Source organism: Astyanax mexicanus, chromosome 12, assembly GCF_023375975.1.
Source record: "Astyanax mexicanus isolate ESR-SI-001 chromosome 12, AstMex3_surface, whole genome shotgun sequence".
NCBI lineage: Eukaryota > Metazoa > Chordata > Actinopteri > Characiformes > Acestrorhamphidae > Astyanax > Astyanax mexicanus.
The window spans coordinates 13390001-13456147 of record NC_064419.1 but is presented as its reverse complement, the minus strand read 5'-3'; the positions used below and the strand labels follow the sequence as shown (position 1 = coordinate 13456147).

Genomic DNA, 66147 nt, shown 5'->3' with positions numbered 1-66147 from the left:
CCAAACTTAGAATAAATGTCTGTTCGGTTGGGCACAAACCAGATTTTAAGGTCCCATAAAACCAGCATATTAAATTGTTATCCAATGCCACCAAGACATTCTTGAAAATCACATTCTATACTATTATTGACATGAGTATCAAGTGATTTTACTGTATCATTTTGAAATAATTGGATACCAAACTTGGAAAAAATGTCTATTCGGTTGTGCATAAACCACATTTCAGAGTCCTACAAAACCAGCAAATCAAATCGTTATCCAATGGCACTAACAAAGTCTTGAAGAACACATTCTATACTATTATTGACATGAGTATCAAGTGATTTTACTGTATCATTTTGAAATAATTGGATACCAAACTTGGAAAAAATGTCTATTCGGTTGTGCATAAACCAGATTTTAAGGTCCCATAAAACCAGCAAATTAAATTGTTATCCAATGCCACCAAGACAGTCTTGAAGAACACATTGCAAACTATTAATGACATGAGTAACAAGTGATTTTACTGTACCATTTTGGAGTAATTAAATATCAAAAATACGAAAAATGTTGATTCACTTTTGCATAAACCACATTTCAGAGTCTTACAAACCATTAAAACAAATTGTTATCCAATGCCACTGATAAAGTCTTGAAAAGCACATTCTATACTATTACTGACATGAGTATCAAGTGATTTTACTGTATCATTTTGAAATAATTGGATACCAAACTTGGAAAAAATGTCTATTCGGTTGTGCATAAACCACATTTCAGAGTCCTACAAAACCAGCAAATCAAATCGTTATCCAATGGCACTAACAAAGTCTTGAAGAACACATTCTATACTATTATTGACATGAGTATCAAGTGATTTTACTGTATCATTTTGGAGTAATTGGATACCAAACTTAGGAAAAATTTCTGTTCGGTTGTGCATAAACCAGATTTTAAGGTCCCATAAAACCAGCAAATTAAATTGTTATCCAATGCCACCAAGACAGTCTTGAAGAACACATTGCAAACTATTAATGACATGAGTAACAAATGATATTACTGTATCATTCTGGAGTAATTGGATACCAAGCTTAGGAAAAATGTCTATTCAGTTGTGAAAAAACCTGATTTCAGAGTCCTATAAAACCAGCAAATTAAATTGTTATCCAATGCCACCAAGACAGTCTTGAAGAACACATTCTATACTATCAATGACTTGAGTAACAAATGATATTACTGTATCATTTTGGCTTAATTGGAGACCAAACTTAGAATAAATGTCTGTTCGGTTGGGCACAAACCAGATTTTAAGGTCCCATAAAACCAGCATATTAAATTGTTATCCAATGCCACCAAGACATTCTTGAAAATCACATTCTATACTATTATTGACATGAGTATCAAGTGATTTTACTGTATCATTTTGAAATAATTGGATACCAAACTTGGAAAAAATGTCTATTCGGTTGTGCATAAACCACATTTCAGAGTCCTACAAAACCAGCAAATCAAATCGTTATCCAATGGCACTAACAAAGTCTTGAAGAACACATTCTATACTATTATTGACATGAGTATCAAGTGATTTTACTGTATCATTTTGGAGTAATTGGATACCAAACTTAGGAAAAATTTCTGTTCGGTTGTGCATAAACCAGATTTTAAGGTCCCATAAAACCAGCAAATTAAATTGTTATCCAATGCCACCAAGACAGTCTTGAAGAACACATTGCAAACTATTAATGACATGAGTAACAAATGATATTACTGTATCATTCTGGAGTAATTGGATACCAAGCTTAGGAAAAATGTCTATTCAGTTGTGAAAAAAACTGATTTCAGAGTCCTATAAAACCAGCAAATTAAATTGTTATCCAATGCCACCAAGACAGTCTTGAAGAACACATTCTATACTATCAATGACTTGAGTAACAAATGATATTACTGTATCATTTTGGCTTAATTGGAGACCAAACTTAGAATAAATGTCTATTCGGTTGTGCATAAACCACATTTCAGAGTCCTAGAAAACCAGCAAATCAAATTGTTATCCAATGCCACTGAGACAGCCTTAAAGAAGACATTTCATACTATGCATAACATGAGTAACAAAGAATATTACTGTATCATTTTAGAGTAATTGGATACCAAACCTAGGAAAAATGTATATTCAGTTGTTCATAAACCAGATTTCAGAGTCCTATAAAACCAGCAAATCAAATTGTTATCCAATGCCACCAATACAGCCTTAAATAACACATTCCATGTTATTAATGGAGTGAGTAACAAAGAATATTACTGTATAATTTTGGAGTAATTGGATACCAAACTTAGGAAAAAATTCTATTTGGTTGTGCATAAACTAGATTTGGGAGTCCTATAAAACCAGCAAATCAAATTGTTATCCAATGCCACTGAGACAGCCTTAAAGAAGACATTTCATACTATGCATGACATGAGTAACAAAGAATATTACTGTATCATTTTAGAGTAATTGGATACCAAACCTAGGAAAAATGTATATTCGGTTGTTAATAAACCAGATTTCGGAGTCCTATAAAACCAGCAAATCAAATTGTTATCCAATGCGACTAAGACATTCTTGAAGTACACATTACATACTATTAGTGACGTGAGTAACAAAGAATTTTACTGTATCATTTTGGAGTAATTGGATACCAAACCTAGGAAAAATGTATATTCGGTTGTGCATAAACCAGATTTCAGAGTCCTATAAAACCAGCAAATCAAATTGTTATCCAATGCCATTGAGATAGGCTTAAAGAAGACATTTCATACTAGGCATGACATGAGTAACAAAGAATATTACTGTATCATTTTGGAGTAATTGGATACCAAACCTAGGAAAAATGTATATTCGGTTGTTAATAAACCAGATTTCGGAGTCCTATAAAACCAGCAAATCAAATTGTTTTCCAATGCCACCAATACAGCCTTAAATAACACATTCCATGTTATTAATGACATGAGTAACATAGAATATTACTGTATAATTTTGGAGTAATTGGATACCAAACGTAGGAAAAAATTCTATTTGGTTGTGCATAAACTAGATTTGGGAGTCCTATAAAACCAGCAAGTCAAATTGTTATCCAATGCCACTGAGACAGCCTTAAAGAAGACATTTCATACTATGCATGACATGAGTAACAAAGAATATTACTGTATCATTTTAGAGTAATTGGATACCAAACCTAGGAAAAATGTATATTCGGTTGTTCATAAACCAGATTTTGGAGTCCTATAAAACCAGCAAATCAAATTGTTATCCAATGCCACCAATACAGCCTTAAATAACACATTCCATGTTATTAATGACATGAGTAACATAGAATATTACTTTATAATTTTGGAGTAATTGGATACCAAACTTAGGAAAAAAATCTATTTGAATGTGCATAAACCAGATTTGGGAGTCCTATAAAACCAGCAAATCAAATTGTTATCCAATGCGACTAAGACATTCTTGAAGAACACATTACATACTATTAGTGACGTGAGTAACAAAGGATATTACCGTATCATTATGGAGTAATTGGATACCAAACCTAGGAAAAATGTATCTTTGGTTGTGCATAAACCGGATTTCGGAGTCCTATAAAACCAGTAAGTCAAATTTTTATCCAATGCCACTGAGACAGCCATAAAGAAGACATTCTATATTATGCATGACATGAGTATCAAGTGATTTTACTGTATCATTTTGGAGTAATTGGATACCAAACATAGAAAAAAAATATATTCGGTTGTGCATAAACCAGATTTGGGAGTCCCATAAAACCAGCAAATCAAATTGATATTCAATGCATTTGAGACAGTCTTGAAGAACACATTCTATACTATTATTGACATGAGTAACAAGTGATATTACTGCATCATTTTGGAATAATTGGATACCAAACTTAGAAAAAATGTCTATTCGGTTGTGCATAAACCAGATTTTAAGATCCCATAAAACCAGCAAATCAAATTGTTATCCAATGGCACAGCCTTAAAGAACACATTCCTTACTGTTAGTCACATGAATAACGAAGGATATTACTGTATCATTTTGGAGTAATTGGATACCAAGCTCAGGAAAAATGTCTATTCGGTTGTGGAAAAACGTGATTTCGGAGTCCTATAAAACCAGCAAATTAAATTGTTATCAAATGATACCAAGACAGTTTTGAAGAACACATTCCATACTATTAATGACATGAGTAACAAAGAATATTACTGTATGATTTTGGATGAATTAGATGCCAAACTTTAAAAAAATGTCTATTTGGTTGTGAATAAACCAGATTTCGGGGTCCTATAAAACTAGTATGGAATGTGTTTATCAAGAAGGACTTGGTTCCATTGGATAACAATTTGATTTGCTGGTTTATAGGACTCCAAAATCTGGTTTATGCACAACTGAACAGCCATTTTTTCCTAAATTTGCTATCCAATTACTCCAAAATGACACAGTAATATCACTTGACTAATGTTCTTGGTAGATTGGAATATTTTCTTCAAGACTGTTTTGGTTTTATTAGACAACAATTTGATTTACTGGTTTTATAGGATTTGGTTTATGCACAATCGAATAGACATTTTTCCTATGTTTGGTATTCAATTATTCCAAAATGATACAGTAATATGACTCGATACTCATAACATTAATAGTATAGAATGTGTTTTTCAAGACCTTATTAGTGGCATTGGATAACAATTTGATTTACTGGTTCTATAGGACTCTGAAATGTAGTTTATGCACAACCGAATAGACATTTTTTCCATGTTTGGTATCCAATTATTTCAAAATGATACAGTAAAATCACTTGACACTCATGTCTAGTATAGAATGTGTTCTTCAAGACTTTGTTAGTGTAATTGGATAACAATTTGATTTGCTGGTTTTATAGGACTCTGAAATCTGGTTTATGCGCAACCAAATAGACATTTTTCCTAAGCTTCGTATTCAATTACTCCAAAATGATACAGTAATATCCTTTGTTACTCATGTCATTAATAGTATGGAATGTGTTTTTCAAGACTGTCTTGGTGGCATTGGATAACAATTTGATTTGCTGGTTTTATGTGACCTTAAAATCTGGTTTATACACAACTGAATAGACATTTTTTCTGAGTTTGGTACCCAATTAATCCAACATTATACAGTAATATAACTTATTACTCATGTCAATAATAGAATTGAATGTGTTCTTCAAGACAGTCTCAGTAGCATTTGATAACAATTTAATTTGCTGGTTTTACAGGACTCCAAAATCAGGTTTTTGCGCAACCAAATAGACATTTTTCCTAAGCTTCCTATTCAATTACTCCAAAATGATACAGTAATATCCTTTGTTACTCATGTCATTAATAGTATGGAATGTGTTCTTCAAGAATGTCACACCTACCCACCGTTCCACTGTCCTGAGATCAGCCTCTCCGGAATTCTGAGACTCCGCCCTCACTCACCTGATGCATATTGGCTAATTGCACTTGTGTATGTGTATATATATTGGGACTCTAGCTCAGTTTCTCTGCGAGATATTGCCACTCTGTGTCTTTATTGAGCGTTATTCATCCTGTGTTTTGGTTTTCTGGATTTTATGACTATTTGCCTGTTTTTTTCGACTCTGATTTTGCCTCGTGATTTTTGATATTAAAGCGTCTCTGCATTTGCATCCCATTACCTGGTCTGCGTGTTACAGAATATCTCGCCACCTATGGATGCAGCGGAGAGCCGAGATCTGCCGGAGGTTGTAGCTGAACAAGGCCGGGCTGTACAACACATTCAGCAGCAGCTAACTCAACTAGGTTCTGCGTTTGAGAACCTCACACAACGCTTAGAGGTTCTGTTTACCAACCAGCCAGCTCCGGGTCCAGCCCAGCAACCAGTCCTACAGCCAGCTCAACCCCAAGCTATCCCACCACCACCGCCTCTACCCACTGCCCAAGCTCCATTAAAAGTTGCCTTGCCAGATAAGTACTGTGGGGACCCAGAGGGTTGTGAAGGGTTTTTACTGCAGTGTAACATTTATTTCGCTCAGCAACTTCCACCCGGCCCCACTGATCACGCCAAAGTTATGTTTATAACATCACTGCTCACTGGTAAAGCGCTAAAATGGGTCACTGCACTCTGGTCACAGAATCCCACGGTCAGTAATAACTACGAACAGTTTTTATCGCAGTTTAGAACTGTGTTTGGGCTTCCCAAAGGTGATGGCTGTTCACAATTCTGTTAAAGTTTTCCTGAAGCAATCTAAATCTTCGCCCTGCCATTGCTTTCAGTACTTGTTAGCTCTAAATAAATTACATTAAATTACAGTAAATTACATACGGGTTCCTCGCCATCCTCTGGGGGTGGGGTGGGGGGGGGGGGGGGGGGGCGTGCGCTCAAAACGAAAAAAAGACAATAAAAACACTTCACATCTATAAAACAGAGAATGCTAAAACAGTTTAAAAAAGCTATATTTTAATATAGCATTATTTGTATTGTATACTTTGGATGTCTATTTTATTAAAATGCAATTCATAGTATATATATATATTAGTCATATTATTGTTATTATTATTATTATTATTATTATTATTATTAGTTTTTGTAGTACTAGTCATCTGCACAATAATCTATGGTTATTTTGTCATTTTGATTTGCTTTAGGACAATAAAAATGTAAAAGAAACTAATAAAAGATACAGAGAAATTGTGACTCTAAATTTACTAAATTCAGTGGCTGAACACCGAATGTTGTTTACTAGGGCTTAAAAAAGCAAAATTACAATTTAAAAGTATAACATTTTAAAAGTTAAGACTTTAAGTGTGGACAGTTAGGACTGAAATATTGTGTTTATATTGATTGTAGTTCATTTTTTTTTATTTTTTTTTAGACCTAACATTTTTAATAACAGCCTTGCTTTAGTGTTAATTGTGCCGCTATAATACGACTTGACTTAATATGACTTTCCCTGTGGGATCTGTCTTACACCTAGCAATAATGGTTATATTTCTTGTGTGTTAATGTAGGGAATGTTATGTTCCCTGAGTAGGGCACTGTGGCATTAAAAATACTTGTTTATCCACATTTTAATCTGTCCTAGCAGATATGAGGTGTTGTACAGGCATATTAAGACTGCTTCTACAGCTCAGTAAATGTTGCCATCTACAGGCTGCATATTGCAACTGCGGCTTTTTGAGATGGACAGTAAATCCCAAGACGTTAATTTTTTACGTCTGTACACGTAATATATCCACGTCTGTACAGGTGAAAAAAAGCACGTGATGTACAGACGGCATAAATTTACGCCTCCACACGTAAAAAGATTACGTCTGTACACGTAAAAAGATAACAGGCTTGTTCGAGATGCTGCTGCGCCTCGCCTTGCTGGTCAGCGAGAGCAGCCGCGTGCAGGTGGGCGGGGTGGAGGAGCGGAGAAGTCAGGTCGTATGGCAAGCCAAATGGGTCAGAATTCGCCTGGGTCTGACGGCGCTTAAAGCGTGCGTAATACTTAAAAAACGCCGTCCAAAACGCCGTGCAGGGCTTACTTTTACGCCTTGGAACAAACGCGAGGCGCCGCCAGGCGTTTAAGAGCGTGTGGCGGCGCCAGGCGCTTACATAACGCCACCACGCGTTTTCATAACGCCTCCAGGCGTTCCATATGCAAAAACGGACAGAATATACATATCCCCTCCTTCTCCAAGCAGTTCAGCCCTCTGACTCTGTCAGGGAACTATATCTCCTGTTAAAATAAAAGCCCCCAAGTGCTTCAAATGTCTGCTGTGTTATTAGATGTGCTAGATTCATGTATTTCTGGCTAAACTGGGCTTTGCAAAATGTAGTCCCTGATTAAAACATAACAAAATGTAATCAAATGTACTTATTTTTTATCAACTCTTTCATTGCTGGCCTATTTAGTAATCATGTTTAATTTGTCTGATGCCGCAAGACCTGAGCCAGCAAACACACACACACACACACACACTCTCTCTCGAAGGCATTGGGGATTTTAATAAAATGCGCAATACAGAGACCACCACAGCATACAGAATGAATGCATAAATGGAGAAATTAGGAAATCAACCGGACACACAAAATCCAGCAACACATTTAGCAGATCTGTGTAGAGATTCTATACGTTTTAGGGTCACTCTTAAAAAAATAAAAACTGTTCACTATGAGATCGTAATATTCCGAATCATTCAGTATTCAAGGTATTCCTTAATTAAATTGTTTTTGATCATGGTACATCCTTATATTATTTTTTGCTTTCTTACTTTTTAAATAAAAGCCCTTTTTGTATCGCTGCCGCTCAAACGGGCAGCGTGGGTCTAAAATGAGCCACATTCATTTTCTATGCTACTTCAAGTATGGCTGTGTGGTTCTATGATATATTTTAGCAACGCATTAATTCCGTCGTTCAGAATTTAATTGACGAATTTATGAATGAGTGTTTCTTTTGCACAAATCTTCATTTTCATTCTCCTTACACAGGTTTACACACACGGGTCAGACACAACGCACATGAATTTACCATTTCACAGCTCAGCACAGCTCCCTCAGTACTGTTTTACGATAACATCACCTTAGAAAATATTTGATGCCACTAGTGAAAGATAACTGTATATAATATTTGATTAGGATTAGGTTACCATTAGAGTGAGAATATTACCTGTCAGAAAGTTACAAGTACGTATTATTAGATGTTGACATATTCTATTTTAGTTAGCTTAATATACTGTAGTACTTTGTTAGGCCATTTAGCTACAGGGTGTGTTTATAATAATGTTCTTGGTGACAGTAACTGAAATATTTTATTAATTTAAAGAATAAACATTTTTAATAAAATAAATAGTACAGTCTAATATAGGATAATGATAATAATAATAATAATAATCATAATAATAATAATAATATTGACATTATTTTGACATATTCTATTTTAGTTAGCATTCTGAATATTTTGTAGATTTTTTTAAAACTGCACACACACACACACACACTTTTATTATTACTATTATTATTATTAATATAATTTGATATTATTATTATTATTATTATTATTATTATTATTATTATTATTATATTGATATAATTATTATTATATTGAATTAATAAATTATTTAAACAAGCCCGGAGTGGCTAATCGGGAGGATTCCCGATGGGCCGGGGCGAGTTTGGGCCGGTTGGACGGAAAAAAATTATTTACCCTCACTTCTCTAATCTTATTCTTGCATTCATTGCCATTCAACTACGTATGCACTCTCTATTCGTCTGACAACACAGCCCCTACGTCGGGTTTAACCATCTGAGGGAATTCTCCTCTCCCAAATGTTTGAGTTGGTTGCGTCCACGAGTGGTCTTTTCTGAAGCGATCAAATTAAATGCAGCAACAGAATAGCACAAAGCGTCAGACGACTGTGATGGAGGGTAAAAAGAGGCCAGGTGGAGCCGAAAAGGCCAGATTAAAAAAAGAAAGAAGATGGAAGAAGAAGCAGCCAAATGTGCAAAATTAACAAACTTGTTTTCCAGAAGACAGACTTCAGCTGCAGCCGGTAAACAGAGATATGGAAATAATCTTGAATCGTCAGCTATTGGGCAACGTTTGCAATGTCGATTTAGCGTAGTTTATTTTGTAGAGCCCAATACACATCATTAACCTCTTAACACGCCCTGGCCCGCCGACGGGCCAGAAATATGTCATAGTTAATATCTTTTTGTGTTTATGAATAATTATTTTTTTAATTTTAAAGCCTAGAATTTCTGCTTTTCAGTATCTAGCCTATTTAGCTGTATGTCCTTTCAGGAAATAAACATTTAGGGCGAAATATGCCTTGTTTATTAGAATTAAGATTTTGAATCTGGTAAAGCTTTATATTCTGTCTTTAAGCTACTGCTTTGAGGATTCACTATTTCATTTTGATCTTTTAGAATTCGTTAGATTATATTTCTTTTAGCATTTTGAGCTTAGTTTAGTTGGTTATTTTCCTATTTTACATCTATTTTTCTGTTTTTATTAAATGTTGTTATTAGCTTCTAGCTTGTTAGCATACAGAACGTTTCCCTGGTCTTTTAAATGAATATTTATTTATTAATTATAATATAATATAATAGCTGTATCTAATTTTAAGCCAGACAGACACTGTGTGATTTTTTTAATCAGGTGCTGAGATCTCATTCGCATGTTTGAATGGTTTGTCCTGTACGAAAACGCACCTGATATATGCTGACACTGTAGTCTGACTGGCAGACTGAGAGACTGAATGTCATGCAGCCCCAAAGCAATAGAATTAGCGCCAGATCCCCGCGAGCCGCGCACATATTAATCCACCTGCAGAGCTTCAAACGCGCAGATGAGCGCATCACTTTCCTCAGCTGGTCGGGCTCCAGGAAATAGTCTGTGATGTCATCTGTTTTTTAATACTATTTTAATTTTATATAAAGCTATTGCATGATAATCACCATATAGCTAAGTAACCAAGTCTTATTGTTAACGAAACTTCTCATTAACTGAAACGAATAAAAACGGTGATTAAAAGAAAAAAAACTAAAACGAACTGAAATTACAGATTAAATACCCTCAGTTTCGTGTTTGTTAATTTATTTATAATTGATTTATATAAATGTGGTATATCATGATATATATCGTTATTGTGATATATATATATATATATATATATATATATATATATATATATATATATATATATATATATATATATATATATATATATATATATATATAAAATATTTTCCCATATCGCCCAGCACTACTTTTAAGTCAAATTAATTACCTTTTAAATCTTTATTTGATTTAAATTGGAATTAAACGTGTTTAGGTGAAGGGTGTTCTGTTAACTTACCAACATATACTTGTACTTATATGTAATAAAAAGGCATTGTAAGATCTAGCTGCTGTTTTATTTATTCAAATTCCTGCTCCATGGAAAAAATGGGCTGGATTTGGGCACGAAACTCCCGGGCTGAAAAAAGGGCCCACTCCGGCCCTGAATTAAATGTTTTACCGTTTTTTTTTTTTTGCGTAACCACCGCGGTAAATAAAGTGCGGGAAAAATTTAGTTTGCGCACTTAAACAAAGCGAAAATATTCTACTCTGCACGCATTATAAATATGTTTTGCATTTTTATTTAGGATTCAGGAAAAATATGATCGCTGTAGGACGCCTGCTCGTAAAAATGGGCACAATTGCTAAAGCGTGTTATTATTATTATTATTATTATTATTATTATTATTATTATTATTATTATTATTATTATTACTACTACTATTATTTACAAAATCCAAAAGATTTACAGATGTTTTGTTTGAATGTTCTACATAAAACGTTTATTATTGTTATTATTATTATTATTATTATTATTATTATTATTATTATTATTATCATTATCCTATATTAGACTGTACTATTTATTTTATTAAAAATGTTTATTCTTTAAATTAATAAAATATTTCAGTTACTGTCACCAAGAACATTATTATAAACACACCCTGTAGCTAAATGGCCTAACAAAGTACTACAGTATATTAAGCTAACTAAAATAGAATATGTCAACATCTAATAATACGTACTTGTAACTTTCTGACAGGTAATATTCTCACTCTAATGGTAACCTAATCCTAATCAAATATTATATACAGTTATCTTTCACTAGTGGCATCAAATATTTTCTAAGGTGATGTTATCGTAAAACAGTACTGAGGGAGCTGTGCTGAGCTGTGAAATGGTAAATTCATGTGCGTTGTGTCTGACCCGTGTGTGTAAACCTGTGTAAGGAGAATGAAAATGAAGATTTGTGCAAAAGAAACACTCATTCATAAATTCGTCAATTAAATTCTGAACGACGGAATTAATGCGTTGCTAAAATATATCATAGAACCACACAGCCATACTTGAAGTAGCATAGAAAATGAATGTGGCTCATTTTAGACCCACGCTGCCCGTTTGAGCGGCAGCGATACAGAAAGGGCTTTTATTTAAAAAGTAAGAAAGCAAAAAATAATATAAGGATATACCATGATCAAAAACAATTTAATTAAGGAATACCTTGAATACTGAATGATTCGGAATATTACGATCTAGTGAACAGTTTTTATTTTTTTAAGAGTGACCCTAAAACGTATAGAATCTCTACACAGATCTGCTAAATGTGTTGCTGGATTTTGTGTGTCCGGTTGATTTCCTAATTTCTCCATTTATGCATTCATTCTGTATGCTGTGGTGGTCTCTGTATTGCGCATTTTATTAAAATCCCCAATGCCTTCGAGAGAGAGTGTGTGTGTGTGTGTGTGTGTTTGCTGGCTCAGGTCTTGCGGCATCAGACAAATTAAACATGATTACTAAATAGGCCAGCAATGAAAGAGTTGATAAAAAATAAGTACATTTGATTACATTTTGTTATGTTTTAATCAGGGACTACATTTTGCAAAGCCCAGTTTAGCCAGAAATACATGAATCTAGCACATCTAATAACACAGCAGACATTTGAAGCACTTGGGGGCTTTTATTTTAACAGGAGATATAGTTCCCTGACAGAGTCAGAGGGCTGAACTGCTTGGAGAAGGAGGGGATATGTATATTCTGTCCGTTTTTGCATATGGAACGCCTGGAGGCGTTATGAAAACGCGTGGTGGCGTTATGTAAGCGCCTGGCGCCGCCACATGCTCTTAAACGCCTGGCGGCGCCTCGCGTTTGTTCCAAGGCGTAAAAGTAAGCCCTGCACGGCGTTTTGGACGGCGTTTTTTAAGTATTACGCACGCTTTAAGCGCCGTCAGACCCAGGCGAATTCTGACCCATTTGGCTTGCCATAAGGTCGGACAGTCTCCACCTGCAGCCCACGTGAACAACACAGGATCTCGCGATGAATGCGCTGTTTGTTTACTTCTGGTGTGAATAAAATCGCAAAAGTGAAACAGAGATAACATGAGTGTTATTAAATTGAGATTAAAACTTGTTATAAATATTCACAAAACATACTGTCATGTTACAGATGTATTGTGTAGCACTAAATTAATAATGGGAATAAATTTTTATTTGCAGACCAGCTTTTCTGTCCTTTGTTCTTGGAAATAAATACATCATGCTCATTTACACAGCTTTAATTGTTTAGCGCATTTCACAACACAAAAACAATAGAAGAAAAGAAAAGTAGATCTCAGTATAATAGTTATGTAGGTTTAAAGATAATAAGAGCAGTTCAGGGCGCTTTATAAAACAGTAAAAATGATAGCAGTTGAGCTTTATTATGATATAAAATGCAGATTATGAACAAATAAATATTTTTGAATACTGCATGAAAATGAACTGTCTTGCTACTAGATATGACAGTGTAAATACTGTGTTTTTTAAGGGGTTTTAGAGGAGATATATATTTTAAAATAAAAAGATTCACACGTGATAGGTGTCGGTGGATCTTCTAACCAATAGGGATTAAGCTCTGTCGTCATCAGGGCGGCTCTAGGCTCCCGCAGTTGGTGGGAAGCAACTGCAGCGCCTGGGTCAGACGGCTGCAGGCAGATTTCACTCGCGGGACTATAACGCCGGAAGTCATCGTCACGTGATGAAGGCGCAGACGCAAGTCGGACAAAAAAACTAACCAGCATGCACCATACCGAGCCAGGCGGCGATCGGACTGCGCAGCGCCGGGTTAAGTCGAACAAGCCTAATGTCTTTATCTGTCAACACGTGATTTTTTTACGTGTGGACACGTCATATTTTTACGCGTGGAGGCGTTTCTTTCCCACACGTTTTGGCTTAGTTGGCTTGCCATAATCTTTTTACGTGTACAGACGGAATCTTTTTACGTGTGGAGGAGTAAATTTATGCCGTCTGTACATCACGTGCTTTTTTTCACCTGTACAGACGTGGATATATTACGTGTACAGACGTAAAAAATTAATGTCTTGGGATTTACTGTCCATCTCAAAAAGCCGCAGTTGCAATATGCAGCCTGTAGATGGCAACATTTACTGAGCTGTAGAAGCAGTCTGTACAACACCTCATATCTGCTAGGACAGATTAAAATGTGGATAAACAAGTATTTTTAATGCCACAGTGCCCTACTCAGGGAACATAACATTCCCTACATTAACACACAAGAAATATAACTATTATTGCTAGGTAAAAATAGCAATAGTAAAAATAGTAAAAATAATTGTGCCGCTATAATACGACTTGACTTAATATGACTTTCCCTGTGGGATCTGTCTTACGACAGATCCCACAGGGAAAGTCATATTAAGTCAAGTCGTATTATAGCGGCACAATTAACACTAAAGCAAGGCTGTTATTAAAAATGTTAGGTCTAAAAAAAAATAAAAAAAATGAACTACAATCAATATAAACACAATATTTCAGTCCTAACTGTCCACACTTAAAGTCTTAACTTTTAAAATGTTATACTTTTAAATTGTAATTTTGCTTTTTTAAGCCCTAGTAAACAACATTCGGTGTTCAGCCACTGAATTTAGTAAATTTAGAGTCACAATTTCTCTGTATCTTTTATTAGTTTCTTTTACATTTTTATTGTCCTAAAGCAAATCACTATGGATATAAAATGGCGGGGGTTACATCATGTGAAATAGGGGGTACATCATAGACACATGATCACAACATTTCAGTTATGTGGACCTTGCGTGCAGAGTGTGTATGAGTATGTATGGGGCTATGTCACGGTACGTAGACACTGCGTTGTAACCCACGTAAGCGTCTTATGAATATGGAATACAATACGTTGCATGACATCATGTGTTGTCAGGCTGCCTTATTACAATGCAAATGTATGCATAGGCGCGTTTACCGATTGGATGTTAGATGCCAAAACGTGTATACACGAACAGTTTTACCGCCTGTACACGTGATTTTTTTACGTGTGGACACGTCATATTTTTACGCGTGGAGGCGTTTCTTTCCCACACGTTTTGGCTTAGTTGGCTTGCCATAATCCAACCCCCTCTCAAATTCAGCGTGAGGCTATAAACTATATAAAACTCAGTTTAGTTAAATAAATTAAGATGAGTGAGGACCTTTAAAGTTAATCAAATATTGTCAAATATAAAGGATAGGTTGAGGTTTTGGGAAGCTGTTTCAATTATTTGAAACTGAAACTTTTTTTATTCTGCGCACTATCAGAAAGCCTGTGATTGTTTTAAATTAGTTTTTAATACGTTTATATTTTAGATTATTTATTTTTTAATTCATTTTAATTATTTTATTGATCAAATTATGTTTAAAAATATATATATATATTTAAATATTTTTCCCATGATTCCCATGTTCTTCGTTCATATAAATTTAATAATGTTTTATAATTCTTATCATTTTACTTTATATTCACTACTATTATGTTTTTCTTCATAAGATATAAATTCTTTGTTTTTTATGTATAGATTTTTAGGATCTTTTAAAAATGTCATATTTTTCCTTTTTTACTTATATATTTTAATTCTATTTTTTTAAGTCTATAGTAAATGTCAGTTTTTATTTCTAATTTTTAAAAAATATTTTGAATCCCTTTTAAACTGTAAATGATTAGTGGCATTGTAAATGAGGATCCTCCTCCAGTGTTGATTGCTTGATTAATATTCACTTATAATACACTTACCTTATTTGAGCTGCTTCCCTTATTTGAAAAGCGTGATGTGCAGTTAGTTTATGCGCTCTTAAAATATGAATGAACAGAAGTCAGAGCGCAGCTGTCTCTTAAAGGGGATGGATACAGACACACTGATTGTTTTTTTTTCACGTTACGCCCAAAACACACCCATGAATAAATAAGGGAATTAAAACATACCCTTTGTGCCGTTGGAGCTGCGCAAGGCGTATTTTTCGCCCCTCAAGATACCAAAGACACAGGACACGCCCCTAAATCCAACTGTGCAAAGCACAAATAACTAGTGCGCTATAGATCGTTAAAATAGGGCCCTTTAAGTGTTAAACTTAGTATTGATGACATTGAATAGTAAAAATGAAATAAATAATAAAATGAAAACATATCCTTTTTTATTGTTCATGTTCTTGATATTTTTTATTAAAAATGCATCACATTTAAACACATTCATAGATATGAATCAAGATATGTTGCAGTAGGGTACAACAGGAGTAATTTCAAAACTTACCTATTGCATAGTGTAAGATGGAGAAGAAAAACAATCCACCTTAAATGTTAGCTACATAAGTTATCTAGCTAGCCTACATGCAAAGAACTTTTCAATTTCGCCTCAGCTAGCTAGCTAGAAAACTTTAGGTTGTTTCTTGCAATAAGTTGCCCATTTCACGTAAGCTTAGGCTAGCTAGGTTAGCTAACCTAGCCTTTTCTGGCGAGAGGATCCCAATTTAACCCACGTTAGAGCTTTTTGTTTAATTTGTGAAAAGTCTTCCGCCTCACGTCAGCTAGCTAACCAGCTAAGTAAGCTGTTTCCTTTAAGAAGTCCCTATTTCACATCAGCTAGCTAAACAAGTTTAGTTGTTTAAGAGAACATAGGTTAATTCCTCTCCTCAGCTAGTAAGTTCTTTACAGAGTACACTGTCACTGTAATTATTGTTCAGCTCTGTGTCCTTCATGAACGTAGGTTTTGAGGTTGTTTGTACTTTTTCAGGAATCAGGAAGGTCAGAGTGTTTTCAATAACAATGAGAGCTGTGAGAAGAACGTGACCCTAATTGGCAGAGAAGCTTCACTGCTGTCCTGCTGTTTTAGGACCAGTGCATATGAATAAGGAAACAACAAGCTATCTGTGGGGGGTCTGTTGAGCAACGTACAGATAGGACGTACTCCCCGGTGGCTCCGGCAAAATGCACTAAAAAAACCTACTGAAAGCACAACTTTCTACATTTGACCGACAAATATTTCAGCTTAGAGGTTGCTTTGTAGATTGTGGCAATTAAGAACTGCAAAATGCTAGAAATGAGAGGAAATACGAAGACTGACACAACTGAATAAGTAGGCTGCGAAACCCTGCAAACCGAAATTTCAGCGCTGAGGAAGGAGAGCAAGCCTAAAGTATAAAACAGACTTGTGTGCCAAGTGTACTGCACAGTGAAATAGATTAACACGACTACGCCACCTAGGAATGTAAGAGTCCCAGGACTCTGTTATAATGCAAGAATGACTATTATTAGTTCTTTTTCTGAGGGTGAGCAATCCAAGGAGACCACACAACAATTAACACTTACAAATTTTATTAAATGTCTGTCAGACAATACATTCTTTTAAAATACCGGCTTCCATCTGCTAAAATACTCAATTATTACCCACTTTTATAAATGTTGCCCCAAAACTATAAACCAACAAAATATTAAACAGATTAACTGAAATTATTAACCAAACGTATTAACCAAAAACATTAGTTGGAATTATTAACCAAATCAGCAAATGAATTCAATCAAAAACAGCAAATGAAATTATTAACAAAAGCATTAAATGAAATTATTCACCACAGGCATTAAGCCAACTTATTCACCAAAAAACATTAAATAAAATAAGCAAAAACAATAAATGAAACTATTTAATGAAACCATTAACTGAATGCTTAAACTGAATGCTTAAACTGAATGCTTAACTGAATGCTTAACTGAATGCTTAACTGAATGCTTAACTGAATGCTTAAACTGAAAGCTTAAACTGAAAGCTCAAACTGAAAGCTCAAACTGAAAGCTCAAACTGAAAGCTCAAACCAAAGCTTTAAACGAATGGTATAAGTCAAAACATCCAAATATACGCAAAAAAAGAAAGTAAATCAAACACTAGTTAATAAACCTCAAAGAAATAATCAAAACTCTCTTAGCCTAGCCACCTGCTAAACTTAACTTGGACTGAAGGTGATACCCTGGCCAACCCTAAGTTAACAATAGCCAAAACACAGTCCTACCAGGTGTACCACATCCCCTTATTATACAGCCAAGACGTAGTTACAGGTAATGCTTAAGCACAGTTCTCAATTCAAGTAAGGTACAAATCAAACTACCAAAACAATAAACCTTACTTCTAGCTTCCCACCCACATAAAACAGTCTTACTTCCAGTTACAGTGGCTAGGCCTTTCAGCCAATTACAAGGCAAGTCCCGAGCGTCCAGGCGGCAGAGAGTGGCTACGGGCGCTGGTACTCCACGTGTCCCAGCTGCTACGGCGTCCTTTGCGTCCCACGCCGTCTACACGTGCTCCAACGCGTCACTACGGCAGAGAAAACAAGCAGCAGTACTCTGGCCAAACACACCGACACAATCACTCCCCAGTTAACAAGCTGCGGATCCTACACCCAGCTAGCACCCAGTCAACGTATCCTTTTCCACCCAATTCAAGTTTATACTCACACTTTGCCTGGGAGCAGAGAAACCCCAGCCCCCAGTGCGAGTATCCAGCGCCTGGGTGGATGTTAATGGCGGCCGCTCTCCGCACTGTGTCGGCAGCCTCCGTCCCGCCGATACTTGCTGGTGCCCCGTACGCTGTCACCTCGCCCTTACAGCGTGTCACCGCCGGGAAGAATCCTCCGTCGCTGTAGTTTTCGCCACCCTGCTGCGGACCGCCGTTGACCTCTCCGTTTCCCTCGGCTTCCACTCTCCGACTCGCCCCTCCTGCTCCGGGATGCTCTCCCCCGCCATGACACCAGCCAGCCTTATCTGCGGAAAACATGCGGCAAGTCCCGCCTCCTCACGGCTCCCATTGGCCCGCGCGTCTCCAGCCCCATACAGTCACAGGCTAGTTGGCCTGTCTATCAGGCAATTGATAGCGCTTCCGCCATCCCCCTTCCGTCTCCAACCCTAAACTCTATGGCAACCTGTCAAAACAAAAGTCCCCCCTACAAAACACACCAACCATTGCCCCTAGTGAGTCTAGACTTCTCCCATCTGACACCCCCCCAGTCTTTTACCTGGCCAGTCCCTGGGCAGCCTCAGTGCCTCAATCTCCATACCGAACAGGTGGCCTGCCAAGGTTAGGCCTACTGGAGCGTCTAGGTCCAATGTCCTGGGGTTCCATTTCAACTCTTGGCTGGAGAGACACTACATACCCTCCTTCAAAAGGCTCTTGTGTCACCTCCGCTACCGGGGACACTGGTGCACCTTGGGGAACCAAAACACAGGGTTTTAATGCATTCCTATGCAAAACTTTCTCCTTTCCTCCTAGCTCCGGCCTAACTCGATAGACAACTCCTGTATCTCCGACTTGTCCCATGACCACATGTACAGTAGGGTCCCACCACCTAGCTAACTTCCCCTTACCTTGCCGCCTTCTGTCTCGTACCCACACCCGCTCACCAGGCAACAGAGGCTCCGCCGTGGCCTTCCGGTCATATTTCACTTTAGACCGGTTTGCGGCAACGTCAGTCCGCTTCCGAGCGAGCTGGAATGCCTGGGAGAGTCTCTCATGATGACCCCTTACCCATTCTTCCCTTACCATCGGAACCTGGGGGGATATTACATCGAGAACCACATCCGCCGGGAGACGGCAATGTCTCCCAAACATAAGGTAAGCCGGGGCGTACCCCGTAACACTATGGACCATATTATTATAGGCCATTAGCAGCTCAGGGAGAAATTCAGGCCAGCGGTTCTGCTTCTCTTCACCTAAGGTCCTAAGCATATTCAACAGGGTCTGATTTAACCTCTCTGTCTTTCCATTCCCACGGGGATGATAAGGGGTGGTCCTACTTTTTGTTATCCCATACAGAGAACATAATTCCCGCATTACTGTAGCCTCAAAATTCGGACCCTGATCTGCATGAAATCGCATAGGACAGCCAAACTTGGAAATAACATGGGTCCATAAAGCTTTAACGGTCGTTATGGCCGTCTGATCCCGTGTGGGTACAGCCCAAGCATAGTGGGTAAACCAATCAGTCATTACAAGAATATTCTGATACGTGTCTTCAGGCCTCCCCAACGACAAAAAATCCAACCCCACCACCTCTAGGGGAAACGATGCGGTCATTGGCACTAACGGGGCCCTTACTTCAGTCCTATCTTTCTGTAGGCTGCAAGCAACGCAACCCGACTGAAACTCTCGTACCTCCTTGTCCATATCAGGCCAGAAGAAGTGACGCCGGATACACGTCAGAGTCCGTTCCACCCCCGCATGTCCCATGGCCTCATGATAACACTCCCAAACCTCCTTACGCCGTGCTATGGGGCAGACAACCTGAAACCTCTCTTCACAGGTACCTGGATCGATGATATGCCGGCACAGCACCTGCTTGTGTACCACCAACTTCCTCCAGTGCTGCAGCAACCGCCTCACTCCCACTGGCAGATTTACCCGCTCCACTTTACTGGGCGGCCTACCCATATGCACTGTCGCCCTAACTTCTCGGAGCTCAGGGTCATTCTCTTGGGCGTGGAACCAGTCCTCATGCCTCCCATCCAATCCGCTGGGCATAGACTCCATTACTTCCACCTCCACCTGCTCAATCACAGCAGACTCCCTAGGCAGTCTGGACAAAGCATCGGCATTAACATTTTCTCGACCGGCACGATACTTTACATCAAAATCAAATACAGACAATTTCGCCACCCACCTCTGTTCGGTCGCCCCCAACTGAGCCGTACGCAAGTGTGCCACAGGATTATTATCTGTATATACGGTAAATTTGACCCCCATAAGGTAATCCTTAAACTTCTCAGTTACCGCCCATTTCAACGCCAATAGTTCTAACTTAAACGAGCTATAGTTAGAATCATTCCGTTCTGTCGGATGAAGACTCCGGCTAGCTTACGCAATTACCCTTTCCCGACCTCCCTGTACTTGCGCCAACACCGCGCCCAACCCCTGGTTACTAGCATCGGTGTACACCACAAAGGGCAGTGAAAAGTCTGCATAAGCCAACACAGGAGCCTGAGTAAGTGCCGCCTTCAAATTAACAAATGCATCTTGGCATTCTGGCGTCCACTCAACCTTGCGTGTACGTGCTTGGGCGGCTGGAGCGCCAGCTAATAACCGGTTTAGTGGTAAGGCCATTTTAGCGAACCCTGGAATAAAACGCCTATAATACCCGGCTAAACCCAAAAAAGCACGTACTTGCCGCACTGTGACAGGTACCCTACATTCCTGCACAGCACTGACCTTTTCTGGGTCTGGCCTCACCCCACGGCCATCTACTACATGACCCAGGAATTTTACCTCCTTTTGCAATAATTTGCACTTATCAGGGCGCAGCTTTAATCCATGATTCCATAAACGGGCGAACACTGCATCTAGGTGCTGTAAATGAGAAGAGAAGTCTGGTGAATACACAATAATATCGTCTAGGTAAACCAACACAGATTCTGATACTTGACCACTCAAGCAATGCTGCATCAAACGTTGGAAGGTAGCTGGAGCGTTGCACAGGCCGAAAGGCATGCGGTCAAACTCATATAACCCTATAGGAGTAGTAAAAGCAGTCTTTTCCCTATCCCTAGGATCCATCCCCACCTGCCAATACCCACTCGCCAAGTCTAAGGTCGAAAACCAACATGACTTGGTTAATGTAGTCAGCGTCTCCTCAATCCGAGGGAGAGGGAATGCATCCTTATGAGTAATCGCATTTAGTTTCCGATAATCCACACAAAAGCGCCAACTGCCATCTTTTTTTTTTACCATCACTACCGGCGCAGCCCAAGGGCTTGTACTCTCACGGATAACTCCCGACTCCAACATCTCCGCCAACAAAACCTTCATATCTCTATACATTGCTGGTGGGAGTGGACGAAACCGCTCTCTAATAGGTGCTGCCTCACCTGTCGGTATCTGATGTTGGACCATATCAGTCCGACCAAAGTCCTCATCATTATCAGCGAAAACCCTACCCCACTTGCTGAGTAATGCTTGGAGTTCTCCCTGTTGTTGGGTGGACAAATCAGGCCTACCCCCTAGGACTCCCATTCTAGCCCCAGGCTCACCTACCTCCACAGAGACACCAGCTTCCACGATGCTAACCTGCACCTGTCCTCCCACTCCCTGAGACAAGTCCAGCTCCCGCGATCCGCAGATATCCATTTCAGTCACTCTGAAGAGTCGTCCCAACTTCTGATAACGTCCTATAGACACAACACAAGGGGTTACATTACGGATACGAATAGGGATCCTCCCATGTCTTACCTTGGCCACTACCCTCGCAACCTCAATCGGATGGGGTCCTGGAAGGGCCTCCACCAGCCCGCAATACTCTGTCCCTCGCGGGCCCATGCGAGCTCGCCCCCACACCACTATTTCGCTTGCGGCAGGAACTTTTATGCCCCGACGGCCAGAGGGCCAAACATACCCCATATATCCATCCTCCCCCGTGGTCACACTAATGCGTTGACATACTGCAAATGCCCTCTTCCAACTCTCCCTTGAGAAATAAGTGGCAGAGGTTACAGCTTGTGGCTTCTCAAAAACAGTTTCCCAACATTCGGATATCACATTCATTCCTATTAAAAACGGGCTTGTGAGATGTTCATCCTCTACTAACACAACCCCCCGTCTTGGAACTCTGACTCCTTGGAACTCGAAATCCAAAATAGCATAACCCGAATAAGGGATAGCTAGCCCATTAGCCGCCTTAAGTGTGAACACAGTAGAGTCTGTCATACTCTTAGGTTTATTCCAAAAATGTTGATTATACAAGCCCTGACGCATTAAGGTAACCTGAGACCCCGTATCTAATACCCCCGTCAGTCTAACGCCATCAACAAACACTTCGACATTTGGGCAATTACCAATAAATGCATCAACGGTCTCCAATAATACATCTTGTCCCACCGCTCGGACCCCAGTAGTGGGAGGACTTAGTTTAAAGCTGGCCTAGGTCTAGGTCTAAACTCAGTCCGACAATTTCGTGCATAGTGACCCACCTCTTTACACTGCCTGCAGACAGGTCTACCTTCTGGATCCCACCTATCTACATCAGGGTGGACTCGACGACGGCTCACAGGGGGACTAACCGATTGAGGGTCAGGTTGGGTCTGCGTGTTAACCATAGGTTTCAGTCCTCTCAACAAATCTTGAGTCAATTCCTTCATCTGCTCTTTTACTTCACTCAAAAGTTCTTGTTTCAGGGCCTGTTTCCAATCTTCGCTTGGGGGGTGAGCCTTAGCGCTACAGCACTCACCTTGGCCATGACGCACCACTCCTGCCAACTCAGGACTCCGCTGTTCTCCATCCAACAGTAGTGCCTCCTCACACACAGCCGTAAACGTTTCCTCAGGGTTCCGTCGTACATACGTTTTGAGCGCTTGTCTCAGACTCCCTTCTCCCATACCCAGCAGCAGTTGGTCTCTCAACTGGCCATCCGACGGTGCCTCAGTCGGGTCACGAGCCCGCAGCCTACAAGATAGCTCCTTCAAACGTAAAACAAATGTCCTTAAGGGCTCATCTGAGCGCTGTCGACAGCCAAAGAAGTGTGCACGCAATACAGGGACAGCCACCTGATCCCCATACAAGCTATCTAGAAACTGAAAAATTTTTACCGGCCTATCACGTGCCCCTGCTTCTAGCACACTAACCTCTCGTCTAGCCTCACCACTCAATGCGCCCATAATAATACTTATTTGTTGAGCCTCTGTATACTGCGCCGCTCCTAGTAGACCCAGCATCTGTTCCTTCCATTCTATATATTTAGACTCACCCTTTTCCCCACTAAATTTTGGTAGCCAAGGTGCACCCGCGAATACCGGCATCATCATCATTTTTATAAAAATAACAAAAAAGTAGTCACTTGGATTGCTCACAGTACTCAGACCCTGCCGACACTACGCCAAAAATCTGTGCCAAGTGTACTGCACAGTGAAATAGATTAACACGACTACGCCACCTAGGAATGTAAGAGTCCCAGGACTCTGTTATAATGCAAGAATGACTATTATTAGTTCTTTTTCTGAGGGTGAGCAATCCAAGGAGACCACACAACAATTAACGCTTACAAATTTTATTAAATGTCTGTCAGACAATACATTCTTTTAAAATACCGGCTTCCATCTGCTAAAATACTCAATTATTACCCACTTTTATAAATGTTGCCCCAAAACTATAAACCAACAAAATATTAAACAGATTAACTGAAATTATTAACCAAACGTATTAACCAAAAACATTAGTTGGAATTATTAACCAAATCAGCAAATGAATTCAACCAAAAACAGCAAATGAAATTATTAACAAAAGCATTAAATGAAATTATTCACCACAGGCATTAAGCCAACTTATTCACCAAAAAACATTAAATAAAATAAGCAAAAACAATAAATGAAACTATTTAATGAAACCATTAACTGAATGCTTAAACTGAATGCTTAAACTGAATGCTTAAACTGAATGCTTAACTGAATGCTTAACTGAATGCTTAACTGAATGCTTAAACTGAAAGCTTAAACTGAAAGCTCAAACTGAAAGCTCAAACTGAAAGCTCAAACTGAAAGCTCAAACTGAAAGCTCAAACCAAAGCTTTAAACGAATGGTATAAGTCAAAACATCCAAATATACGCAAAAAAAGAAAGTAAATCAAACACTAGTTAATAAACCTCAAAGAAATAATCAAAACTCTCTTAGCCTAGCCACCTGCTAAACTTAACTTGGACTGAAGGTGATACCCTGGCCAACCCTAAGTTAACAATAGCCAAAACACAGTCCTACCAGGTGTACCACATCCCCTTATTATACAGCCAAGACGTAGTTACAGGTAATGCTTAAGCACAGTTCTCAATTCAAGTAAGGTACAAATCAAACTACCAAAACAATAAACCTTATTTCTAGCTTCCCACCCACATAAAACAGTCTTACTTCCAGTTACAGTGGCTAGGCCTTTCAGCCAATTACAAGGCAAGTCCCGAGCATCCAGGCGGCAGAGAGTGGCTACGGGCGCTGGTACTCCACGTGTCCCAGCTACTACGGCGTCCTTTGCGTCCCACGCCGTCTACACGTGCTCCAACGCGTCACTACGGCAGAGAAAACAAGCAGCAGTACTCTGGCCAAACACACCGACACAATCACTCCCCAGTTAACAAGCTGCGGATCCTACACCCAGCTAGCACCCAGTCAACGTATCCTTTTCCACCCAATTCAAGTTTATACTCACACTTTGCCTGGGAGCAGAGAAACCCCAGCCCCCAGTGCGAGTATCCAGCGCCTGGGTGGATGTTAATGGCGGCCGCTCTCCGCACTGTGTCGGCAGCCTCCGTCCCGCCGATACTTGCTGGTGCCCCGTACGCTGTCACCTCGCCCTTACAGCGTGTCACCGCCGGGAAGAATCCTCCGTCGCTGTAGTTTTCGCCACCCTGCTGCGGACCGCCGTTGACCTCTCCGTTTCCCTCGGCTTCCACTCTCCGACTCGCCCCTCCTGCTCCGGGATGCTCTCCCCCGCCATGACACCAGCCAGCCTTATCTGCGGAAAACATGCGGCAAGTCCCGCCTCCTCACGGCTCCCATTGGCCCGCGCGTCTCCAGCCCCATACAGTCACAGGCTAGTTGGCCTGTCTATCAGGCAATTGATAGCGCTTCCGCCATCCCCTTTCCGTCTCCAACCCTAAACTCTATGGCAACCTGTCAAAACAAAAGTCCCCCCTACAAAACACACCAACCATTGCCCCTAGTGAGTCTAGACTTCTCCCATCTGACACTTGCATGCCGAAGCCCTGACCAACCTGACAAAGTCGGTCTCCCGTACAACAGACATGGTCACAGAGATGGAAACGACGGTAAAGCGCCTCCAGAGCCAAGTGGAGCAGCTTGCGGAAAAGTGTCTGCATCTAGAGGAGCGATCTAAAACGCAGAATCTAAGAATTACAGGTGTTAAGGAAGGAAAAGAAAATGGACGTTCATTGACCGCGCACACCAAGCTCTCTGCACGCATCCTGGTGATGCCCCGCCAAGAAACATCATCCAAAGTATACACTATTGCAGTTTATTCGAAGAGATCATGCATAAAGTCACAAAGGCCAGAAATCTGAGCTTCGAAGGTCAGCGAATACAGATCTTCAGAGACCTTCTGGCCGTCGTGGTAAAGCGACGAGCGGCATTCACACCCGTTAGAGGCATTCTTCGGGACAAGCCTGGAGTGCAGTTTGGACTTCTCTACCCGGCCAAACTATGGGTGACGTTTAATGGTACAGAGACACTCTTCACCAACCCAAAGGATGCCCTCCGGTAAGCAGAACAGCATTTTGGAGAGGGAACAGTAAAGTAGAGGCTTAAATGATTTAATGTCTCCCCTGGTGGACATCCTTAACAAATATCAGTTACTGACTGTGTTCACTGTGACTTCTACTTTTTCTACTTGATGTTTGCTACTATACTTGTGGAAGTGGGTGTTTCTGACTCTTTATGCAAGGCTCAGACTGCTTTAAATGAATACAACTACCTTGCCTTTCACCTGCCTTGTAACAGAACTGCACTAACTACGTAGTAAGTTCATGTTTGTACTTTTTATCAGTTTTTCCTTTAATCTTATCCTTTACAGGGTTAGGTAGTCGCGCTGTAGCCTACATAGACTGTCAGCTAGACATGGTTTCAGTATTTAGGATTAGTTTGTTTAAGGTTGGGTGGGTGTTATGTTGCTGTGCAGTTCAGATGTATCCATTTCTGTTTGAACACTGGAAAGATGGCAGGTACCAAAACTAATTAGGAATTAGAACGTGTGTCTCCTGGAATTTTAGAGGAATCAATGGTCCAGTGAAGAGAGGGAGAGTGCTTTCACATTTAAAAGTCTTTCAGAAAACATAATATTTCTACAAGAAACACATTTAAAAAAATATTCCCACCTTAAACTTAGGTCTAAATGGATTGGACACATATTCCACCCCATGTTCCCCATTAAAGCCTGAGGAACAGCTATTCTGTTTAGGGGTATTCCTTTTAAGCTTAGCAATACTATAGGTTAGGGATGGTAGGTTAATCTTGGTTATTGGGCAAATATGGTTTTTTACCTTCCTTAACATCTATGGGCCAAATCACGACGGCCCACAGTGTTTTTTTTTTAGAAATGTTCTAGGTCAAATTCCAGATATAGAAAATACTAACCTAATAATAGGAGGCGACTTTGTGCTTGACCAGCACAGGGCTGTGACCCTGCTGCTAGCACAGTGTTGAAAACATTTATCAAATATATGAATGTGCCTGATGTATGGAGGGTATTTAACCCTTTAGCTAGAGAATATTCCTATCACTTAGTGGACAATGAGAACTCTAAAAATCAATCCTGGAAAAAGCTTAAAGAAATGATGGCCCTGATATATAAACTAAAACTAACCTCAGTCAAAATTAGTAAAGCATTTATGTATGTAAAACAGAGACATTTTGAATTTGGTGACAAACCACAAAAACTGCTAGCTCGTCAGTTGCAAAAATTAGAAAATGATCGTACTGTACATAAAATTAAATGTGAATCAGGCGAAACAGTTCTATTACATGCAGATATAAATGAACGTTTTTTCGATTATTATGAGGCTTTATACACATCCGATAGCAGGTCGCCTATGGTTATAATGCAGGATTTCTTGGATGCTTGTAAATTTCTACCCTGAGCCAAGAAGATTGTGAACAACTCAATGCAGGTATAACAAGTGAAAAAAATTACTGCAACTGTAAAAACCCTTAAAAATGGCAAATCACCTGTTCTGGATGGTTTTGAATGGTAATGAATTTTATACAAAATGTATTCATGTATATTACCACCAAAGCAATAATTATTGTAATACCAAAAAAAGAAAAAGATCCAGAAGAAGTAGGATCTTACAGACCTATTTCACTTTTAAATTCAAATAAAAAAGTTCTAGCCAAAACCTTTTTAAGAAGGCTCAGTCATTTTATTGACACTTTAATACATCCAGACCAGGCAGGATATATTTCCAATAAGCATTCAGCATTTAACCTCAGACGCCTTCATAATATCATATACTCACCAAGAGCACCCATAGAAGAACTTGCTGTAGTGTCACTTGAAGCTGAAAAAGCATTTGATCGTATTGAATGGGCATACTTATTTATGGTTTTGAGGAAATTAATACTAGGATCATGGATCAAAATACTATACAGCAACCCTACAGCCAACATTCTTCCTAATAAAACTGTTTCTTCTCCTTTCAGGTTATCTGGAGGCACAAGACAGGGTTGTGCGCTGAGTCCGTTGTTGTTCGCATTAGCTATCGAGCCTTTAGCAGAAATTATTAGGTCACACCTAGACATCTACGGCTATAATATAGTTTATATATGTACTCATTGTAAAAAAAGTTATCTTTATTTTCTGAAAAAAATAAAATAAGAGGCTCATACTTTCTATACCTTTATAAAATAACTGACAAATATGCTACACGTGGAGAGAATACAATTTATTCTAACAGATAATCTTAAGGCTTTTGAAAAAATGTGGTCCACTTCTATTTCTTATTTGGAAAGTAACTGAATGTAAAAGCACTTGACACGCACAGCAACTGGGAAGGGGAGGAAGGGGGTTATGATTGTTTTGTTGTTGTTGTTGTGGTGGTTTCTTTATGAATAAGTATTAATATATATAAATATATGTATACACACATTTCTTGTCATTTGAAAATCTGAAGAAAGTTCTTCTTGATATGCTGTACTCTATCAATGCTATGCTTCTTAATAAACATAACAAGCTCTCTGAGTGAAGTGCTGGGAACCTTTCCTCAGATAGCCAGTGCATGCCTGTTCTACACGGTGTAAGGTCATACTCAGGCCAGAAGATCTTTCCATCCACTCTTTTCCTCTTGTTTCATCTTCACACAGACACTTAAGGATTGTTTGAAACACAAGCACTGTTTGCTGTGTTTAAAAAGGACATAGAGCTGAACAACATCATGATAAGAACTTGTTGCTCAGACAGGCTGGAGCTGATCACGTCATAGGAACTGGACAACAAGCTGTTAACTGGACTCTGCTGACGTAATCATATTGATAGATTCTGTCCAATCATATGTCATTTGCATAAATGTATAACTGCTTGGATGAAGTCTGTGTTGAATGAGGGGAGGAGACGCCCAAGGGTCCTCACTCCCTCGACTGGCTTTCTTTTCATCTTGTTCTCTCTCCCTCTTTCTGTCTCTCTCTTTCTCTCTCTGGGTTGTGAATGTGTCGATCTGTCTAGAGTTTATTACACTATGTGTTAACTTGTTGATGTACCTTTACTCTTTTCTAATATATATATATATATCAATTTTTGTTCCTTTTATATATATATCATCTGTAATGCTGAAACTATTTTTCCAGTAAACTTTAATATATTTTAAATTCTAAGCTCTGACTCACTGGTCATCTTTTCATGTTCTAGGATTTCTCAAATCCGAGTTTTGCACATCCAAGTCATGCTGGGGTGAATTACCCTACATTATAAACAATCAAAGCAGCTATTAATCATTTTAATTACAAATAAAAATGTCATCTATTTACCACAATAATAGAGGACCCTTTTGATACAAATTGTTTTTTGGTGTTCAGTGGTGGGCTCACTCTTTGACAATATTGGGCTTGAAATCATGCTGGATTGCCTTGGTGATTTCATCCGCATACATATCATACCGCCCGGTCATCTGCAGAAAGATTAATAATTCATATGTTAATGATTTTGACTTTCACTTTTGAACAAAATGTAATAATTCTATTTTTGATTATACAATAGCCATATACTATATCCTGGTCCAAGAGTCTTTTTCTGAGATGTTTGGTGAATATGTACTCTGGATCCCTTTTTCTGAATACAAGAGCAATATATACTATCTGGACAAAAGTGTCTACATTGTCCAGAGAAAAAAAACTTTCTACAAGATTTTGGAGCATTGCTGTGAGGATTTGATTGCATTTATCCAGAAGTGTTAGCAAGGTTTTTGGATAACCACTACCCCACTTCATTCATCCCCAACTTCACAACTAGTATTCCACAGTTCCACTGCTCCACAGCTCAATGCTGGGTGCTTTATACACCTCTAGCCTGGCATTAGGCATGATGCTAGTATATTAAGGTTACATGCTTCCTCACTCACCTTGAAGTTCCATTTGTCTGCAACCTGACGGTTCAGGTTCAAGTCCAGTTCTGCAACCAGTAACCCATCACGAATTCTGGATAGCCCCGGGGACCGAGTTCCATCGGGTGCAGCCACATAGCTGGAGCCATAAAAGTGACCGAATTCATGATGCGCTGCAAAGGAGAATTATTATAGTACAATTATTAAGTATAAATCACTTATTACAATATATAGTGTAATACTTTATTATTATATTATTATAGTAGGCACTCTTCAGAGGCATGTGTGAAATATTAAAGGGATAGTTCAGTATTTTTGACATGAGTCTGTATGGCATCATCATAACCAGTGTCGTGCATCCACACTGACTTACCCCCCACAGCGTCCTGTGAGCCGAGTTCTTGTCCAGTTTAGGTCAAAGCGAAAGTAGTCCGGCATGTTTGCTGGGGTCAGGAAAATAACTCCTTTTTCTTCCCAAAGCAGTACGTGTTCAAAAGAGTGATTTATTTACATCACAAAAAACTAACCCTGCAAAAGTCACGCCTCGTAAATCACTTGGGTCCTACTTTCTCTCATTTCGTATCAGTGCGCATCATTCTGACAGCGAGCTGCGCACGCGTCAAATTGTTCTGTGTTTTGGCAGTGCTTAGCAGCTGTGTTCAGACTAGCAACTCAAACGAGCTAACTTTAGGGAGAAGTCTATTGGCTTTTATAAGCTTTGTAAACACATATATATATATATAGCTAGGTGTGTGTGTGTGTGTGTGTTAAAATGGTGCGGACTTGTGACTATCCAGGCTGTAGCAACAAAGATGTGGCTGATTCTCCGCAGAGTTTTCATCGTTTTCCTGTGACTGATGTTGACGCGTGCGCAGCTCGCTGTCAGAATGACGCGCACTGATACGAAATGAGAGAAAGTAGGACCCAAGTGATTTACGAGGCGTGACTTTTGCAGGGTTAGTTTTTTGTGATGTAAATAAATCACTCTTTTGAACACGTACTGCTTTGAGAAGAAAAAGGAGTTATTTTCCTGACCCCAGCAAACATGCCGGACTACTTTCGCTTTGACCTAAACTGGACAAGAACTCGGCTCACAGGACGCTGTGGGGGGTAAGTCAGTGTGGATGCACGACACTGGTTATGATGATGCCATACAGACTCATGTCAAAAATACCGAACTATCCCTTTAACTGCAGCAAAACCTTCATTGCCTCTGACTCACGTAAGCTGAGAAAAAGTTGTGTTTGATTGAACAGCACTGGGCAGATTGCTTGCTCATGTAGTGCAAAACTAATGCCATATCTGTATCGACTTCAACATTAAATACATTGTGTCTTGTGTAAATGTTTCTCTCTACTGTGACAGGATCCTTACAGTTATCTGTGTCAGGTGCTACATCAATCAATCAATCAACCTTTATTTTCAGTCTGGAAAACAGTGTTGCCGAGCATTTACAATTAAAAGGGATTGAAAACATTAAATAAGAAATGAGAAATAATAAATAAAAAATACTCATTTTAAATCAACATGTAATATATATGAATAAAATATAAATGTAAAATAGAACATTCTAAAAGACCATAAAAAAATGAACACGCAAAAAGTAAAGAATTTATAACACAAAACATAAAGAAAAAGATAATAGTAAAAGTAAAGCAGAATAATAGGGAATAATAAAATGAATAATAATAATAAACTAAGAACAAAAACAATAGAAAAAAAATAAATACATATAAAATAAATAATAGGAAAAAAAACTCAATTAAAACAATCACAGGCTTTCTGATGGTGATCAGAAACTAAAAGGTAATAATAAAAATAATAATAAAAGTTAAAAATGATTCAGTGATTCCAGCGAGCTGAGTCTCAATGTTTCCTGTAGTGAATTCCAGATCGCTGATGCTCTGTAGCTAAAAGCAGATTTTCCCAGTTCACTAAAAACTCTTGGTATCTGACAGGTGATCCAGCCACATTAAGTGAGATCAGTGAAGAGATATAAGATGGCAAATGGCCAGAGAGTGATTTATAGATAAAAATTAGCCAGTGAGATTCTCTTTGGGCAGCTAGTGAGGACCAACCAACTCTATCGTATAGTGTGCAGTGGTGAGTAGTGTAAGGGTTGCCAGTAATGAATCTCAGAGCAGAATGGTAGATTGAATCTAATGGTTTGAGAGCACTGGCGGACGCTTTTTTATAAATTACAACACCATAGTCCAGCACTGCTAGTATGGTTGCCTCCACTATTCTTTTTCTAGCGTGCACAGGTAAACAGGACTTATTCCAATAAAGAAATACGAGCTTTTGTCTGCACTTAATGGCGAATTTGTTAATATTGGATTTAAAAGAAAGTTTTTCATTGAGCCAGATGCTGAGATATTAATATTCGCTGACTTGTTTGATGCTGGATCCTGTCAGAGTAGTTATAGTTCTGGAATTTAAAACACTATTTGAAAATAATTTTATTATCATTTAAAACCAACTTGAATTTATATAGAGCAGTCTTAAAAGAATTAAAAGAATGTTTTTCTAGCGCAGTGTGTGCAAATTCTGCTGAGCAGTATAAGATTAAATAATCTGCATAAAGGTGTAAATTTCAGTCTAAGATAGAGGCGGCAAGATCATTAATAAAATATTTATTAAAACCGGACCCAGGATTGAGCCCTGTGGGACTCCTTTTGTTATGGGCTGTAGGTCTGATTTATGATTGCCAATAGACACACATTGCTTCTTGCCAGAAACGGAACCCTGGGCCCACAGGGTTACATTGTTGCTAAAACTAAGGAACCTAGTAGTAGATCATGATCAACAATCTGTGCAATACACTTCGTCTAGCTGCTGTTGTTACATAATCTCAGTTATTCAAACTGTATTCAATTAATGCCAAACCAACTGAGCTGATAAACATTTTAAACTTACTAAGGTTACAAAGGTTGATGTTAGTTCATTGTGCAGCAGTGTTTGCTTGCATAAAGCTTGTCTGTCCCAATGGAATTCAGAGGAAAATGTATGCATTGCAAGTGATGAATTGCATTTTAAAAATTGATTTACCAGAAGGAAATTATTTTTGAAAAACAACTACAAATACTTGTATACCAGCTGCATTCTGATTACTTGTTTGAGGCAAATATTTACCTTTCTTGCCGTCTCCAGATGTGAACTCATTCTTGAAATATTCCTGTGCAGAAAGACATGTTTTGCAATTGTAACATTTTTTATGTAAAACCTAAATTACTCAAACTTGGAAAAAATAGGATTACATATATTCACATATAGATAGATGAATACTTGGATTCCAAATGGAGTCCTTACCATAAGTTTCTTATTATTTCCAAAAATAAATAAATGTGACTATCAATTTACTCTTAAATATTTAAGTCAATGGTAATGTTTGAGAGTGTTTATTAAAAGAAGCGTACCGTCCCGACTCTATTGATGGCACAGGTAAAGCAGTGGTTGGCAATGGCGGCATTTCTTGCTTCAATTGGCCACATTGGTTCACTGTAAAACACAGCCAAGATCTATGTTACACAGGAAAGTCAGCCATTTTTTTCAAATAAAAAGAAGACTGAAACTCTTACCTCAGTTCTCCTACTGTGGCTGAGGGGTTGAAGATGATCTCAGCCCCATGCATGCTGTACATCAGCCAGTTGAGAGGGTGGTGACGACCATAACAGATATTCACACCTATTTTTCCATATTGTGTTTTAAAGACTCTGTGTCTTGTGTTGCCCTCCATATAGTATGAGGACTAAATAAAGAGAAAAGAAAGGGAAACAGATTTATAATTAAAAAAAAAAAAAAATATATATATATATATATATATATATATATATATATATATATATATATATATATATATATATATATATATATATATATATATTGGGGGTAATGTCCAGAATGGCATATTCAATTTCACTATTTATTTTGTCCTTCTGACAAAATATTTGCTAGCTAGTATTTCCTCTTTTAGTTGAAAAAAAATCACTTTTTAGAACTGTGGTTTTATAATGAATGCCAAAGTAAACACTGGCAGTCATGTGCTAGTGCGTCTCTGCCCAGGCCTCTTCTGTGACCACTATGGCCAGTGAGTAGCAGTAGAGCTGATAAATGATCCAGTGACACAGTGTGACATCTCTTGCATGACCTCAGCAATGAGTCTAAGAAGAGACAGTTGTAAAGAGAATGTGCGGGAAAAAAAAAACACACACACAATCCGAATGCACCACACAGTCAGTTCCCTTGACATGGTGTAAGAATTAAGGCCCAATCTATGATAGAGTTTAATAACATGGAAATTCACTTCAATGTACTCAACTACTGTATAATGGAAAGCTGAGAGCACCAACATGGTATTTTAGAAGTATTATTGTGTTACAAGTTACATTTAGTGTACATAGTATCTGCAGGTTGTAGCTTAATTCTATACACACTCATGTAAACAGTATATTGCTGGTATTTACACTTAGTGTAACTTGCAACAACAAGTACTATTTGCAAATATTATAAGATTCCAAGTATACATTTTGATAGCAGACAGCTAAAACATTCAAAAATACAATATAAAAGTAGCTCAATTATATAGACAATAAACTTCATTATACATTTTTTAAACCTGAATAATCCTGAGTGATCCCCCGAGGGACAAGAAAGGACATCTATTTGAGGCTTCAACCCCAGGTTAAGAACCCCTGGTTTAGTAATATTTCCTCTTCTTTATTTTCAATAATTTACTAATGTTTTTCTTTTGAGAACTCATTTGATTGACATTTTCATCTTTACTTTGATCATTTCTTAGATTTATTTTTGGATGAAGTGTGTTTTTATAATGACAATGAATTCCTTGGGTTTAAGATGGCTCCGTTTGAGAGGCTGTGTAAGAGCTCGTGTGTTTGATATTTAGTAAGCAAAATATGGAGGGGGGGAAACAAAGAAGGGTCAGAGGGAAATCAATGTTTGTGATTGTGTGATAAACGATGTGCAGGAGCCTAGCCTGGATGCTAACTCCCAAACACCATCCACCGTGCAAGACAGTATGGATGCCATCTGCACAGAAATATAATCTCTATGAGCAGAACTGCGGCAGTAATTGGCTGAATTTAGACAAGGGTTTCGGTCAGACATAAGAAGACGAGGCTGAAGTTGGCTCTATATTCACAGCCTTGTATTCCTCTACATTTTATTAAATAATGATTTATTATATATTAAATTATTAATTACATATTCAATATACATTTCCTACATATTTTCCTGCAAATTCATGTTGTAAGTAAAACTGGAGAAAATAAGTGATGAAAGATCATGTAAATAAAATGACATTTAATAAAATATTGTATATTTACATTTTTCATTGTTCCTAAACAGCTGTACTGCTTTCCTTCATTATACCTCCTTTAGTATTAGTCTGTGAGGTGTTTAGTATAATCTGAGCAGCAGCAGATGTTGTGTGAACGCTCCCTTTAGTTCACGGTGGTTCAGTAAAGCGGGAGATGCGAGTATCCAACCAAGCCAGGTAATACGAGGCAGAGAATATAGAGCCAAACAAATCTGGAGCTGCTAATATCAAACCAACTATAGCCTCATTATAAGAAGGGAGTTTAGCACCTTCAAGTATGACATCACCAAGAAAATGAGCAATGCCGCTGAGAACACAACGCCGTCTCAAGTAGAAGAAATGGAAGGTCATGTTGCTGAACTGAAGGAGGTGAACACGGACATGTGGGAAGCACTCCTCAAAGCCCTAGAGAAACAAGTTTCCCTACAAGCCAAGTTGACGGACATAGAAAGCCGATTAAGGTGGAAAAAATTCCGTATTTATAGCGTACTGAAATGGGCAGAGAATGGCGATGCAGTGGCCCTTGTGGCTAAGATCATTAGCACGGAGCTAGGAATCACAGAGGAGTTGAACATACAGCGAGCTCACCGCAAAATCACAGGTTCTGGGCCAGAAAAGCCCATTCCATTCTGGCCCCACAATCTTGCTGATCTGAAACCAGAGAACCTGTGATGCAAGTGGCCAAAAGGCGGGTGTTAAAGCGCCTCTGGGGCAAATTTGTTTACAAACCTCACCTCCATTCACAGCTAAGGGCAGCAGAAGCAGCAAAATGAATGAAAATAAATCAACAGTGGTCCACCGAGGGGAGCAGCAAAACTTTTAAAAGGAGCTTGGATTCCGCCATGTTGTTTTCACATTGCCCCCCTGACTTCTGTTCACGCCCACATTCACATATGTAGTGAGTAACTCCTTAAAGCAATGGAAACATGGGCCTGTTCTTTGTTGGTGGAAAAGAGGTAACAAAGCGCTCGTACCGAAACCAGGAGGAGGAGTGCAGCCCCGGTCTTTGGTGGTTTGTTTATTAGACTACAGAGTCGAAAAACAGGTGTTGCATGCTGCATGGAGAAAGACAGAGATCTACTACAAAGGCACCCGGATTTTCTTTTTTTTTATAATTTTATTTTAAATTTTTCCCATTTTCTCCGCAATTTACACGGCCAATTACCCAGCCCACTCATTAGGACTCCCCCTATCGCTAGTAATGCCCAACACACCAGGAGGGTGAAGACTTCCTCGCATACATGTGAAGCTTCTTTTCGATGCTGATGCAGCATTGCCCTGCAGCCAGCACGCTCGGAGGAAAGCGCAGGGGCTCGGTTCAGCTCAGTGGAGTGATGTGGGGAGAGAGCGCCATCTACCCACCCGTAGGGAGCAGGGCCAATTTTGCTCCCTCTGAGAGCCGGCAGCTTGATGGCAAAGCTGCATGAGCGGGGGTTTACACCTGCGACCTCCCGCTCACATAATGCCTTTACTACTCAGATGCTTTAATTACACACTTGGTGGGGGGATTATCCCACCTTCCTGGAATGAAGCCATTATCTCTATAATCCCTAAAGAAGGCAAGGATAAAGCAGAATGCTAATCATATCGGCTTATCTCTGTATTAAATATAGATTACAAATTATATGCATCCATTTAGGCAAAAAGACTATAATATATTATCCCACAATTAGTAGACCTAGATCAAACAGACTTCATACGAAATAGACAGACACTAGATAATATACAAAGAACTTTACATGTAATTAGTTAAATTAGCTCTGTATTGATTAGCTTAGATGTGGAAAAAGCATTTGACTAGGTTAGATGTGAATATTTATATTTAACACTTTAAAAAGAAACATACAATGTTTTAGATCATAATATACTTCTCCAACTGCCAGAATAAAGGTAAATGGCCATCTACCAAAACAATTCAGTTAAAAAGAGGAATGCGCCAAGGTTTCCCCCATTGCCATTTTATTCTCCCTTTTCACAGAACCCTTGGCCCAGGCAGTGAGGGAAAACTCTAAAATACAAGAGATAGTAACTGAAAGGGAAGATTAGTAAATCTGTCTATATGCAGATGATGTGCTTTTACTCCAGTATTCCAGAACTCTTCACCCTTTTAGAACAATTTGGAACTCTATCAGGATATAAATTAAATGTATCCAAAACACAAATACTTGCATACAGTTATCAACCTGCAAAAGAAATTAAAGAAAAGTATATATTTAAATTAAATTAAATACCTGGGTATAAATTGACCAAATGAGACTACAGACTTGTACCAAAGTAATTATGGCCGCATAAATAAAGCAATAAAATTAGTTATTGATAGATGGTCTCTATTACCACTAGATTTGTCTAATTGAATAGAAGTAATAAAAATAAGTGTACTCCCACGTCTATTATATCTCTTTCAGTCACTACCTGTTCCTCAATAACAGTTTAGGGAATGGGACATATGGATATCAAGATTTATATGGAGTGAAAAGAGGTCTAGGATAAGATACAGGACGTTACAGCTTTCCAAAGAGAAAGGGGAGAGAGGTCTTACTACATAGCAGCACAACTTATGCCAGGTTCACATGACACAACTTTTTGAGTCTTCAGTCATTGTGCTGTTCACACTACACGACTGGTTGTGCTCTAATCCTGAGTCCTTCAGTTGTTGAGACTTTTACACTGAATGACTGATCAGCGAGGGGTCACAAATCACACGATTTCTCACTGTGGGAAATCACGACTCTCCAGAAACAGGTTTCATCACGAGAACACACCTGAACTATACACACACGAACACTAGCCATGCCATGCCAGAGAATCTCTATAAAGGAGAATACGCACTTGCAAGGAGTCCAACATGAACAGGTTAATATGAAGGAATTGAGCAAAATTAGAATTTATAAATGTCTGATCAGTTTTATATTGAAATGTGTACTTATGTTTTTGTACTGCAGACATCATTTTGTTCCATTTTGAACTTTAGTTATACGCCTTTTAACCATGTTTTACCTGTATCTCCAGGATCAACTCACCAACCAATCACCTCACAGTATCAGTAATGCTAGTGCTTTACTGTGTATAAACTGTTTTCTATAGATAAGCTAAAATATACAGGCATGCTTTTTAGATTTTTTTAGTAAAATACATTATTCTACTTTCTAAAATTAAAGAAACATTCACAACAAGAAGTTCATAATTATTTTTCATTTAAAGTTTTTAGCTCCACTCACCCCTATTCATAAAGGACTCACTCATGGGCTCCCACTAGAATCATTTACTGATATAACAGGGGAATGGGAAGGGGGGGGTCAGTCTCTCCATAAACAACTTAGGTGAGCTCATTGGCTGTATGTAGCCGCTGCTCCTGGCTTCTAGTCGTCGACTGAGCCAGCTATTGAACATGTTGAATATTTGCCGGGCGTCTGCGACTCTTCAGTGATCAGCGACGGCTTAGCGAGCGTCTTTCAGTAGTGAACACTACGCGACAGCGCGAGATCCCCGATTTCGCTCTGAGCAGAGTTTTTGTCAGCAATCAGCGAAAAACTGTTGGAGATGGAAAAACTGGCCCAAAATCGTGTAGTGTGAACCAGGCATTAGAGTCTTAGCATATTGGTGCAACCCAGAGTATAAAGCTAGAAGGAAAACTTATGAAATAACACAAATATATATCCCTTTACAGTCATTATTCGGAAACAGTAATTTGGATTGTAATATTACTGATAACCTAAATATGGACTAATCTAACCCTAACAGTCTGGTTTAAAGAGGTCAAGAAATTGAGACGGAACAGGTGAAAATTTTGAGGTGGACAGGTAGGCCTGGACAATAATTCGATATCGGTATTTATCGCGATAAGAAATGTTTCAATAACGGTGATATCAGTTTTGTGGTATATCGATATGTGTTAGAATCACGGACAGGCGTTTTTTACTGGCGTCAGCTCGCCGCAGAGCTCAACACATTCAGCCCCCGTAGCTGGGCTACGTCAGTGCGTGATGACGTAACCACACAGGCACGTAGCCAAATAGGCTAGGCTAGGCAAGGCTAGGTTAAAATGGCTAGGCTCCGGTCCGCTTCGTTACGCAGCACATATGTCTCGCGCTGGAGCCAAACGGAGCCGGGACGAGCGGATCCAAGGCTAAGGTAGACTCGATTCGGTCGGCCCCGGATCCTCGAGGCCGGCCGCGGGTCCGCTCGCGGGTCCTCGAGGCCGGCCGCGGGAACGCTCGCGGGTCCGCTCGCTCGCCCGCGGGTCCGCTCCCTTGCCGCTTTGCTGCAAATTGTGCCGGAGAGTGCAGCCGACCAGCAGCGGTAATGTTAATACATCTAATCTGTTCCACCACTTCAAGCAACTCCACTACATACAATATTTTTCTTATACTGACTGAAGCACTTTTATAGCTTATGTTGTAACTAAGTTATTCATAGTTGATAGAGCCTGTAGGTTTGTTTATTTGACGGGAAAATCTTGTTGCTTTTATGTTTATAAAGGCTTATTGTATTCTATATCCTAGTTGAAACACTTGTTTTAATCTGTTAAATTTGTTCACAAAGAATAAAAAGCTCTGCCTCTGTTGTAATTTAAAGTTATTTTTATTGGTAATAGTTATATAGGCTTGTGTTTGACAGGGATGTCATGTTATTATTTTGCTATATGCAAATAATATTGAGCATTAATTTATTTTGACTACTTTTATTTCTAAAGTATTACAGTTTTTGTGAAAGGAGGTTTCAATGTCTTAAATTAAATTTTCAGACAGTAGTAGGTACAGATTTCCATTAGATAGATAGATAGATAGATAGATAGATAGATAGATAGATAGATAGATAGATAGATAGATAGATAGATAGATAGATGTGCATATAATGAGGGTATCTGATGCCAGCAATACAAAAAGTGCAAATACACAGTTATATAAAAATTTAAATTCGCAGTGCTGCAGGGATTGCAGGGCTTCTTAGCAGTTTTCTGAGGCCTTCAAAGTATTTATATCAATATCGAAATTATATCGTGTCGACCGAAATTTAAGGAATATATCGTGATATAAATTTTGGCCATATCGTCCAGCACTATGGACAGGATATGATCAACATTTTAAACCAGCTACAATAGATAGAAAATTTAAATAGAGGGTTAAAAAGGGAATAACTGCTTACTGTACAATGGTTAAAGAAGGGGATTTTTTATCATACACGCTTATGACTAAACATATCTACAAATTAGAGATTATTATAACAAAGAATTAAAATAGATCAGTATTCCAAAGGGCAATTTAATCTGGGCTTTTGTATCTCATTTGTATCATTTCAAACATATACAGAAGCATTCAGATAACTCAGAGATACTCTACAATATACAGGGCTTGGGCAATGAAACTAAAACACCTGGTTTTAGACCACAATAATTTATTGTCCTGACGGACAGTTCTGGTTGAATTCTGCTTTTTTTTTGGCAGCCATGGTTTTATGTTTTTTGGATACAATCCGGGTTAGCACCCGAACATCCCTTTCAGACAGATTCCTCTTGCATCCACAGTTAATCCTGTTGGATGTGGTTCGTCCTTCTTTTTTTTTTTTTTACTTCTTTTTTTTCTCACAATTTTTGACTATGAATATGACTATGAATTCTCAAAGCTATATCAAAACATACAAAGCATTAACCTCTTCAAGTTAAAGAAAAAGTGCTTACAATAACACAATAACACCCTTGGGGTAGTTTCTAAGCTCATATAGCTGAGAAAGACACTGGAAGAGTTAGGAATCTAGTCAAATAGCTTTACTTTAACTAACAATTGAGGCAATAAGAAAGTAAAGGATTGGCTGCAGTGCATTCATTCAAGTCATTCATTAAAATTCTGATGCTATAACAAGTTATTGGTTCCCGATGTGGGACCAAAAAAGTTAAATCTAATCGGAGCTATAGCTGACGAAGTGACCGTCCATCAGGCCAAAGCCCTTCATTCCACTTCAATCAAACACCTTAACTTGAATTCCTTGTCTTTTTGGTCTGCACTTGAGTGTGTTGGGTTTATTGTTTAAAACTGATTAAATATGGGGGCCGAGTGGTCCAGCGGTCTAAAGCGCTGCCACTATGAGCGGGAGGTCGCCGGTTCGAACAGGTTCATGCAGCTTTGCCATCAAGCTGCCGGCGTTAGAGGGAGCAAAATTGGCCCTGCTCCCTCTGGGTGGGTAGATGGCGCTCTTTCCCCACATCACTCCTATGGTGATGTCTGCAGCACAGGGCGTCTGTGAGCTGATGTACCAGAGCCGAGCCGCTGTGCTTTCCTCCAAGCGCGCTGGCTGCTCGGCAATGCTGCATCGGCAGCAGCTCGAAAAGAAGCGGTGGCTGGCTTCACATGTGTCAGAGGAAGCATGTGCTAGTCTTCACCCTCCTGGTGTGTTGAGGTATCACTAGTGATAGGGGGAGTCCTAATGAATGGGTTGGGTAATTGGCCGTGTAAATTGGGGAGAAAATGGGAAAAAGTAGAAATAAAATTATAAAGAAAAAACAAACAAAAAAACTGGTTAAATATATTGGAAACTCTAATAGTCTAGTAATGACAGAAAGACACTCTTTGCCTTGAGTATTGGTATAAACCGTTCACATAGTTTAAAAAAACAGACAAACTGACCTCATTAAAATCTCCCACACGTGGAATATGGTTCTTCCGGCTTTTCCCCAGAACGTTACCAGTGTTGGACACCACAACTGCTGTATTCCACAGTGTACCTCCATGAAGCTCATCCCTCTCAAGAATGGGTGACACTACTACCATGTTGTACTTTTTCGCCAGCTGCAATAATAGAAATAAACATATTTAACATTTGTGGTTTAGTACACTATTGCACACTAACGATTATTTGATAGAAAAGAAAAAAAAACTTTTACTACAGGCCTACTAGACATAGATAACTTTATAATGTCTTATAAAAATGTGCAAATTTGACACTGTATACACTTCAAGAAAGTGTCTACATCAGGAATGTCCTGATGTCAGGATATATTTCAAATAAGCAGATAAAAAATGTCCACTGGGCTGGTCAGAATATCAGTATTAACAGGGCCAAGCCAAGCTTTGCAGAAAAGCTATGGTGCTTACATCACTTCCTGTGTGCTTTTAAATGTCTCCAAAAAGCATTTAACATTTTCTGAAAATTCTTTTCTTGTTTACCTTCAAAAGTGACAAAGGAGAAAAAAATAAGATGTTTCTGACAATGACAACTGTGCCTCAAAGGGTGTGTGTGTGTGTGTGTGTGTAGTAGTAGTACACACTCTGAACTGATAGCTGTTGTGGTTTACTGATTTACTGATGTGTTTTATTGGGTTTATAGTGGATGAAAGTGCTTTGATTCAGGTTTCTTTTGCATGTGAGTATTAGCGTTAGTATTAGCCTCCACTCAGTTCTAAATGTGCTCTGTTCAGTGCGTCTTCAAAAAAAGAAAATGTGCCTGTGCCTGCGGGAGCTGATTATGGGATGTTTTTTATTCTTCACTGTAAAATAGCTCCACAATGCAATTCTAACCCTGCATTTTAACTGGTAGGTGACAGAGTGACAAGTGACCAGTCATTTGAGAGGTTGTGATTTGTAGCTGGGATTTGGAAACAAATGTCAAGTGTTTTTTTACATTTGATTGTTACTGTACTTTGTTTATTAACCCAGGAGTGTGGTTCTGAACAAGACAGAGAGGTTTATAGCTACTGATTATTCTTTTCTGTTTCATATGATCTCATGGATGTCTCAATAGGTAGTTTGCTAGATTAGGCAGCATGCTAACTGTCTATGCTGATATATGCCCACACATTACTTTCTGGGAACTCTCCTCGGTGCTGCTCATAACTGCAACAAAAAGTCTGCAAGGTCTTCCATGGCTGCAGCAAAATGTTTGCCTGCTCTTGTGTTCGAGACCTGCCAACCCAGGGTGCAGAAATTTGGCTGGAGGAATGATTGATGTTGAGCAGGTTTAGAGGCTCATTGTTTGAAGCTGCTTAGCTACAGCAGGGCCTGCCGAGCTCTCGATCATTAAATAATTCATAGTGGTTCCTCTATATAAGAAGGTACTTGAAGAAAAATTCATACACTGAACACTGAAGATCAAACAACTGAAAGAATTCAGCATGGAAGAGTGAGAAACACTTTCTTTCAGTTGATTTCAGATGGTAGCTGGTTTAAATAAATGTCCAATTGAGGTTCTTTCAGCCAAAGGCAGGTCGTTACTTTCCATCACAAAACATTTGCATTTCTGTTATTTACATTTTACAACTTAGGTTTAAAAGTATTTTTATTTTTTATTTTTTAAGTTATATGAGCTTATTTTGTATGTTCGTATTAAGCTTAAATGTTCATATTATTTTCATATCAAAAATAATTCATATCGGATGTTCAGTCATTTTTAGATGGGGGAGGGGGGTCATATTTTTATCAGATAACAGTATATATAATTAAAAACTCCCCATTCATCCTGTCATGCTCATTCCAGTCTTCACCCCTTTCACATATTTTAACACAGAACAATCGTGTCTTGTACCACTGCGATAAAATAAATATACATCCAGTATGAGCAAAATAAACTGTAGCATTACCCTCGGTGTCTGTCTCACTGTATATCACCATGGTCTTCTCACTAAGAACAAATCAAACAAAAATAATGTTCTGAACCAGCAAGCTATTTGGCTGCAACTGTATCAGCCGGAGCACCTGCACCTTACAACTCCTCATTCTTGTCCCCGGATTCTCAAACTCATTTTATAATCCTCGGTCTCCACGGATTTAAAGCACAGCTTTTAATTATTGTCTGTTAAAATTGGCTTGCAAAGTTGTTACGCCTCTTAGTGTCTTTCATGTTAACTAGCCAGTAAACTGGTGGTTGTCATACGATATCCTTAGTACAGTTTCTTCTGAATGGAGTCAGGATTAGAATTAAATTTTGCAGCTAACCACGTCACACTGACAAGCTCTACAATTTTGTAATTAGATATCAGCAGTGATTTCTAACATTACTTGACATCACTTGTGGTGTTGAATAAAGAATGGCCCATGGAGGCCCATGGTCATTCTGAAGGAGCTGCAGAAATCCACAGTTCAGGTGGAAGAATCTGTCAAAAGGACAACTATAAGTCGTGCACTGCACAAATCTGGCCTTTATGGAAGAGTGGCAAGAAGAAAACCACTGCTGAAAGAAAGACATAAGAAGTGCTGTTTGTACAGCAAGTATGTGGAAGAAGGTGCTGTGATCAGATGAGATCAAACTTGAACTTTTTGGCCTAAATATAAATATAAATAAATATATGCTTTTTGTAGCAGAAAAGTAACACTGCTCATCATACTGAACACATCATCCTCACTGTGAAACATGGTGGTGGTAGGATCATGCTGTGGGGATGCTCTTCTTCAGCAGGGACAGGGAAGCTGGTCAGAGTTGATGGGAAGATGTAGTACTGTGCGATATGACGATATATATCGTGGGGACGATAGAAAAGTGTTTATCATGCTACTTACCTTCTATCGTCCCTATCATTTCTACAGTAGTTTAATCAATTATTCATGGCAATTAGGGTTGGGCGTATTGAAGTTTTTCATACAGTCATACATCGTCAGATAATTTTAATTATTTTAATAGAACCGTCACACTGCCGCTGCTCCTCCTGTTTTATAGGTGTTGCGTCTCATAGCACTGGTAAAAATGAATGTTCTGTCTGTTAAGTTACTGCTTTGAGATTAGTACAACTTTATTGGCTCTCAAATTGTTGTTTTTGTTCATTTCTTTTTTTTTTGGTGTTGTCGCCCAGACACAGTTTATTTACTTTTATATAACTAATATTTATATTTGTACCTGTGTGTTCACTATTTCGTTTTCGAATTCATTAGATTATATTTTTTTTAGCATTTTGAGCTTAGTTTAGTTGGTTATTTTCCTATTTCATGTCTATTTTTCTGTTTTAAACACAATTCCACAATTGTTGAGATAATTGACGTGCATTTCACGTATACTTCACACAGTATATTTGATCTTGATAGTTTATAATACACAGTCATTATGCATCAGTAAAATGTTTATTTCCTTTATTAATGACCGGAATTTACTGTATTTCTGTTCCTTTGGTCAAAAAAAGCCAACTAAAAGGCAGGGAATGTCCGTGCAGCAGCTCACGCTCTCCCCACACGGGAGGATTTTCGTGGCAGGGGTGCTGTAGGCTCGGCTACGCCACCATAGAAAAATTCTGGACACTGTATTATCTAACTGTAACATTACATTAATAATCTGCATAAAATCAGGACACTGTATTATCTAACTGTAACACTACATTAATAATCTGCAGGTTATAAATGTACATAATAACTAGATAAATGGCGATTAGCCCTGTAACAGATAATGAGTGGAATATAAGATAAGATAAGATAAGATACTTTTATTGTCTTTGCACAGTGTACAACAAAATTTAGCAGCAATCCTTACGGTTTCTGAACAAAAATAAAATAAAATAAAAAACAGCTTTATGTACAAATACACAAAATTTACAGTGGATGTATAAAAATATATACAATACAAGTAACAAATTTACCCAATAATGAATACAGAAAGTGCACAGTGCGTTGAAAGTTCGGTTATTAAGGTTTGTTCGTTTTGGTAGTGGTCTGAGAGTGTGCGTGCGTTTTGCAGTGTTCAGTTCCCGTACAGCACAGGGGTAAAAACTGTTTTTCATTCTGTTTGTCCTGGAAGTGATGGACCTAAAGCGTTTTCCAGAGGGTTGGAAAAGATGATGTCCAGGGTAAGAGGAGTCTTTCAGGATGTTGGCTGCTCTGCTGAGAAAGCGAGAACAGGTCCTCCAGGCTGGGTAGTGGGCAGGGGCCACATTGATCACTCTCTGTAGTGCTCTTATTTCTGCCACTGTGCAGCTACTGTACCAGGTTGAGATGCAGTAGGTTAGCACACTCTCAATAGCACAGCGATAGTAGGACACTAGCAGCTTCTCCTGAATGTTGTTTTTCTTGAGAATTCTCAGGATATTCTCTGCTGTGCCTTCTTGACTGCAGCTGTGGTGTTTGTGGTCCAGATCTTCAGAGATGTACGTACCCAGGAATCTGAAGAAGGGGACTCTTTCCACACAGTACTCATTAATGAAGAGTGGTGTGGGGTCTGTGGGTTTCCTACGGAAATCTAAAACTAGTTATTTTGTTTTGTAGGAGTCCAGAGAGAGATTGTTCTCTGCACACCACTTGGCCAGTCACTGAACTTCATCCCTATATGCAGTCTCTTCTCCACCAGATATGAGTCCCACCACGGTCGTGTCATCCGCAAACTTGATGATGGTGTTGCTGGAGAAGGTGGGGGTATAGTCGTGTGTGTACAGTGCATAGAGGAGAGGACTCAGCACGCAACCCTGTGGAGCTCCAGCGCTGACTGTAACGCTGGAGCAATGGTGGCAGCCTAACTTAACAGACTGGGTGCGATTTGTTAAAAAGTCCCTAATCCAGATGCAGAGTTTGGTCACCAGTCTGCTGGGGATGACCGTGTGTGAGTGCTGTGTGAAGGGCAGTTTCAGTGTACCTGTTTGCTTTGTAGGCAAACTGATGTGGATCGAAGCTGGGTGGGAGAATGGCTCTGATGTGTAGTAGAACCAGTCTCTCAAAGCACTTGATTATGACCGGTGTGAGTGCAACTGGGCGGTAGTCGTTGAGGTCGCTGATGGTGTTCTTTTTTGGCAGCGGGAAGATGGTGGCAGACTTCAGACATGGTGGTATGATGGATTTTGACAGGGACAGGTTGAAGATTTTGGTGAAAATGCCACAGAGTTGGTCTGAGTATGCGTCTCACCTCATGTTCTTGCACTGTGAGGATGTGGTTATTGGAGACTGTTGGATGGCTTATGTTTGTCTCCACGCCTCTCCTGAGGTTGGCACTTGCCATGCTGTATAAAGCTTTGTCCCCGGACCTGAAGGCAGGAGAATTCGTACCTCTCTTGTCATCCAGGGGTTTTGGTTTGGGTAAACCCTGATTTTTTTTCCACTGTTGCATTGTCCATACAGTTCTTAATGTAGCAGAGTACAGTTAAAGTGTACTCTTCCAGGTCCTGATCCTCAAAGATGTCCCAGTTGGTCCTTTTGAAGCAGTCCTGCAGCTGTGAGGAAGCTCCTTCAGGCCATGTCTGGACAGTCTTTGTGATAGGTTGAGATCTTCTTTTGAGGGGGTGTAGGCTGGAGTTAGAAATATAGAACAGTGGTCTGATTGACCCAGGTGTGGTAGCAGAGTAGTTTTGAAAGGGTTTTTTACATTTGAGTACACCTTATTCAATGTATTGCTCCCCCTGGTAGCACATTTGATGTGCTGATGAAATTTAGGGAGGACTGATTTTAAATCAGCATGATTAAAATCCCCAGCTATTATGTGGGCCGCTTCAGGGTATCTGTTTTGCTGAGAGTTGATAGCCTTGAGCAGATAACTTAGCGCTGTGTTAGCATTAGCATCTGGGGGAATGTAAACAGCAGTTACCATGGCAACGGTAAACTTGCGGGGAAGATAGAATGGCCTGCATTTCAAAGTCATGTACTCCAAATCAGAGGAGCAGTGTCTATCAGTGATTTTGGTAAACCAGCTGTTGTGTGTGTAGATGCATAGCCCTCCTCCTTTTGTGTTACAGGAGTCCTTGTTTCTGTCCCAGTGGAATGCGGTGCGGCCTGCTAGCTCGATGGCTACATCCGGGACGAGCGGGTGCAGCCATGTCTCCGTGATTACCATAATGCAGCAGTCCTCGATTTGTCTGTTTGTGGAAATTAGCAGCCTCAGATCCATCTTGTTGGTGATTGCTCTGGCGTCGGTGAGACAGATGCTGGGTAGTGCTGGCTTGTGTGGAGGTTTCTTTAGCCTAGCCGCTAGGCCGGACCGGCAGCCTGGCTTTTGCTTCCTGTGTCTCCTCCGCCAACTGCCAGAGCCGATCACCATCCGCGGAGCGCCCGGTGATCTGGCTAACTCCTCCGGTATACCTTGTGATTGCAGAAATTCCATTGTAACGGCCTGATTTTGCTGTAATCCGATACTTAGGAGATCCTGCCAGCTGTTTGTTGGATTTGCAGTGCTAAACGTGACTTTTACGAGCCAACATACAAACAAAAACACAAAAAAAACAACCCCGGGTCGGAGAGAGTTGAGCCAAACCAATTTTCAGTGCTCCGCTCTTAAATGGCAACCCACGCAGTTAGAACCACATTTCCCTTAAAATATTACGAGAATAAAGTCGTAATGGCTTTTTTTTCTTGTAATATTACTACATTATTCTCGAAGTGAACTGTTTTTATTTTTTTTTTTGTATGGCCCTAGAACGCCTTCGTAATTTTAAGCCAGACAGACACTGTGATCGGTGTGGAGAGCTCATCCGCATGTTTGAATGGTTTGTCCTGTAGGAAAAACGCACACGATTTATATGCTGACATTAATCCACCTGCGGAGCTTTAAACGTGCGGATGAGCTGTCATTTTTTGCTCAGCACAAAAATCACAGTGCGATTTATTACATTGAACATAGTTCTACGTCCTGCCACAGACCGTTTTCTTCAGCTGAACCCGACAGCACGACAGGAAAGCGATTAGGACTTCTAGCCGGCCCAAATTTGGGCATCGGGTCAGTCTCGCTTTCAGGCTCGGGTTCGGGCAAACAATCTAAACTCTAGTATGCAGAACTATATTATTATTTATATGAATTTTCCATTCTTTTAAATAGCAGGATACTTATATTTCTCTGCCCGGACCCAACCCGAGATTTCCCAGGAGGGCTTCAGGAAATAGTCTGTGATGTAGTCATCTGTTTTTTAATACTATTTTTATTTTATATAAAGCTATGGCATGATAATCACCATATAGCTTAGTAACCAAGTATTATTGTTAACAAAAATGAAGGAAATAACGAAAACTGAAAGTGAAAGTTCTCCTTAACTGAAACTAATAAAAACATTAATTAAAAGAAAAAACTAAAACAAACTGAAATTACAGATTGAATACCCTCATTTTCGTGTTTGTTAATTTATTTATAAATAAATATAATAAGTTAGTAAGCAATAATATTATATTGTGTTTAAAAGAATAACAGAAAACATACTCAAATGTGGTATATCGTGATATATATCATTATCGTGATATAAAAAATTCAATATCGTGATATATGATTTTTCCCATATTTTTCCCATATGGCTTGTAGGTGGCACTTGGAGGTTTTAGTTTGGTGATTTGTGGTACATGGCCTAAAAAGTTAATTTGAGAACTACTGGTTTAGATCAGAGAATATTCATGTGTTAAAATGGCCCAGTCAAAGTCCTGACTTAAATACCACTGAGCTTCTGTGGCAAGACATGAAAATTACTGTTTACAGACGCTCTCCATTCAACCTGGCTAAACTTGAGCTGTTTTATAAAGAAGAATGAGCAAAAATCTCAGTCTTCAGATGAGCAAAGCTGGTAGATATATACCCCAAAAGACTTGCAGCTGTAATTGCAGTAAAAGGTGGCCCTACAAAGTATTGATATAGGGGGGCTGAATACACGTCACACTTTTCAGGTTATTATTTGATACATTTTTTTTTTATGAATGTATAATTTTTCATTCCACTTCACAATTATGTGCCATTTAGTGTTGGTCACTTAAAATCTTAATAAAACACATTTAAGTTTGTAGTTGTAAGGTGATAAAATGTGAAAAAGGGAATGAATACTTTTGCAAGCCACTATTCCAAGCTACTGGTTCCTGGAATTAGTTTTTTTCATTTTTTTCTCTCACAGTTGTAGTGTACCTATGATAAAAAATTACAGACCTCTCTCATTTTTCTAACTAGCAGAACTTGCACAATCAGTGTCTGATTTTTCCCCCCATTGTACATGTCTACTCCATTTCGCACCAGGGTGGTTGACATGACGTGGCCTTTTTTTGGTACAGTGTGTCAAATATATGTAAATTATACATATTGAACATACAGAGCATTCATTTAATTTTTTCACCATTTTCAAACCAGAAAAAGCTCATATGCTGCGACTGTTCCAATCACATTTCACAAAGTTAGATTTTGAATAAAAAGCAAATTAATTTATTTTCTGTTTAATCAATCATATATTAATAATCAATATGTCTACTTGTAATTCTGCTTGGCTAAAAGTTTGGGCATAATATTTTGAAGCCACCATAACTAAAACATTTGTCCTAAAAATAAATGTCATATGGTGCGATTCAATACTCCTTTTTTTAAACAGGCTACTGTTTGGAGACCTTGGGGAGTGGGGGGTCCTCCTTCTTTCAGGAGGAAAAACAAAAAACACTGTCATACACTGTTTGCACTGTCATATGGTGTGACACATTTTACACAAAAATGCCCAAATAAAATGACTTTTCAGTCAACATTACCTTTAAAACTATATTGTCATATTGTAGTTAGCATGCTTTTATGATTATAGCATAAAGCCACATTGCTTAAAGTCATGCTAAGTACATGAAGTGTCATACAGTGTGACACATCATACGGTGTGACAGGGATTTCTTGTCACACCATATGATTATTTTGTCACACTATATTATATGAACTGCATTTAAATACATAAATAATGCTCTTAGATACATATACTATAGCTAATAGTTTAAATATTTCATTAGTTTATAACATTTTGATAGTATGTTATTCACAAATGTAATATGTACACAGCAACTCTCACTTATTCATGCAGATTCACTCACTTACTCAGACTCAAACACTAAAGGAAAAGTTCAGTCTGACCCAGTTTTAGTTCACTGTAACACACCTGAACACCCAGCTTCAGCACTAAACCAGTAGAGGCATATATTATAAACACATGGTTTTTCTGTTTGTTTCTTTAAGGTGAAGCCAAATGTGTCACCTTCTGCTTTCTCAGCTTTCTGATCCATCATTGTTTTGCTTATTTTCAAAAGAAATTATGCATTAAATATAAAACATATTCAATGATTTACTAAAAAAAAATTTCAATCCTGTAGCTCACATTCAAATATGTCAACCACCTATCAACAAAAGAAAAGTGAAACAAGGCCAAGAAATAGAAGACATATAACTTTTTGGTGTCGCAGCACCAGTGCAAAACTAACAAAGTTAACTTCAATACAACAAAACACACTGATGCACCACATTTGAGGTACAAAACTGTGTAAATTTTAATTTAGCTAAGAAATCACTTAAAATGTTTCACCTCTTTGCAGAATCGAGTGGTAAAACCATCTTCAGCAGACTCAGCAAACTCTGTCCATGGTGCCCGTTCTCTTGTGCAGAAAGCAAATGGCATTGCTGAAAATAGAAATAAACCATTCATTATATTAGGACTAGGCAGCAATTTAGGCCAGTTTTTTAAGATGTGCTGCAAATAAATACTGAACAAAAAAGTACTTTAATTTATTAGGTGCATATCTAAAGACCTGTGTATCAAGAGGCTTCATACTATAAAGGTCCTTGTTCAATGGCATGTGTACAGTCAAATGTATACAGTGGTTCACCCATTTGAGAGACAATTCATTCTTAATCCATAGGGATTAAGGATGTCACCCTTTGCTGCTATAACAGCTTTATCTCTTTTTCTTTAATGTGTTTATGGGATTTTTTTTTTCTATTTTTTTTCCATTTTCTCCCCAATTTACACGGCCAATTACCCAACCCACTCATTAGGACTCCCCCTATCACTAGTAATGCCCCAACATACCAGGAGGGTGAAGACTAGCACATGCTTCCTCTGAAGTCAGCCACCGCTTCTTTTTGAGCTGCTGCTGATGCAGCATTACCGAGCAGCCAGCGCGCTTGGAGGAAAGCGCAGCGGCTCGGTTCTGGTACATTAGCTCACAGACGCCCTGTGCTGTGGACATCACCCTAGGAGTGAAGTGGGGAGAGAGCGCCATCTACCCACCCCCAGGGCCAATTTTGCTGTGCAGCGAGAAAGTAGATTCCCTGTGAGGGTGTGCAGGAATCACAGGGACATGGTAGGACAGGTGCAATATAGGAGGGCAAGTGTGGCAAGTCATGGAAAGCATTTAGCAAGGCTATGTCACCAGCAAGAAGATAGTGTTTTTTATTGAAGAACAGGAAAAGGAGGTATGGCATGCAACTGCGGCCTTGAAGGGAAAGTTGTGGGCATCGGGGGGGAGTTGTGGGCATCAGATGCGAGTAATGTCAAGTTTCTGCAAGGGGCTATGCATGTTGTCCGTCCAGTGCCAAAAAAAAACTTGGGCAGTGATCCCAAAGATAAAGGGTAAAGATCCAAACTAAGTATTGTGCTGGGAATGAGACACTGAAACACATCAGCATGTTAGGTGAGCTTGTTGCACGGTTACTATACGTGGCATGATCAGATGCTTATGTCTTTAGCAAATGCCTTTGATAAAAAAGGCAAAGAGGTTACTAATATGCCCATTGTTGGTGGCTAGAGGGCAATTAGGTTTGTTTGTGAGGGGCAGTGTAATGTTGAACAAGCACAGACGTCAAATCTGGATAAATCAACTGATGTAAAAAATGACAGGTTCAACAAAAAAAATCATTGTGAAACATTGTGAGACTGAAAACTGTTTAAAAAGCTACCCACTCCAGGCTTCCTGGAAGCAGACTATATTGACTCCACAAGCAGCAGCGACATCGACCATCTCACCCACTCTTTTATGCAGAGCTGTAATCTATCAGAACACACACACAAAAACATTCATACAGAGAGAGAGAGAGAGACAATATTTTTATTAACATAGAGCTTATAAAGTGCTATAGTGCCAAGTGTGAGAGACAGATCAATGTGGGTTAGAAGGCTTTACCTGTTCAAGAACAGGAGCATCTGTTGGAAGAACTATCTTGTTCTGAATAAGCCCCACGCGGACAGTTCTCGCTGCCCTGATCTGCTCCGGTTCTGCCTCAAACACGTACCCATGCAGGTCGAAGTCCCTTTCCAGTGCCGCCACCAGTGCACTCTGGGGCAGGACCAACTTCCTGTAATTCAATTACATTTTATTTAACGCTTACAGTTACATCTTTAAAGGGCAATATGAAGTTTTGCTCAAAATTACTTTTACATAAAGAGATGCTCTTAAGGGCTCAGTCACTTGTGCAAACAAGATCCTGTTGGCCATGCCATGTTTACACTGAAAGTTTACCCCACGTTAGTGTTGGCTCGTGATAAATAGCAAAACATGAACAAGCTAGATAATGCTTAACTGCGAAAAAAGTAACAATCTCCCTTATATGCTGACCTTCCACGTACAGTAGGTATACAGGAGTTTTATAACAATCAGAATAGCTCTAGCTTAGATGATGTGTGAGTTATTAGAATAAATAAGACTACAGGCAATTCTCCATAACCCCCTATACCATGCAAATCAAATTACTCACTGTGGACTGTGGTCACTCAGTCACTTGGGCATGTGTGGTGGTGGAATTAAATTACTTGATCCAGTCACTCATTTACCAGTAAGAGAGAGGATAAAGAGGTAATGTGTACAAGGACTGAGCGATATATCAAGTTTTTAAGAAATATCAATATATTTATAAATTAGATTTATGATGAGACAATATCATTTATATCTATATAGTCTGCATTGCGCTGCAGTTATCCAGCAGTCTTCCTGGTCTCTTCTCCCTCAACTTCACACTGCCTCGTCCCTCACAAAACTCACCCCTCCCCCACCGCTTCACCCACGTAAATGCAGGCAGAGACAGCATGGAGACAGATATACAGGACAGGGCTAGTAAAAAGAAAAATGATGATGAGATTCAAGGTGTCAGATGAGCAGCAGAACAGTGTATTCTGCTGAGAATGCCGAAAACAAGGCCCGACAGGTCTACTATTCCAGAGGTGTCAAGTAATAAAGTAGAAATACTAGGCTTTGATTCAATGCTGCAAGTACATTTGTAGAGCTTGTGTGAGCCTTGAATTTTATTAGTTTAGGTGTAGATGTGAGTGATCCAGGTCCAAAATTAAAAGTCCATCCCAGGATTTCGCTTCAATTGCCTGGATTGCTCTGGAGCGAATTGGATCAAATCTGCACCTGGATTACGCACCTTTAGCTACTTGTAAATTTGGCTCATCCTTAAAGAACCATTCTAGGTTCCAAGCCGAGCTAAGAGAGCGTTGAGAGTAGACACTGGCATCAAAGCAAAAGCTTCTACTTTATCATCTTAACGCATCCCGGCCCACCAGCAGGCCAGAAAAATTTTGTATTTTATTATAATTATATAATTAATATCTGGCTGTGTTCATGAATAATTATAGGCTCAATATAGACACCCAGCTGTGTTTCCTTTCAGAAAATAAACATTTAGTGCAAAATATGCCTTTTTTATTAAAAATATGATTCACAATTTGCATATTTGCGTTTTTCGTAAGTCCATGTTGAATCCAATATGGACATGTTATACATCCTTCAAACCGTCTGACTCTCAGGATTTCGCAGCTAAAGAGTGCGTTAGACTGTTTTATAGAGTTTTACAGCAGCTTGTGTAAGCACCCTGAGTTACTAGTAGTCAACACTCACACACACACAGCCCCCACCAGCGCTTACCGCTCCCTGCTGCTTCAAAATCGCTCCAAATGGGTAAATACAACAATACATTCACCAATAATCCTCAATTCCAAGCTATTTTTTTTTAGGCATAAATATATATATATATATGTGGCGTGAGTAGGCGGGGGAACAGGGGGTCCGCCCCACGCAGGAACTCTCAGCCCTGCCTGTCCCGGCTGGTCTGCATCGGGACTGATTAAACAGCCAGCTGGGACAGGCATATAAACTGAGCCTCAGCCCTGACTCGAGAAGTATTTCACCGGTGAGCTGAGGGCTGAGGCTGCACGGACCTTTAAATATGACTAAAAAGTTCTCTACAGACTCTAGAGCCCCATTGGGCCGAGTTATGTTCTTTTAAGTTCCTTTTGGGTGTGGTGGAGGGTGTTAAAACCGAATAAAGGTATGTTTTGAGTTCATTTACTCCCAGTGTCTGTGTTCTCTGTGTGCTTCCTCCTTCCGGGTCACAGTGGTCACGCCCCTAACCCCAGGGGCCTATCACAATATATATAAATATATAATTATAATATTGACTTTAACGCCTTATTTAAAAGGTTTAGGTGAGTTTACAGCCTTCTAATGCACATGCGCAGAATCAACAGAGTCTTCTCTGAAAAAAGACACTTGAATCAACTCTGTCGGCCAATCAGGTGCCGCGTTATGAGGAGACAGTGCTGGGGAGGGGGGTGGAAACCAAAGATATCATATACATAGACGCCACGTAGTCTGCCTCCTGGCATATCAGCGTTGCCTTCTTTGTTACAAAGAGCAGAGATGTAGTAATGATTCAGGACACTGTCACACATTACAAATACCTTCTTTCATGTTAAAATACTTTATATTAAGCTCTTTAACTAAGACAGACATATGGTATGGCATAATAATAATTGTAAAAATTGATAATTTTTTATTTATATGTACATACATACACATATATATATATATATATATATATATATATATATATATATATATATATATATATATATATATATATATATATATATAGATCCACATACATTATAGATGAAGGCAAAGGGGCCAACAAGTGCTAAACACCTCTGGGAACTCCTTTAAGACGGTTGAAAAACCACTTCAGGTGACCACCCATTGAAGCTCATTAAAAGAATGCCAAGAGTGTGCAAAGCAGTAATCTGAGCAAAGGGTGGCTATTTTGAAGAAACTAGAATATAAAACATGTTTTCAGTTATTTTACCTACAGACATATGTCTGTACATATAAATATAAAAAATTTATTAATTTATAGACTAAATAGCATGCCATACCATATGTCTGTCTTTGTTAAGAGCATAAAGCAGGTTGAGAGACGGTATTTGTTATGTGTGACAGTGTCCTGAATCATTACTACATCTCTGCTGTTTGTAACAAACCAAACTGTGTGAAAATCGGGTATAAATAAGTTGTGATAATTATAGGTGTAATAAACGGCTTCCTTATTGTTAATTAATGCACTTGGGGTGCAGGGTTGCCTCCTCCAATATGGCTGCCACGCTGACACACCAGAAGGCAAACTATGCAGCATCTATGTATATGATATCTATGGGTGTAACCAGACACTGTCACTGAGCAGAGAGTCCTGCAGGAGGGAGGGAGGGAGGTGGGTCTTAAAGATATATTTCCATTAGTAGTACAGGATACAGAAACACATTCTTTACTGCAAAAAAAAATTTTTGTTTGTTTTTACCATATTTTGAATATTACATGTACATTTGAATATTAGTGTTTTTCAAAAAATTTCAATTAATTTTGTAAAGGCTTCTAAGTAATATTAATTCATACAATAAATTCTCTGAATATTACAGCGAAAAGCTTTACATTTCGGGTATGTATTTTCAGTCGGAATTTGGTAAAATTAGGCTTGGAGCTTAGGAGTTTATAAAACATGTTCTGTTAACTATTTTTCTGCATAACTCAGTAAATTCGATAGATTTGATAGAACTTAGTAAATTCCATAGATCTGATAGCTTTAATATTAATCTGCAACAAATTTAGAAAAAAATTGTATGTGTCTAAACTTTTGACTGGTACTTTATATTATTGCTATATGCAATATTTGTAAGTTCATTGTGCAAAGTTACAGTCTACAGCTGGTTGGTAAAGCATGTAGTAAAGACAGGTATGATGCTGTCTGTAGATTTTCAGAACATCCCTCTGAAGCATTTTAGTTCTTATAGTCATCTAGTCATCGTGGGTAGTGCACTATTGACCCCTGTAGTGCGGCCTAGGCTCTCATTTTCCCCCTTTCATTACTTTTAGTAGTTTTAAAAGCCGTACTTTTATACTTTTACTTAAATAAAATGTTTGAGTTGATACTTTAACTTCTACAGAACTATTCTTAAACCCCATTATCTATACTTCTACTTCAGTAATGAATGTGAATACTTTTGACACCCTTGCCTGCAACAGGGCATCCTTAAAGCCTGACACTTTTGACAGACTAGTTTTTTTTTTTTTTTACAAAACCTGTAAGATGTATAGTAGTTGGCCTGGCCTGTTGTTGTGTTCTCATTATACCGTTATTGTTATTTTAAATTTGCACAAAAGATGCACTGATTGAAGGATGGAATTTTGTTAAATACAATAACTTTATTTACATTGTTATTTGCACAAACTACTAGGTGTACAGTAGTAAACACAAAAGGAAACACTTTGGTGAAATCTACTTTACTAAAAACAGACTTTTTAAAGAACAAGTCAGCCATTTGCTATTTTTGCTCTGTATCTTTTCTGTTTATATGCAAAACATTATTTTATTTGAACAAATACATTTTTTATTTGAGGAGCATTATTATTTAATATATGTCAATAGTTTATTTTTGTCAAGTACATCTTCAGCTTAATGTTAATAAAAGTGCCTGTATGACATTTGGAACAAGTAGCTTTGATGCAGAAGTGCATGCAAAAGTTATTGAAGTTGATGCAGAAGTTATTGTTATCACCTTATGGGAATAAAAATTATGGAGACATATAGCGTATATCGCCATTCAGCTAAAAAATATCGAGATATTATTTTTGGTCCATATCACCCAGCCCTAACATGTACTTTAGTTGACCCAATACTCTCATAGTTTGGTGCTTTGCATGGTTTTAACAGTTTCATTAAATTAACAAGTAATTATTTTTTGCTGTAGGCTTTAGTTATGTGCTGCTTACCTCCTTTACTTACCCTGCTGTGGCTTTGTTAAAAATTGTGTTATACTTTGTTTGTTTTTAAATGTGGTAAAAGGCACCATAAGAGAATCAAATTATACAACTAAAATACATTACTTTAAAATGGGGGTTGGCAAAAGAAAAATAAACTTACTGTTAAGGCTACATATACTAAATGTGAATAAAATTAAGTGTTAAATAATAACAATTAAAGACCTTAAGAAAAGGAACTGTCTCAACCTGAGTGCCATTTTAAATCTGCAAATCTAACAATTTATTACATAAGAATACTCTCACCCTGCGTTCACACTGGAAAGCGACAAAGCGACAGGCGACCATTCATTTCCTATGGCAGGGCGCGATTTGTCGCCGCGACACGCGAGAGGCGACAAGCGACAAAGCGACAGAGCGACAAGCGACACGGAGATGAATTTTTCTCAACTTTATGCAAATGAGTTATGACGCGGTGAAGCGACATTCTAACCCGATTGGCTCCTAGCTTTTCTTTGGACCAATCACAAACAAGGCGGTTCGACGTCCACAAGCTCCTGCTCTCTGAATTTCTAGTTTCTTTCCCGGTTCTTTCTGTTGAACGGGGTGGACCCACATCAGTCTGTGGGAACGGCTGCGTTTCCAGCGCAGTTAAATCACAGAAACGCACAAGAGTCCAGCAAGTTTGGGAGTTATAGCTGAGAGTAAAGTGGCCAAGTGATTCCTTTTTTGTGCCTTTTTTCTTGTCGGAGGCTGGACCATGATAAACGCGGGCGTTGAGCTTGACACGCCCACAAGCGACAAACGCTGGGCGACACAAGCGACTCGTCGCGTTCCAGTGTGAACGCAGGGTTAGGGCGGCATGGTGGTGCATTGACGGCAAGACGGCCTGGGATTCATTCCCGGCTGGGGTGACCCTGTGGAGTTTGCACGTTTTCCTTAAGGTGCTCCGGTTTCCCCCCACAGACTCCCAAAGACGGCATGATAAAGCCAAATGGGTATTGGTTGAAATTGCCCCCTAAGTGTGAGTGTGTGAGTGAATGTGTTTGTGTGTTTGTCTGTGTCTGTCTATTCATTATTTTGCCTGATTATGAATTTAATGTCTTATTATCATTTTTTTATAACAAGAATCTGCTTAATCAGCTTATTTTAGGGGGACAAGGCTCTCACTCTCTTGTCACCAATCTTTAAATAGAATCTCATTAATTATTTAGAAACTGATGTCTATTAAAATAATCATAAACACACTGAACACTAAAAATAAACAAATTCCATTAGTTGAACCAAGTGGCCAAATTTGGGTTTAAGGTTTATTTGTCCCTTGTTAGGGTAGTTAGGGTGAAAAAATAGATTTAGATTTATTTTTAGTAAGATCTGGGTCGGAGTGAGCTCTGATTTGTTTTTGAGAGAATTAGCTGTTTTTAACACAGTCTGATCTGTGGACCTGGAACCCTGCAACAATGTGTGATTAAGTAACAGCTATATTTGTAGCTGTAAATATTAGGTTTACCCTAATTACACAATTGTAACTGCTAGACACGCGGTGTGCGCGTTTGCACTGCTGCGTCAGCAATGAATCCAACCAAGCAGCTGAATGCATTTATTACAAGGGGTCTCCACAAACAAGTTATACGGTGTTCTATTAGTTACCAGTAGGTCCAAAGTCTGAGTAACTCTAAAGTCCAAGTAATGTTTACGTTGGAGTGGGTCTGCTCTGAGGTTTGGCATGTTTGGTCAAAGTCCCATCATTAATTATTTATCCTGCCGAAAAACCCAGCTCCACACCAGCTTCTGCTGGGAACTGTTTTCGGGTGAAAAGCTATTCATCCCGATGGACACATACACTATACTGATTTAATAGTACAATGAATGGTGCATTTAACAGATTATTAATAGTATTTACCCTGAAACACAGAGATACTAAAATGATACTTCTGTAGGCTCCTCCCACTCTGTGTCAAACACAAACTAAACCTACTGTGTTATTTGTAATACCTGACATAATAGGACAAGCAAATTACAAAAACCCCATAGTCAATTGCGTCATCCCGTTTTGTGGAAAAAATTCGCACGAATATTCTAAGTAAAGACATCTGCACTTACCTGAGCTCTTTCCCATATAGAATCCGTTTAACTTCTTTGAGTTCCGTGGCAGGAATATTAGCTTCTAAACTCATCTCAACAGAGTCAAAGGTACTTTTCGACATTCTGGGGGATTTCAGTTGTTCGAGTCGAAATTAAAGTCCGAGTTCTTCCACCCGCGCTCAGAGCGAACCTGCTCACAGTGATGAAATGTAGCCTGAGGCCCACTGGGGGAGGGCCAACGGTACAGGGTCAGGCTGCAGCCAGGGGCGTTCCTGGAGAATACCGCGACATGACTGGTCCACTACTGTCAGAGAGGCAGCCCATGGCTATCGCCCGTGCAAGTTTGGGCAAATGTGTTGCACTGTTTTTTTTAGCTATTTTAATTTCTCCTTTTTTAATCCATACTAAATGTAAAATGCCACATCAGCTCCACTGCCATGTGACAGTGCAAACACTGCAATAAATAAATATTTTAATTTCTTATGTTTGCCCAGGACAATTTTAAAAGAATTTAGCAGTATGTAGTGATAAAGTGATTATAGTAGGAGACTTCAACATTCATTTTGAAAAAGTTCACATTTAAATTAATTCTAGACTCTGTCGATATTGTTGAAAATATAACAGGACCTACTCATTACTGTAAGCATACTCTGGATTTAGTTTTGACCCTGGGTGTTAGCATAGATAAAGTTTATATATAATATTCCCCAATTTCAGATCATTTACCTTATTCCACAATGTACGCCATTTACAGCCCAACAATTTACGGATAAGCTTCCTGATTAAACAACTATAATATACTGTCCAACAGACCCAATAGAACTAGACAAACTAACCAGTTGTTTAGAAAATATCTTTCGCTCTACTGTAGACTGTATAGCACCCCATAAACATAAAATAGAGACAGAAAAAGCTCCCACCGTGGTACAATGGTCAAACTCGTACAAAAATTGTTGTTTTTACAAACAAATCTGGCAGCTGTGGTTGCCAGAATAATACATACATGTAAATAACTTTACAGAACAACCTGTATATTGTACAGTTTAAAACTGTTGTTTTACAAAAAAGTACATTTTAAAACAGTAAATTTAACAAGCCTTTTTTTGCTGAATTATCATGATCATGCTGCCAAAAGACAACATTTTTAAGTATAATTTACAGCATTTATTGCATATTTTACAGTTAATCACTTTAGATTTTACTGAAAAATACAAAACAAACAACATTATTTAACTGTTACTAATGTGGATTATAATGTAATTGTGTCTAGTCCTAGTAATATTAAGCCTATTGCAAACATCTTTTGACTCATACCATATCTTAGTCTCAAATATAAATTACTAAGACAATATTCTAAGTATATTCTGCTTTATACAGGCGTTTGTTGTACCAGGAATGTGAAAAATATAACCCACTGTAAACAGAATAAACATTTAAAAACTACAGGCATAGCTAGATATACCTTTGTCAGCATATGTATTAGTGATACCTTTGTTAAAAGATGGAGAAAGAAAACATGAAAGACAATGTAATAAAATGTGCTGCATGAAACTGAGCAAAGGCCTTTCTTCTAAAACTGTCACAAGAAACCATTTTAAATCAATAAAGGATTACATCATTAGAACACTGCCATGGTGTGCACAGAAGACAGTCACTCGCGGCTACAGTAAAATGGGTTGTTTATCAAGATAAAGGGCAGAGAAACGGGTAGTCGTACAGAAACAATCAGAGCACCGGTAAACAGAAGCCACATAGGAATAACCATACCATGAGTGGGAAACAGGCCAGAGTTCAAAGAGGAGAAAGCCAGCATCAGAGATAATTCAATAATCAAAAAACGTGAAAACAGTCCAGGTCATACACAGAAAAATCCACAATCAGAGATACAGGCAGAAATCGGCGTCGAAAAACACAAAGAGCAAGATAATACGCGGAAAAACAAACCGAGTAGATAACGCTTTGTAAAGTGGTAGAAACTAGTGATGGGTCTGAGGAAGGAAAACCACGTGACCGATACACTTCCTGTATCGTTTGGAGGCGATGGGTCTGACGACACTGAAACCTCGGCGCATGCACCGAGCAAACAAGGGGAACCCCTGTGTCGGACGGCGTAATACAGCCATTCGCCATTAAGTAATACAGCAACACAGTTGTAATACAGCAATAAGTTTCAACACAGTAGCGATACAGTGTAGGAAATGTGCCATACACCCAATGAGGGTTCATCTGCCCATCACTAGTAGAAACCAGGCAATACGTGGCACCAGTGTATTCGTGAAGCCTCCTTAAATACCCTGGAGTAATCAATGCTCCGGGCTTCCTGGCGAAGCAGGTGAGGTGTCACGTGTGTGGGTGTGTGCGTGATGTCAGCGTATGGTGCGTTCTGGGTAGTGTACTTGTTAGGCTGCAAACCTCCGTTGGAGGTCAGTGTGGAAGGAGCAGGAGTACCTACAGCACTAGACGTGACAAACACGTCACTGTCTAAGGAAAATCAAGTATTTCTATTTGTAAATTTGTAGGTAAATATATAAACTGAACACACAAACTGTCAACTAAACTGTGTGAAATTTATTGAAAGCTCACCTTCCGCGAAAATCCGATTTTTCTTGTTTTTTGTGGAATACAGTAGGTCTCTCCGAGTTGAATGTGTACACCTGCACATTAAACTGTTTTGCAGCCCCCATTGTCTGCAGGAGCTAAGCAAAGAAATCCCCCTCCCCCCCTCCGAAAAACGGGTGAATTTTGAATTATCTTTCTGCCTACGTAGGCAGAAACTCACAGACCAGCCCACCTTGGCTCGAGAAACTCCCAGAGGCGGAGCTGTCATTTTGGGTTTACCCTTTTTTAGTTTCCTGTACTGACAACAAGCTGCTATCAGGCACATCTATTTACAAATCGGTGTGAAACATATGGAGTTTAGGTAATGTGCCCACGTAGGTCATGATGACCTAAAGATCACATTCTTTATTGTGCTCACAAAACTGCAGTTTTAAAACAAAACTAACTGGAATAAATATATATAACCTATAACACACAAACCGTGGTCAAGTCTTTCAAATGTGAAAACAGGAGTGGAGCCTTTAACTTGAAGAACTTCACAGATGATCTAAAACAAAACTTCAAATGTTGAGTGTGGCAAATCACATACCATAAATCCATTTAGTCCATATTCAAACATCACGCCATTCATGATTGGAAAGTTTCTGAATCAAGGTAAGCACTCTAGGGTTCACAGGAAGACGGTATGTGCTGGTCTTCTCCACTTTAGTGCCTTTCTCTGGGTTAATTGAGAAGAAACACCTTGAAAAACAGATAAATACTAGTTTCAGTAACAACAAAAAAATAACAACCTTTAACATTTAACCATTAACCTTTAGTCAAAAAAGAGACACACCTCTGCAAAAACTCCAGGGTTGATGCCAGCTCTGATGGATAAGCAATTTTGAAGCAATAATAGCTCCCAAACATCATGCACAGGGCAGAAATGAAAGAAGCAATGTTGTCTTGTACAATGCTTCGATCCACACTCAGCATGAACCTGCCCGCAGAATAGCAAGTTCGCCCTAACAACAAAACATACAAAAACAAAAAATAATTTAAAATGTAAAGTACTGTATTAGTTAAAGTCTGTTACCAGTATTTTCCATTTTAAGGGTGTTAAAATACTTAATTGAATAAAATAAATAAATAAAAGTAAGGCCAAAAAAGTGAACTTACCATACACAATGATGGTGGGAATCTGCGGAACTCGGTCCAACTGTACTTCCCCTGCCAAGCATGTGTCCTCCACATAAGAGAACATCGAATCTTCCTTCTCATCAAAGTAGGACAGCAGAAGCAGCACTATCTCTTTGACATATTCAGCGCAACTACTTAGCTTTCCCCTCATCACTTTAAACTTTATTACAGCCTGGAGGAACTTCTTTTTTTCTGTTCACACACACAGTATTTAAGTAGTTCACGAGCCGTTTCCCCTTCAGATCCACATTTCGTGTGAATGTTTCTTTTAGCCCAATTCCAGTGAGCTCCTTAAAGTGGACAGCCATGCCAAGTTCTTCAAACCAAAATGGCCATTCTTCCAGAAGGAATTGTATATTTTTCCCCTGGTTGACTTGTTTGCGCTGTGTGTAGAAAGTTACTCACATTAAAAACTTGACATCCTGTGAATTTGCATTGGTTTGCTGAGACATCCTCTTCAGTTTTTCCTTCTTTTCTTGTTGGCTCTCTGGGGTCTCTCCAAGGAACAGAAATTTTAGGTCCCAGTTAATGCACCCATATGTATCCTGGATTGCTGCTTTCTTTTCTTGAGGGACTTTGTCTGTGTCGGACTCATCAGTGCAATGCTTTCGTTTTCTTATTTTTGGGATTGAAGACCGCTTCACATTGTCTACCCTGTATTGCAATTGCTTGACTTGTGAGTGGTATCCTGGTCCAACCACATCTCCCTCAATCACATCTTGCAGAGATTTGGGATATTTTGCCACCATATTTTGGCAACTTTAGTAGAGATCCTTTTACTTTTGCAAAAACTCTTTCGCATCATCTCGCACACCACATTTCGGACCATTTCTGGTCTCATTCGTGGACTTGGTCTTTTTCCTCTCTCTAATGACTGAGTCAGTTCTTCCGGGAACTTTTCCCAAGGTATTATAAAGCTATTTACCCAATCTATATCAGGGCTTTGGTAGCTGCTAGAAGAGGCTGAGGATGAACCTCTGGGTGAAGGTGATGGAAAGAATGCAGAAAGTCCTGGTAAGGCACCAACAGAGGAGCTACTTGATTCAGGAGTCTGGACTGCAAAATAAAACAAACAAAATAAAATTAATCTTAAACAGAGACCTCTTTGGGCAATCATAAAAATTCTGCACTGCAATACTTGACTCACATTTCATCTTCTAAGCAGCCAGGGCTTTGCAGGCTTGAATTGGCCTCAACGCTGACAGTAAATCGGCTTCCTCAATAAAATGAAAATCATTGAATGTTTTCACCCCAATGGATTGTAAGGTCTCTTCTAGAATATCTTTTGTCACCTCTGAAAGGTCAGGCAAGTTAACGGCAGTTCGTAAAAATGTTTGATCCAAGTCAGTCATTTCTGAAACCATATAAGAACAACAACAGTTAAAAAATGTAGAGTAAAACTTTACCGTACCTAGAGATTAGAAGAAGCTTTACTTTGAGCATACACTAAACAAACAATTTATTACAAAGACCTGTACACCTACACTACACTGCCAAAGGATTTGCTCACGTATCCAAATTACTAAACTCAGATTGTAACCACGTCTATGTCTACAGGTGAATACAAACAAGCACCTAGACATGCAGACTGCTTCTTCAAACATTAGAGAAAGTAAAAGTTGCTCTGAGGAGCTCAGTGAACCCCAGTGTGGTCCAGTGATAGGATGTCAAAATAGTATTCCCAATAAATTGCTCAGTGAGTGCATAATGTGAATGAGGATTTATACTGTTTCTGTACAAATGAAAAACATTATGAGCACGTACTTATCAATAACAAATGTGTTGTATTTTAAATATTTCATTTCAAGAAATATTACATTTCAAGAACATGTTTACTTTGACAACACACTGTGTTTTAATGGAATAACTTTGTGCCCGTTAACAATGTATGAGGGCAATGGATAGAAATCTACCAAGTCATTAACATTAAGACATTGCAGCCCTGTACTCTGTTTTGTAATTGAATACAGATGGTCGTCAGAAATAGTCAGCTTTATGTATATCCATCACAAAATACACAGCTGTATCATTCTGAATTAAAACAATGAGAAGTTCTCCATGTGCTCATCATTTTTTGACACAAGGAAGTATCCTTTTTTATATAATGTACCTTTATACTGCACTTCTGTGGAAACACTAGTATTCTGTTCTGAAAAGCCAAATTCTCTAACTGCATGTTTAATTGCATCACTGTACAGTTTGGGGTAGAAAGCACACCTGTCCTTGACTTGCAGATGCTGACTACATCCTGGACCAGCTAAAATATATGCCTGAAACATTTGATGTCTTTCAGATAATGTTAGGCAGATGTTTCTAAAGTTTTTCAATAGTCTAGTGCACCTCTTGAACTAACTGTGTTTACTTTCAAAGCGCATTGTCTACAGCCTGATCAAGGGGCCC

The 66147-nt window shown here is 38.9% G+C and overlaps 1 protein-coding gene across 1 annotated transcript; it reads right to left on the bottom strand.

Moving 5' to 3' along the window:
* Positions 1 to 23851: 23851 nt before the first annotated feature.
* On the bottom strand, positions 23852 to 60226 carry upb1 (ureidopropionase, beta). Its single transcript, XM_022662096.2, has 10 exons — positions 60028 to 60226; positions 53023 to 53194; positions 52803 to 52890; positions 51426 to 51520; positions 41866 to 42027; positions 33489 to 33658; positions 33327 to 33408; positions 33043 to 33085; positions 29929 to 30083; positions 23852 to 29478 (listed from the first exon to the last, which is right to left on the bottom strand). Exons 1-10 carry the CDS (start codon positions 60129 to 60131, stop codon positions 29395 to 29397), a joined length of 1155 nt encoding a protein of 384 aa, XP_022517817.2. The 5' UTR covers positions 60132 to 60226; the 3' UTR covers positions 23852 to 29394.
* Positions 60227 to 66147: the final 5921 nt, after the last annotated feature.

Coding starts and splice junctions, on each gene's coding strand:
- upb1 (XM_022662096.2), bottom strand. CDS start 60,131: ATGTCGAAAAGTACCTTTGACTCTGTTGAGATGAGTTTAGAAGCTAAT. Junction 53,195..60,027: donor CTATATGGGAAAGAGCTCAG/GTAAGTGCAGAT, acceptor ATTGAATTACAG/GAAGTTGGTCCTGCCCCAGA. Junction 30,084..33,042: donor ATCTGGAGACGGCAAGAAAG/GTAAATATTTGC, acceptor TCTCCTTTGCAG/CGCATCATGAATTCGGTCAC.